Below are 72,089 nucleotides of genomic sequence, written 5' to 3'. Positions count from 1 at the left end.
TTGAGATATTACGAACACTGTCATATTCGTCAAGTTTATCATCTAATTTGGTTGAAGAAACGAACTTCGCCCAGTCGTCAAGAAGATGGTCTCTTACTTCATAGGGTACTCTTTTCTTAATTTGGTCAGTAATAATCAAGTCTTTTAACGCGGCAAAATTTGTGATTTCAAGACCATTGATTCATTCTTCAAAATAACTTGTAATTTCGTAGCAAAAATCTCTCCATGATTTTTCAGCGCTCTTTTGGTGCATCACAAATTTTTTTCTAAAGCTTTCAGGATTTAATTTAAATCTCTTCAATAAAATGGCCTTAATGTACTCATAATCTTCAAAATTTTCTTCAGATTCCTTACCAATTAATTGAATGATTTCAGATGGCATTAAAGTCAATAAACATGAAACCCAATCTTTAGGATCAATCTTTGTCCTTTTAGCTTGTCTTTCAAATAAGGATAAATAAATCACAATATCATTGTGTCTTAAATTGAATTTAAGAATAAGCTTAATTAAATCAAAATTATGATGTCCATTTTCATTTGTTGGTGGAGTTTGTGTTAGTCGAACACGAGATTCAATTTTCGAGTTTCCTCAATTCAAACTCCATTTGCTCTCTTTTCTGCTGTGCTTCTAATTCTTCTTTCCTTCGTTGTTCCTCAATCTCTTCTTTCCTTCGCGTTTCCTCAAGCTCTTCTTTCTCCTTTCTTCGCTGTTCCTCAATCTCTTCTTTTTCATTTCTTCGCTGTTCCTCAATCTCTTCTTTCTCCTTTCTTCGCTGTTCCTCAATCTCTTCTTTCTCCTTTCTTCGCTATTCCTCTTCTTTTCTTTTCCTCTCTTCAATAATCGTTAAAAACACTTCTTTAGCAAATGCTTCATCATATGTATCACTTTGAATTATTTCATTTTTTATCGCCACGATTTTCATACTTGGATCTACTTGAATTTCTAATTCAGCAGCTAAAGCCAGCAAATCCTCTTTTTTCCCACGTCCCATAAAAGCCATGTCTCGATTTTATTCAGCCAATAGACTCTTAGTTTCATACAAAAAAAAAAAAAAAAAAAAAAAAAAAAATCTTTCTCTTTTTTTTTTTTTTTTCTTTTTCTATTTAAATAAAATTCACAATGAATTTAATTTTATTCGGCACGAAAGTCAATCAGTGGAATCAATACTTAATGTGTTGTTCACCTACTCTGGCGAGTCAAACGAAATTACATTTGAACACTGGCGTATTCATTACTTTGACAAGTAAATAAACTAAGATTCCATGACGGAAACAATAATCAACTTTTCATAATCTTAATTAATTATTTTACGTTTACAAGGTAAATTGAGCTCTCACCTGAGTTATTTTGGTTCTTAATTATATGCGGGGAAACACCGATCCTGCCGGCTGCGCCAGTAAAAATACTTTCCTTATTTCAATATAATGGATATTGAACCTTGTAGGAAGAGAAAAAGCTAAATTTTCAGAATGAACAGAATACTTTTATTTGAATTTTAAAACAGAACAAAATAATAATAATAATAATAATAATAATAATAATAATAAATAAATAAATAAATAAATAAATAAATAAATACTGCAGCTCTTAACTATCAGAATTTTAAACTCTTAACTACTACAGTTAAAACTCTTATAACTATTAAAATATTAAAACCTTAAACTCTCTAAACAAAAATATATATATAAAAATCTTCCGAATCCTCTTCTTGTTGCCACACCGTAAAATGCAAGTTCTTGTCCTATTATTTATATTTCACGTTCTCTTTAAGTCACGATCTTTATAAGTCATGATCTTTACAAGTCACGATTTTTACAGTTATAATTTAAAATTTTTATCGAAAGATTATTTAAAAATACAAATTTTAAAAATAAATATTAAAAAATCTGATTTGTACACCACATGACTTCCTTCATGACTTCATGACAGAATATTAAATTGTACGCATTTTTTCTTGCAGTTCATTTAAACTTATTGGATTGAATTAAATCTACTTCGCCGACAGCGCATAAACCACAATAGAATAAATGCATTCTTTAAAATTCTCTCTAGTATTTGTTTACCATAGCGACATTCTGGCGCTAGATTCACTTAACAGTATTAATAATTTATAACAGTTAACTTATATAATAATTTTATAACGGAAACTAAGTTAACTGTTATATAATCCAATAACTATATAACAGTTAACTTATATATTTCGTTCATATTATAACTCATAATGCAAAAAATTTATATCATTTAAAGAATAGAATTATCTAATCGTTGCCACATGTTCTATTCAAATACTATAATAAAGCTAGAACTATGTATAAAAGAAATTAAGCAAACAAAACAAAAAAGAAACAGTTTTTCACAGACGATTGAGTATTTCTCATTTAATTAATTCAGTTCTCACTTCGTGAGAAAGCAAAAATACATAAAAACTCAAAATATCTATATTAAAAATTACGAAGTAAATCTGAAACACTTATTTCCTCGAAAAAATTCCAGAAAGAATTAAGCATGATTTAAATCGCAATAATAAATGAATGCGTTATCTTTGTTGTTGCGAAACTAAGTTTCTCTAGATTGGCAACAAATCCACTAGTCTCCTGTTTCAAATGTAAACATCAATGGCCGCCATTAAAAAAAGGCTTAGCGGCACTTAGACAACTTTAAAATTGTTGATAATTCTAAAAATATTGCGTACAGATTTACTAAAGGCATAAAAACCTTAACCGGAAGATAAAAACTACATAATACAATCATTTTTAAAGCAAAAAATGTACAATTTACAAACATATAAGAGTAAAGAAACTGACATCACTGAGCCGGGTAACAGAGTGGATATATATATAAATATATTTATATACGTTTGGTGCGGCCCATTGCAACCAAAATACGAGGTGCACATCTACATGCTATAGCAGTCCTATATACATAATTTCAACGTTGTGAGGTTACTCGTTTTTGAGTTATGCGAGATACGTACGTACGTACGCACGTACGTACAGACGTTCGTACAGACGCCACGAAAAATTCTCTTCAGAATTAATTTTAAAGCAGTTTTATAATTTTTTTGAAGGAAAAGAGTATTTTATTCTGTCCTTACAGATATCACGCAAAACCATCGTTGAATTGTATTCGATAGCGGTCAAAATGGATATTTTCGTTGAAATATGGTGCCTGAAACTTTTCGCGATTACAATACTTCCTTTTTACTTCGTACAAGGAAGTAAAAATGGGTGAATTTTATTTGGATTGAACCTAAATTTTCAACTGTGTAAGAAGGAATCAAATAAGTTTAATGAGAAAGAAAAAGAGATATTAATTACATACGAAATTAAATTAACATTGTGGAGCTAAAATTCTGAGAGCTAATTTTTTAAACTCGTGCGATTTTTACAAAACATGGTAATTTGAGTCGTATAATCAAAATATGGAAAAAAATTGAAAGAAAAAGTCCGATTTTGTGTCAAAATACCTTTGTTAGAACAATGTTATATATAAATCTAATATATATCCTAAATGGCGCTTTCGAGACATGAAAAACGTAAGTTGAATTTCGTCAATCGGCCCAGGAGAACGGGAGATATAGAACTGTCCCTCCCTTTTTTTTCCCCGCAGTGTTTTTTAATATACCCAATTGATATTGTTCAGTATAACGCATCTGAATAACTTCTTATATTTAAGTTACCACCGACTTCTAGAGTCAACATTATCTGTAAACTCAGAATCTCAATGCATAAAACGTTGCTAAAATTTTCATTCAGCGCAGTCAAAGTCTTGACAGGATCTCTTTAATAATCACAGTCACAAATACCCATCTTTGGAATTAATTTTATAAATCTCGATACAAACTTTAATATTCCGCAGACAGTTTTACCTGGGCGTAACGATAACAAAATGCTCCACCAATTGAGTACAAATGCTGCTAGTCATATAACAGACGGTGAGGTAACTCAGCTGGTGGTAAGTAAGTAAATAAGTGTATAATATAAAGTCTACAGACTATTAATTTCACATTAAGATCTTTGACATATTTTAGTTTAAAACGATCTCCTAACTAAAGGATTGATGACGAATAATTGCTCGTCGATATAACAACATTACATTTATCGATAAAATTAAAGCTACTTAATTATATTTCAGTTCTGCTTACAGCAAAGCTCAGAAGGTAAAGATTATTTTCAACGATTACGACCAGTTACTAAAATTATCAACGATTACGACCAGTTACTAAAATTATAAACGATTACGACCAGTTACTAAAATTATAAACGATTACGACCAAGTTACTAAAATTATCAACGATTACGATCAGTTACTAAAACTATCAACGATTACGACCAGTTCAAGAGAAAAGATTAAGTAGTTTAGATATTATGTACAGACATTAGGATTTTTTGGAAGCAAGAGAGATTGGAAAATGAGCAACGCTTTCGCCGGGAATCGAACCACGGACCTCTGGAATATGCTGCTAGCGTGCAGACCACCACACCACGGGAGAAATATCTTATGTACTTCCCCCTTTTAAATGGCAACTGGAGTTTAGGGGAATCAGTCGCCAAATCCTGAGTGTGGAGAATCGTCATCCACAACCCTTTTAGTTCGGGCGCTGCTATAGATACATTAGGTTGTCTGGACGCAAGAGAGATTGAAAAATGGGATTCTCTTCCCAGGAAATCGAACCAAGGAGCTCTGGAATACGCGCCCAGCGTGCAGACCACACACCACGAAGGTATGCTAGGAAGGTGGCAAAAATACCTTCTAATTATCGCAATAAATTATAATGGAATTATAGGGATTCAAATTGTAACTCTTTTCTTTCTTTTTAAATATTGTTGATTGCTTTAATGTTAAAAGAAAATCCGCTAATTCAAAGGACTGCTGCAAAATCATTATGATCCTCAGAGTCAACTGTAAACAAAGTGATTAATGCTTATTTGAGTCTTAAAAAGGAGAAAAAACATAAATTTCGTCCTCCTTTCTCCCCGACATATCGCCAAATGCAGTGCGCGTTTCAGAATTTTTAACGAGAAACATTGATCAGGGCAGAAATGGAAAATGTTGTCCAAATAAATAAATCTTGAATGTATATAAAGGACTGGAATAAAAATAGATCCATTTATTACAATCAAAATGCAGGAAAAATTCATGAAACATGATTCAAAGAAACTGCAGAAAGTTTTTCAAAGAGATTTATGACTTTTTGGTCCAAAGGGGCAATTTGCACAGAAGGATCGTTAATTTCGTTTTGACATTTTGCGGTGATTCGCTATAAATATCGGTTAACTTTTCCAACTGTTGCCACCAAATATTATAGTCCTGTAATATATTTAAAGAAATTAAGTCATAAAGAATCTGCATGAATGTTTATAGGCTTCTTGGATTGTGATGAAACAACGGTACCTAGAGCCATCCAATTTTGAATAACGTGATCCTCCAGCGAATATCGATCTGGATCTTTTTATTATCTAATTCATATTTTGTAAAACTTTAACGAACTTTTGATTAACAAATTGCACGATTTCGAAGCAAGCAATGGCAACACCTGTACGGGGAAAAATATATATATATACATATGTAATAATAAAATTCCATAGTCAAGAATACACTTAAAATTTTAACTGTAAGTTCTTTTCATTTTTAATGGCGACGTTCTCTTATTTGAAAGTACGTGGAATTAAATCCACAGCCCCGTAGTCAAGTTGTTTTTCCCGCCTTTTCTACACGTACAGTTATAGAATGTTCTGGAAATATTTAAAGCGAACTGGATTGGCTGACGTCATTTCTTGGAAGCTTCGTCTTTCCAGAGGCTATAAAAAGACTCGCAAAAGAATATCGGGGCTTTTTCTTAAATGTCACGATGCCGTAAACTTCATACAAAAAGCTATTAGTAATTTTTTTTATTTACTCCGGATATCTGATTTTGTAACTGCTATTTCTCCTAAATAATAATAAATGAATCCTTTTTTTTTTTTAAACTTATCGTCTGATAATTTAAGCTACGACTAAAGCTGGTACATCATCTGGTATATATATCTCTAGCGCGTGAGGCTAATTTACGGATGCGTGTTCTACGCCGGATATAAAAGAGATAAAATAAAAATAAGGAAAAAAATCAGCATAAAAAATTAGATTTTTTACATGTAGTATCTAAACACTGTTTATTTAAAAAGAAAGGACATACTTTATGAACTTAAAATTTTTCATTATCGGATAACATGAAAGTTCGTCATGTTCGTCTTCTGTTACATCACCAGGAACATAATCGAATTCTTTTTCACCTTCACTGTGAATGTTGGTCTGATTCATGAATAAATAGTTATCATCTGTTTCAACAAACATCCTTATTGCAGCATGATTTCCCTTTTGTTTCGCAAACTGATTAACTTTGCGATTGAAACTACCACTGTTGTTGTTTCATTTGGCAGGAACCATATTTACTACTGAAAGGAACAGAGATCAATTGTATTTCAACTAAATCAAATCCGATTTACCAAAGCCTTCGATGTCCACTTCAAAATCACGGCTTCAAACGACTGCAGAATGAGATCTGATTCATAATTCCGTAAATTCGTTCTTGTCGGAAGGGTATTCTTACCCAAAATTCTGTTCCTTTCTTTTTTTCGAAACCTTAGAATAATATTCTTATTGAATAGAACCCACCGTCTTTGCAGAATTATTTACTCTCTGCTACACGCGAACTGTTTACCTTTTTGGTTGTCAATCAGTATACGATCGTTCGAACGTCTGAGAAATATCTTCCAATGAATGACTTAAAAATATAAGTGCATCACACATGTATCTTTCAGGTTTATTCGTAAAGAAAAGGGTGGGTGAGCATGATACGGCGAATATACCTAAAAATAAATAAATATAGTTTGAAATTATAGTTATATTTTGTATTCAAATTACAGTTTACTTTCATGCGTATTTTCCAATGCCTGATAAGTTTTGAACAAAAAATTTACTATTTTCTTTATATTATTGACTCCTATATTATCAATAAATTATTTGGAAAGAAAAATCAGCAAATCGATTTTAGTTTATTGTTAATAATTTTTTAAAAAGTTGGTAAATTTACATTTCCTAATTCTCAGTATTGCATTACGAAAAATAATATCCTTTGCAACAAAGCAAGAGGACTGAATATTCGAATGTCACTACTAACGATGTCCTCATCACCCCCCCCCGGCAATCCTCCTTCTCTCTATTCCCTTGCCAAAGTAATCGGATTGTGGTGAAAGGGGGGGGCGGTCGGCAAGCTAGACAAACGCCATCACTTGCCAGGTTTCAGCCGAAAGGCGCTTACGGCCTTGTTTCGATTCGGTTGTTCCGTGTAATCTGTTCCTGTTACTTTTATGTTATGGCTTCCATTAGATAACAAGGCTTAGGCAGACCGCTGACTGCCAAGGATTTTGCTTTTGATGCTAAAAGTTTTGTTGACTTTGGGCAGTCGGCTTCCCGTTTTAGGGAACAAATTTTAAAGCACTTACAGTAATGGGAAGATCTATGACTTCCGATCACAGATGAGTTGCTTGTTCGGTTAATTAAAAGAAAGACATTGGGGATAAAATTTTTGCGCAAAGATTTCTATTATCCGAACGTCGATTGCCCGAATTTTTTTTTAATTTGTTTGTTCACACTGTAGAGTTCCTCACTTTGGAATTCTAAGTTAATGTTGGAAGTGAAGAATCTAAGAACTGATAAGCGAATAATCGCTTGAGTTCGGTGACAAGAAACAACAAGACAGAAGGGTTACTAACCCTTTATTATTCCAATAAGATTTAACAAAACTCCGCCTGGGAGTGTACAAGCAAAGCCCGCACTTGGCCTTGAACTTAAAAGACTAAGAATTAAACTAAAACTAAGATTAACTAAAGAAGTATAGCCGAAGCTATCAAGTTTCAAATCGAGTTGGCCCCTTAACTTATTTGGCTACGATGCTTAGCAAGGGCCTGAAGTAGTAAGTTGAAGTTAAGAATTTGACAGGAAAGGAACTTCAACTTAAAATTTAATTGTTAATAAAATTATTTAACTGTTAATAAAATTAACATAATTCTTACAACACATTGATGGTTCTGAGGCTAACAAATGTTGCGTATTAGGATGTAGACGTGACGAGGAAAATTCTTCCAAGATTCCAATCTATTTTTACTTCCTTATAGATATTTATCTATAAACCAGCCGCAATATGGCCATGTAAAATTTCAAGGGTTAATAATAAATATTAGATAAAGGCGGACGTGGGCGGAACCAATTAACCGTAATGGTAGAGGAGGTGGTGACCACGTCCTACATTACTACCTTGTAGGAAGTAAAGGAAGTATTGTAATCTCGAAAAATTTTAGATATCATATTTGAATGAACATATCCATTTTGATCGCTCTCGAATCTATTTTAACGATGTTCTTGCATGATATGTACGAACGGACGTAATTTTGTAATTTTGCGGTCGAGTTGTATATGGCGCAAGAGCGAAGAAAATAATGCTTAATAATAAAATTAAAAAGACCAAAAAAAAAAAAAAAAAAAATCTGAAATGTTTCAGATTTTAAATTGCGTCCAAAGGGGCGTTTTTTAACATTTTGTGTGTTACCTTTCTTTATTAAATATCATGTTCCTCGCACTTAAACCATAAGATCCAGTGCAACAGCAATATCGCAAAATAGTTTCAAAACGAGCATATCTTTAGAATTTCCGATACAGAGACTCACGCGCTGGAGATAAAAATGTTTTTTCTGCACAACGTTGCCATTGCTCGCTTTGAAATCCTTGAGTTTGTTAATCAAAAATTCGTCAAAGTTTTAAAAAATAGGAAATCGATCATAAAACAAATTTCAAATTTCAAATTTGGTCTTCCACATGCTCATATTCGTTGGAGGATTACGTTATTCAAAATTCGATGACTCTATGTACCGTTATTTTATGACAATGTGAGAAATATACATACATTTACGCAGATTTTCATTATTTAATTTCTTCAAATATAATGCAGGACTCTAACATTTTATGGCAACAGTTTGAAAAGTTAACCGACATTTATGAGTCCGACGCAAAATGCCAAAACGAAAGTAATAGTCCTTCGGGATTCAAGTCCCTTTGGACTAAAAAAAAAAAAAAAAAAAAAGGAATGTTTAGTAGGAGTGAATGTAACATCAGACTGATAGACTGCCAGTTCAGCGAGAGCGTAAAAAACCTTAACAAATCGATCGTTAAAACCTGAAACCTTTCAGTTTTTTTTTTTTTTTCTTCTTTTATTTAAGTGAAGGGAGGTACAGGTTAAGGTTAAAGCAAGGCCTACACCTCTCTGTTCCCCTACGCATATTATAAGGTATTTCTCTCACTTCCCTAGCGTGCCTTCGTGGTGTAACGGTAGCACGCTGGGCCGGTATTCCAGAGGTCCGTGGTTCGATTCCCGGCGAAGGCGGTTGCATATTTTTCATCTTTTCTGTTTACAATTAACCTAATGACTCTACAATATATCCCATGGGCTTTGCAAACTGTTAAGCTTAGATTTGAGGAAGAATACGTCGGGGAGAGCTCCGAGAGTCTCCGGCCACTTTTCCCTACCATTAACCTCTCGATGGACTTTCAGTTCACAGTGTAGTTTGAGTGCCCCTTTGCCAGCCGGACACTATTACGCTTATAAACATCCACGCCTTCAACGAAATTCAGTACGTCTATTAGTATAATTGTGTGGAAGCCTAAAAACAAACATCTGGCAAATCAGGCAACAACATTCAGGATACAAATCATCTGAAATTTTATTGAAGAATTTCAATGCTCAGGTTATGCAATTAAATAGCAATAAATAAAACAAAAAATGCAAACAGCCCACAGAGAGCAAAAGTAAATGCATTCTTTCGCACATTTATGTGCATTTAAATGAAGATTATCATCATGTGAATTTTCTGCGTGTATTTATTTAGAGCAGAATTTACAGGTATGTTTTATTATATTATTATTTTTATATATATCCGACAATTTCAGTTATCATTTCCCCCTTCATTTCATTTCACTTCTGGTAGTGATCAGTTTTAAATTTTGTGCAAGTGGAAATTTCATCCTAGATGTTTCGGTCATTTTCATTAAATAACTGGAACTTAAATAAGTTTTCCTGAGAAACTTCTCCACGAAAATATCCTTCCAAAACAAATACATCTTATGTGTCCTGCTGAAACAAACTTACCTAACAGCAAAGTATATGTAGCTAAGCTTTTAATTTCGGAGTGGCGTTTTCATGATGTAACGTTATGATTTTATTTGATTATGGCAAAACGCACTAATGCTGTTTGCTTCAGAAACTCAATGCCTTCGTGAAAATTTTTCAAGGAAAACTGGCTTGTATTCACGTTATACATAGGGATTACTATGAGAGCACCCAAGCAGCTCATTCGCCGAGATTTGAACCCGGATGGACTGATACGCAGTCGCATGGACCTCCGACCTAAGGTTCTACACCAATCAGAGTTATATGTCCATGCGATGGAAAAGAATCTACAATCTACCGCCAGCGGCATTCACTGAATCAATGATAGTAATATTACAATGCTAAATTGACAGTGTCATCTATACAATAATTGTTACATAATAATCCATATGAAAATACATATACGATCAATTAATAATTACATTGTCATGGATAGGATCTATGTTGCGGAGAGTGGAACTTATATATCAACCAGTTTTTAAACCTATGTCTTCTTCAATACATCATAACTTCATATTCTTATCAGTTACACACCTAATGATGTGTGTCCGTATTATTTTTGCAGTTATCCACAGAGTAAGCCAGTCACATCAGTTCAGGCAATTGATAGTTCCATAGCCCAAAGTATATGATGTTGTGTAGGCTATTCTATGTTCACTTTTGTTAAATTCATCGTTCAAGTAAATACTACTTGTCCACTTTGATACATCATAACTTCGTGTCCTTAACAGTTAGCACACCTCATTATGTGCGTCCATAGCAATTTGCACACTGTGTCGCAATTATCCACAAGACAAACATGAAATTGCAGTTGGGAATTTCATTGTAATATGTACACTATTTTACTATTATCCACAGAAGCAAATGTTTTGTAAATAATGACTTGGCTCCCAGATGATAAAAAAAAAAAAAAAAAAAAAAAGGGGGGGGGAAACTAATTCTTAATTTTTTCAATACAATTCTAAATTGTGCAAAACTACAGATTTGTTAAACAGTTCCAGTCAATACAAACTGACCGGTATTCCAACAATATAAAGCACATATTCTAAAAAAAAAGTCTAATGGAAATTTTTTATTAATTTTTTATTACAGTTAGAATATTTACCAATCAAACATACTACAAATGTACATGTTTAAAAAAAAAAAACCTGCAATTAATTTTTTTCATTGCAATTAAAATAATAAATTTCTATTATACAATTATAAATAGCACAAATAAACAATTTCAATCTATACAAATTGGCAGGTATTCCTACAACATAAGAACACATATTCAAATATAGCTAATCATTCTTGTAAAATGACTATAATAGGGCCCAATTTCTTCAAATAATTAAAAACATCTACAGAAAAACAGGAACCAATTCCCTATTGTAACAAACATGAAATATCCAAAATTATTCAGTACATATTATATACCAATCAATTATACCATATAAATGCACATGTTTCAAATGCTGCAACTAATTTTTCATTGCAGTTAGTATAGTTATCAATCCATCATACTATATAAATGCACATGTTTCAAATACTGCAACCAATTTTTCATTACAGTTAGTATATTCCAATTTGCCAGCTAATAAAATAAATTCGCTCTAAGTTGAATTGGCCGTAATAGTTCACAATGCTTAAAATAGTTAATGTACTGGAAAACAGAAACTTATACCCAATTGTGATGGACACGATATACATACAAAATAATTAGATACAGCTCTAAATTCCTGTTCTTACTGAAAATGCAGATATTCTAAGAACTGTAATGAACTTTTTTTTTTTTTTTTTTTCACAGTCAGAATATTCCAGTTTACCAGCTAACAAAAATTGTAATTAATTTACAAAAATGCAAAAATAATACAATAATAACAAAATGGCAATAATAATAATAATAATAATAAAAGGAACAAAATAATAACTATAAAATAACAAAAAAATTCAGAATTAAAGGCTATAATATTAACATACAAACAGACAATTCCCAAATGCAGAACTTATTCCCATGTGGAAGTGCAGAGCACATCCAGTACTTAATAGTGCTAAATATTCTATGCATTGGAGTTAAACACACAATTATCATTATAACATTTCAGATGGGAAAAAATATTAAAAGGCTACCCATAGTGCAAATATTATGCGAAGGTTGTTGGAAACGTATACATCTCACTGCAAATATTAAAAATTTGAGTTAATCTGTGCTGAAGAATTTGCCTTTTTAATAGTGTTTTAGAAATTTGCATTAAGGCAAACACACGAGTATTGCTTGCCTAATGGGAAGGATGCCTTCGTGGAGAACCTCTAAGGAAACTGAATCGTATTCGCTTCATATACAGGAAAAAATACAAAATCTCCTATGCAACACATCTGGGTGCAGGAATTTGAACCCAAACGGATTTACCAATGCACTATGATTTTACCAGTCAGGCGCTTGTTTAATGGTTTATTTCTATTACAGCAAACTCACGAGAGTTATTAGCCTACTTTTGTCACCAAATTTTGGGAGCAATCGTCAAAAGTCGCCTTACCTGGCGATCATTTGTCAGCATTTGGGCTTAGTCCCTGCATAACTGTAATTGAATAACTGTAATGGATCCCTATATGTAATTATAACCATATCAGGCACTTATATGCTGCAGTATTACATATGATACTGTGGACTCACGGACGGAAACTGCGCCGAATCATATATGATTTGCTGAAGTATTACATATGATACTGTGGACATAAGGAGAGAAACTGAGTCGTATCATATATGATATGCTCCCGTATTACATTTGATACTGTGAACCCATGGACGGAAACTGAGCCGTATCATATATGACACGCTGAAAGCGAAGAAGTTAACCAAAGAATCAACATCATTACTGGATGGTGTTGATGCTTTAAGCTAAGCCTGCTTAATATCCGAAACGAATGTACATATAGCAAAGCTACAAGAGCGAAATTCTCAAAATTCCAGCAAGTTTTATTAAGCGCAGTTTGGGGGGGGATGGTACTGCTGCATTATTCCACTCATTCGATGAATTAACAAATCCAGCAGCTCCTTTGGATGGATCTGATGGAGTTAGGTTGGGCGCCAAAGTGCAGCCACCGATAAAATGTAGAAGAAAGAAAAAAGTCGCGCTAATTGCGGGCATCCAGGTGACAGCATGAGTGAATGATCGTCTGCTGGTGACAGCTTCTGGGCGCGGTCGCCGTTTCCTTAAACCAACACGTCGCAGACAACTCTCGGATAGTTTCTGTGGATTTGCTAGGGATCGGCTGCAAAATAAAAAAGGGGTGGAAATGTACAAGCATATATTAATTTTTATCGAAAGAATATTTTTGCTTTATTATCTAAATACCCTGTCCTCGTTATCATTCACAAAGTGGGAGAGAAAAATTAAACTCTTGGAATAAGGCTACTAATGCCAGGTTGGAAAGGAAGATTTTTTTCAGAGAGAATAAAAAAAATCTTATATTTTTACACTGTATGAAAACTTATGCAAATAAGTGATAAGTGGCATTAATATAGTTATACGAAATGAAAAATGCGATGAACAATATAGACCCTGCAGTAGAACAATGTAAGTATGCAATGCAAGAAATTAACATCGGTCATTTCGTCATTGTGGATAATATAATGATATAATAGCAACAAATTAAGTGGGGCCCAAATTTTCGAAGATTTCTTGAGTAAAAGATTTTTTCGTATTTTTTCAGATTTTTATAATGCCTGTGTCAGTTTAAAAGAAAATTTGCAAAATGTTTTGCAGATATCGCAAAAATGTATTTGCATCTGAAAAGGGAAGCCCCTTTTCTGATTATTTTCAAAATCAAAAGATTTTTACTGAAGTTCTAAGCCATATTAAAATTGCTAGTTGGCTTAATTTTAAATTTTAGATTAGCGTATTTCTCTTACAGATTCATTTTAAAGCATTTAGAAAATTGTTTGTTATTAGGAAATCAATTTAAGAGCTTAGAAATAATAATTGAAAAAAAAATGAATTAATCATTTTTTTAGCCCAAAGATGCGGTAGCCTTATAAGGAATTTCTTCGACTATCCTAGCGTGCCTTCCTGGTGCACTGGTTCTGCACGCTGTGCTGGTATTCCGGAGATCCGTGGTTCGATTCCCGGCGAAGGCGGTTGCAAATTTTTCAATCTCTCTTGCTTTCCAAAAAGTCCTAATGTCTCGACAGCCTAGAAAGGCTGTTAGTTTCGAAACGGCACTTTGCGTTGTTTCACTATAAATGTCGGTTTCCCTTTTCAAATTGTTGCCATCAATATTATCACCCTGTATTATATTTAAAGGAATTAAACAATAAAGAATATCCATGAATGTATGCATGTTTCTTGCATTGTGAAAAAAACAATGGTACCTACAGCCATCAAATTTTGAATAACGTAGCCGTCCACCGAATTTGAGCATTTAGAAGCTCGAATTTTTAATTCTTAATTTGTTTTATTGCCTATTTCATATTTTCTAAAACTTTAACGAATTTATTTTGAGAAAAATCAACAATTTCAAAGAGAGCAATGGCAACACTGTGTACGAAGGAAAAAAAAAAGCATTTTTATCTCCAGTCCGTGAGACTGTCTATCGGAAGCTCTAAAGATATGCTGTTTTTAATATTTTCATCCCAAAGTGACTTTAACCCAAATGTCTTCGAAAAATGTAACGTGTATGCGTCTGTTAAAAAAAAGAAAGGAAAGGAAAAAAAAAAAAAAACGCCCACCTGAAAACATTTAGACTTTTTTTTTTTTTTTTTCTTTTGAAGTGCAGTTGCATTATTATTTTCCCAATATGAAGTTAAATAAGTAAATAAGAATAAAAGCGTAAAATTAAATTTTGAAGTTCATTTTATTCAAAAATAATATTGATATCGAAATTTCGAAATCACATGCACAAAATTGAACGATATCTCCTCTGTTAAGGAAACAAGCGAGGGTATTATCCGAAACAAATTCATAAGCTGTTCCATATTCTGTAAACCCACAATATTTTTATTTTCTACAATACGAAAAGAGAAAAATAATATCTGATTGCAACTTTCAAAGCGCAAAGAAACACGAAACTGTATTTTAGACATTTTCCCGCGGACGCCCCTTTGGATATTAATAGAAGACTATCATATCTTTAGACTCATCGGTTTATCAGCCTCTTGGAGTTGCCCGCCCTCTTGCCATTCATTAAGGAATTGAAGCTACTCGTGTTTAGAAGCGCGAAGAAATTAACAGAATTGCACACCCATCAGAATTTTCCCTTTATACATATAGTGAAGCTATTAAGTAATTGTCCGTGAAGTATATTCCTTTTCAATATTAATAATTAATTCGAATGATTTATGTAATTTAGGAAGATTGTGATAATTAACCCATAAATGTCAAAATGGATTTTAATTTTCAATTTTGTGCACCGAAAGTTTGGTTTTTCTGCCTCGTGGCCGAATTGCTTCTTTTTTCGTAGAAACTTTAGTTGTAAAAAAAAAAAAAAAAAAAAAATTAACTGTTTTTAATTGTATTCGGTGTTTTAGGTTTTTTTTGCATTTTACAATTTTTAATGAAAACTAGCGAGCTGCAGCCAAAGAAAAATTTAAGAGTTCTATGTACACTTGAAAACATGTGGCTAATCTTTGGAATATGGTAACAGGTAGTTTGGCGACATTTTGGCCAAATTTCTTATTCATTGTGGATTGGAGTTTCAACATCTCTAAGCCATCAAAATTCTTGCTGTTCATTACGGATTCAGCTGCTTGTATTCGACTACAGAATCTATTACATATATATATATAGATATAGATACATATCATTTCATTTGATGGTTGCGAATCATTACTTTGACTGTATGTATATTATTGATTTCATTATAAATATATACAAATAGTATCTCACTGCATATATTTGTATTTCAGTTCTTTAATTGGGAAATTAAACAATTGTATTTAATCACATCAGCTTGTTTAACAATTTAATACCTAATGAGAAATGTATTGCCAAAGGATGGTACTTTCTAGCATCTGCTTAAATTTTAAGTTACCTACAATGCACTAAACCAAATTAAAAAACAAAATTAGAAGAAACCCAAATTTTCAGGAAAAGAAACATTATTAACAAGCAAGCAAAAAGAATACGGGACTTGCAAATTAGAAACTTAACATAGAGTTCAAATTTAGCATACTTGCTATCCCCTTATCACTGATAGTAACACCCTACAGTTTATTATGACACGCATAGACATAGATGTTTTGCGTGGAAGAAAGGATGAATCCTAGAATATAATGTAGTAAAGAAAAATTAGTGGCTAATCTTTGGAATATGGTAACAGGTAGTTTGGCGACATTTTGGTAAGGTGATAAAGGTTACTAGCTAGGACTTTAGCAGTGTACATGGATAAAGTCAAGAGTGTGCACAATGGCATTTTTGTGCAATTCTGGGATGTTTTTTAAGTGAAAATAGGTCGACGTGTACATGGATGATACCGTGTATGTGCAATTCTTAAAAACGCGGCAAGCAGTGGGTGATTCTGCACTTTCGCCCAATTTCGCACCTAATCTTCGTCATGATTAAGCATTTTTGTTCCATAAAAGTTCTAGTATAAGCGTAATTCGGCTAGCAGATTGTTGGAAAAAAAATGTTGAGTTAAAAAAAAAAAAAAAAAAAAAAAAAAAAAAAACATGCCTTTACTTAGTGAAAACAAAATGGCGTCTAAAACAAAACTAGCAGGTTGCTGTAGCAGGGTTGGTCGCCAAATATTCGCCAAAAAACCACCAAGTTACCATAATCTAAAGATAAACCAAACATTTCAGTATGAAAAGAAATTAGCTCATTCTTTCCAAGGAACAACCAATTCGTAAATATTTTTTTTGTTGCCGAACCAGGAAACAAAAACTTTTGTCACTTCGGATTAATGCGTATGATGCCATGATTTAATGTAATATAGCAACTTTTTTTAAATATCAATAAAAGAATTAGCGTGGCAATAACATACCGTGTCAGTTATCCTAACCTGAAGCAAAAAAGTTGCCAACAGTAGCTAATTATTTAAAATGCTGACATTAACGAACAATTTATGACATACAGTGACGTACAATTTTAAATTTAAGTTTATATAATTATATTTATTTATTAAATTTATATAATTATATTTTATTTATAAATATTTTAATTTAAAAATTTATGACATACAATTGCCAATGTTATTTTTAGTCCAAAGGGCCATTGTCCCTGAAGGACTATTGTTTTCTTTTTTCAATTTTGCGTTTAATCACTATAAATGTCCGTTTCACTTTTCAAACTGTTGCCACCAAATGTTAGAGTCCTGCATTATATTTGAAGAAATTAAATAATTAAAAATCTGCATAAATGTATGTCTATTTCTCGCACTGTGATAAAACAACGGTACATAGAACAATCGAATTTTGAATGACGTAATCCTACTACGAATATGGGCATCTGGAATCCCAAATTTGAAATTTGGAATTTGTTTTATTATCGATTACATATTTTGTAAAACTTTAACGAATTTTTGAGTAACAAACTCAACGATTTGAAAGGAAATGCAATTTGGATGCAATGACAACAATCTACGAGGGGGATACCTTTTTATTTCTAGCGCGCGGAACTGTGTATCGGAAATTCTAAAGATAGGCTCATTTTGAAATTAATTTACGACATTGCTATTGAATTGAAATTTATGGTTAAAGGGCGAAGAACATGATATTAAACAAATAAAGGTAACACACAAAACGTTAAAAAAAACGTCCTTTTGGACGTAATTTAAAATCTGAAACCTTTCAGATTTTTTTTTTAATTTTTATTTTATATTTTGTAATACTTACGAATTTTTTATTAAGAAACTCTAGGATTTGAAAGCGGGAATCCGGGGGTATGCCTCTGGAAATTCAATTCCGCGCCGTTCCGGAGGAAGTGATGCCACAAAAAACCAAGCAGAAAAGTAGCAAATTATCTATACTGCTAAAAAATCTAGTAGAATAGATATTTTAACTTTTAAAATATCTGTACTACTAGACATTTTAGTAGTATAGATATTTTAAGAATTTCTGTATTTTTGCTTTGCGGCGGAATGAGAACTGAATTGGTCGAATAAGAAATATACCTGTAATGAAATTCGAAGAAATTTTTAAATAAACTGTAATAAAAAATATGTGTAATTTAATAGGCCATATAAGAAAGTCATATGGTGTATCCACATCAGATTTGTTTCTCGTGAAAAATTTGCTACCTCAAGCATGATTTAAAAATTTCAATAATTCTTACATCATCTGTACAGAGCCATTTGAACTTGAAACTATTTGTTCATTTGTAGTCTGACTTTTTAGAAAACCATAAGTTACATTCAAATACATTTATAATATTATAAATTGATTTATTTAGGAATTATTATTTATTTAGAAAAAGATAAATTACTTAATTAAGATAAATTATTATTATTAATTTCTTATTATTTATTTAGGAAAAGATAAATTACTTAATTAAGATAAAATATTATTGTTAATTTTTTATTATTTATTTAGAAAAAGATAAATAAAAACAAGTCATAAAAGACTTGTTTTTATTTAATTTATCTTTTTCTTCATTTTACTAATGTTCGCTTTTATCGAAGGACTCATTATTCGCGTAGATAGCAATCAGTGTACCAGAATCGTTCTTTGATTTATTGCTCTTTCTGCATCCATCATTTATATCGTTTCGGCTATCTCGCGTGCTTTCACTTAAAATTACAAACTAGCTCGATACTGTGTTATTTGTGGCAACCACTTTTCTACCGCTGTTGCGTGCTGGCTGCCGGAAATCGATTTCAGGTGTTTCCTGTAGCTGTTCCTGTTGAACCAAGTACCGTTTTGTACTAATTAAACCTCGCTGTTTTGTTTTGTAAATAGCATTTGTTGTCTTTTTCTGTTGGTTTACGTGTGAATTTACGGGTTTCGCTTTTACTTGCACGTGGGGTTAGGGAGAGAGATATTTCAAACCGAGTGACTTTAATATAGCAAAAGCCCCGTGATCTTTCACTTTTGGGACAATGCAGATTCCAGATTGTGCAATAATTGAGCTAAAATTGTACAATACGTAGAGATAAATAGATTATAAAAAAGATTTTATTTGCACTATTATATTGGCGAATAAAATGTTGCTCGTAGTAATTCTGCAAACATACTTAAGGACTCCTTAAGTATGTAAGTGCTTAAGAAGTCCTTAAGTATGGATACTTAATTAGTCCGTACCTTCATAGGAGGCAATGGTAAACCACCTGTTAGGTGCCTCCACAACAAAGAGACTACCGCTTCTGACCTTAATAGTGGCCAACGTCTATAAAGCTTCCCATTGAAAAAAATAATAATAATTAGATGTCATTGGACTGATACCTTTTTTCCCCCTCCGAAGCAATTATTTTTAAAACTGGTTCTTTTTTATTGTTCTGCTTGAAATCTGAAAAATATCAGTTAAAATATATTTTTAGATATATTCCCATTTAGGAATAATGGCATCCAGATGTAACTGGGGGGGGGGGAGACACGCCAGTGTAAAACTTAAAAAGTGAGTGGACCTTAAATTAGCGCAGATTTTGAATAAAATTCTGTAGTCAAACAATAAGATTAGTCTGAATAAAGTCTAAAGTTATGGTAGTTAAATGATAATAGTAGTTTGTTTGAAACTCTAAAGTTATGGTAGTCAAATGATAATATCAATTTGAATAAAAATCTCAGTTATAGTGCTTCCATAATAACAGTAGTCTGAATAAAACTCTAGAGTGATATGTTTATATATCACTCTAGATTTATTATGTTTATATATGTATATAAAATAGTGAAATGATAATAGCAGTTTGAATAAAACTCTTAAGTAGTAAAAAATTAAGAGAGTCTGAATAAAATTCTAAAGTTTTGAATAAAATTCTAAAGTTTAAAATTCTAAAGATTCTAAAGTTTAACTAATTCTAAAGTTAGTTAAATAATAATAGTAGTTTGAATAAAACTCTTAAGTTGCAGTTGTTAATTATGAACAGTAATTTGAATTTTGGATTGTCAAATAATTAAATAATAATAATAGTAGTTTAAGTAAAACTTTAGAGTAGTCAAATAATAAGAATAGTTTGAGTAGGAGTAGTTAGTGAGTAGTTGAGTTAGTTAGAATAGTTAAGTAAGAAAAGTATTTTGCTTAAATCTGGTTAATAATAATAGTAATTTGAATAAATCTCTAAAGTTAGAGTAGTCGAATGATAATAGTTGTATGAATAATAGTAGTTTGAATAATACTCTAAAGTTATAGTAGTCAAATTGTAGAGACATTAGGTATTTTTGGAAAGAGGAGAAATGAAAAATTAGCAACGCCTTCGCCGGGAATCGAACAACGGACCTCTAGATACGTGCCCAGCGTGCAGACCACCACACTACAAAGGCACGCCAAAAAGGCAGGAGAAATGCTTTATATACTCCCCCTTTTAAAGGGCGACTGGGGTTTTAGGGGACCCAGTCGCCCAAATCCTGGATGTGGAGAATCATCATCAAACACTCTTTTAGTTCGGGCGCCAATGTAGAGACATTAGGTATTTTTTGGAAGCAGAAGAAGTGAAAAATGAGCATCGCCTTCGCCGAGAATCGAACCACGGTCCTCTGGATACGCGCGCAGCGTGCAGACCACCACACCACGAAGGCACGCTAAGAAGGCGAGAGAAATATATTATAAACTGATAATAGAAATTTGATTAAAACTCTTAAGTTATAGTAGTGAAATAAGAATAGAAGTTTGAATGCAATTCTAAAGTTATAGTAGTTAAATAATAATAGTAGTTTCAGTAAAGCTTTAAAGATACACTAGTCAAATAATAAGAGTAGTTTGAATAAAATTGATTATTAATAATAAAATTCTAAAGTTAGAGTAGCCAAATCATTCTTATATTATGAAAATTTTGCAGCTTTTAAAAGAGGTTTAAAAATCGTCATCGGATAGATGTTTAAGATGTTTTCGAAAAAGATGAGCGTCTCGATGACATTCTCACGGCTAATGTTCCTAAAAGTCAAATAACATTTCAGAAACGTGAGTTTAAAATGACGCTTTTTTTGCTTCAGGTGTGGACTGCTCAGCACATAAAATGCACCATCTTATAAATAACCCCATTTGTTAATCTTTGCATTTCTCAAGCCACAAACGCTAACATTTACTTTTCCCTGACAGCTAAAAAGGGAACTCTTTGTTGATGGTTTTCCCCTTACTCTCCAGTACAAAGAGGAAGTGGTAACTAAGCATTCGTAAATCAGTTCTTGCATATCTTGCGCTCCTTTTTCACCCCCCTCTCGGGCACTCTTTGGCATTCCTCAGGATGTGGTGTGAGGCCAAACACATTCTAAAATATCTCTTTCGCACCATTTTTTTTATCCTTTTCATCTTTTTTCTTATTCACTGGTGTTACCAAGAAATAGCTGTGTTCTGTCTTGAATAATGTGCGAGTGTATTTGTAACAGTGATGAGCCTGTGTCTAAATATATGAAGTTTACGGACGGATTAGCAAGTAATGGTTTTTAGGCTGTAATTCGCAGAGGGAGGGGAAAAACAGAAAACTGGAAAGTCTTTCTGCTTATATTTTGTTGTCATTTTGGTGTTCTGTTTAGAGTTAGAATGGTGGGATTTTGACAACCTCCCACGTGTTGAGGGAGAAAAAAAAAAATTCTTCCGCCTCATTTACTGTTGCCAAAAAACTAAAGAGCGAAAGTGTTTAAAAACATTTTCGCACGTGTTTGTGTTAAAATTCCCGAGAACAGATGCCTTGAATGTGGGAATATTATTTTGTGGCAGCATTTTTTAGAATACTGGACAGGTGGTTTCTGCTCAAATTACATTTGCCCAAACTTCCGAAAATATGTAACGTAGAAACTTTTAGTTAGGAATTTGGTGCATCTTAGAAGAAAGGAAGAAAAAGTTTGGCAGATGAAATTAAAAACTCATATGTAACGATTGTAAGAATGGCTTAAATTCAGCCGGAGATGCGAGTCGCCATTTCTCAAATTTTGAGGAAAATTGTAATTTCAGTGACAGTCTCAAATAACATAAGCTTGGGTGTTTTAATTCATTTCTCTCAAAGAGAAATTGCATACTGGCCAAATATATGATTTAAAACCAGTTGACTGGTTCTTTTTTTCGATGTTCTCTACATTTTTTTTTTTTAGTTCAAAGGGGCAATTTGCCAGCATTTTGCGTGGGTTCACTATAAGCGGCGTTTCGCTTTTCAAATTGTTGCCACTAAATATCAGAGTCCTGCATTATATTTAAAGAAATCAAATAATGAAGAATCTGCATGAATGTGTGCACATTTCTCTCATTGTGGAAAAAAAAAAAAAAAAAAAGGGTACCTAGAGACGTCCAATTTTAAATAACGTAGTCCTCCACTCGAATATGGGCATCCGGAAGCACAAATTTGGAATTCGTTTTATTATCTGTTTCATATTCTGTAAAACTTTAACGCATTTTCATTAACAAATTCAACGATTTTAAAGGGGGCAATGGCAATACTGTGCCGAAAAAAATATCTCCAACGCGCGAGACTGTGTTTCGAAAATTCTAAAGATATGCTCTTTTAAAATTATTTTGTGATATTGCTGTTGAATTGAATTTTATGGTTTAAGAGCAATGAACATGATATTTTATAAATAAAGACAACACACAAAACGTTAAAAAGAACGTAAGACGTCCTTTAAGAATTTTTTTATAATAATAATATATTTAATGTTTGACAATGTTTTTCTTTTCTCAATTTGAGCTTGTGTAGCAAAGTAAACAAAATTTTTTTAACTAAATTTTATTTACTAAAAACTCGGAAAAACGATTATTTCCGCCCTCATTTTTCCGAGTGGCAACAGTCTGGCAAGCTGGAGATGAAAATCTGCTTTATTTCGAAAGTTGTTGCCACTGCTCGCTTTCAAATCCTAGAGTTTGTTAATAGAAAATTTCTATGTTTTACGATGAAATAAAAATAGCGTTGCCAAACGTTAAATACATTATTTCCCATTCCTAAAATTCGTGGGAAGCCATTTCGACTCTTCCCATCTTCGTACGACTTTGATCAGCCGAAATATTAATTAAAAACTCTGAAAGCGCTCATTTTTGCCATTATTTTTCCGAGTGGCAACAGTGTCGCACGTCGGAAAATAAAAATGCTTTATTTCGAAAAGTGTTGCGACTGCTCGCTTTCAAGTTTGTTAATCAAAAATTTGTAAATTTTACAAAATCTATACGTATGAAGAAGAATGTCTGTTTGTTTGTTCGCGTTATTGATTTCTGATCAATAATGATGAATTTTTTCCCATATTTAATCGACTAAAATTGAAACATAGGTGAGGTACTGGATGGAACTTTAGCCTTTACGACCATTTAATTAGAAAGACGAAAATCATTAAAAACTGCATGCCATTGTTGCGGACATAATGAGAGAGAATTAGCTTATTTTTATATGGAAATTTTTATGCTTGTTCCATATCTCATCAGACTGAAAAATGTTTGACTATGTATGAAAAATGACTGAATATTTTTTTGCATTGTTATTAGAGAAGGAGTACAGCGGCATCGTTCTCTCTCTTGTTAGATGCTTTACTAACTTAACTGGCATCGGGTATTTCGGCTAGTGATTAAGTAAACTAAACGAAACCAAACCTTTTGTGACGCCCTAAATCCGCCTATGGTACTGGAATCTTTAAAAGGGGGATATCCATTGTGAAGTCCAGCCTGAATGCAGAGATTGATCATCGTCACCTCATAACTGAATCCTTTATGTTAAATTACCTTTTCGCAATAAATGAACTCTGCACGAGTCTTCCTCAGAGCTTTAACCCGAAGAGCTAAGCGAGAATTTGCAAACAATGCGCATAAAGAGCCCAGACTTGCGAAGTGTGGCCAAAATATACAGACGTCTTCTAATTATAAAAACAGTGTCATCCACGGCAGGACATTTTACCCGGCGTCTACGAAGAGAAAGAGGTTCCTTATCAACCTTCTGGAGAACCCTGTCGTGTTGATGGAAGAGATGCTTCCTTAATGAGCCTTGGAGAGACAAGGTGAGACTTGTACAAGATAGAAGAAAACCGGTGTAAGTCATCAGTGTTGTTTTTAAGATAAAAACTGTGCCATCTCCGGTATAAATCGCATACATTTATGGAAAAGCTCACTTCTGTAAACACTTTGATGTGGACACCACACGACTTCCTCGTAGGGAACGGGACTAAAAAACACGACTTTTTAAAGTCGACACACACGAGTTCACGACAGTCGACACGACACACACGACAGTCGTTTAAACCACTGTCTTTACACGACATATTTTTCTTAACACGGTTGTATTATATCTTGCCGTATTATATTAAGTTGATTTAAATTAATAACTCTTTAGTTTAATGACTTTATTTAATTTAGTAAATATTTTATCTAAGATAATATATAAAATCTTTCTGTGTACAGTTTTATTCAAATACACCGTTACACATGACATCTTAATTTTAAGAGAATAAGGTGCTGACAAGATTCCAAAGTAATTCCGTTTTCCATTCAGATTTGATAAAAATGTGAATTTACTACTTGTATAAGGGATTTCTCTGAAATAACCGATTTAAATTTCAAGAAATTTTGGCGATTTATGTAAATACTGTGCCCGCATAGTTTTAAAATTGATAATGTACTTCTGTTATATCGGAAGTTTATCCTCAGATCTGTTCGATACTGGACATAATTTTCCAACGAACTATGTGTAATTTCTTTAAATGTCATACTTGTAAATAACTATATATATTACAAGTAACCTCTGTTAAGTATACGAAAGGTAAACATAATTATTGAACTTAATAAATTTAATAAGCGTATAATATGGCAAGTTATAATACAGTCATGTAAAGAAAAACAAGTCTTGACGGCGAAAAGTCCTAGATCTTCCTTGTATGGCCTATTAAACTATACACATTTTCGTTAATGTTTGGATTATGGTAACTTGGCGATTTTTTGGCGAAACTTTGGCGACCAACCCTGCTACAGCAACCTGCTAGTTTTTGTTTGGACGCCATTGCCATTTTGTTTTCACGAAATAAAGGCGCTTTTTTTTTTTTTTTTTTTTTTTTTTTTTTTAAACTCAACATTTTTTTACAACAATCTGCTAGCTGAATTACGCTTATGCTAGAACTTTTATGGAACAAAAGTGCTAAATCATGACGAAGATTAGGTGCGAAATTGGGAGAAAGTGCAGAATCGCCAACTGCTTGCCGTGTTTTTCAGAATTGCACATACACGGTATCCATGTACACAACGACTTATTTTCACTTAAAAAAAATCCCAGAAATGCACAAAAATAGCATTGCGCACACTCTTTACTTTATCCATGTACACTGCTAAAGTCCTAGCTAGTAACCTTTATCGCCTTACCAAAATGTCGCCAAACTACCTGTTACCATATTCCAAAGATTAGCCCACATTTTTTCTCTGCACTTCATAATTAACCGATCACTCGAAGTAAGTTGAAAATAACATCCGAAAATGCAAATTTTGAAATTAAGTAATCCGTCAAGCTCGCCCAGACGGTACAGTGGTTAGGGAAGCCTGACTGCGATAAAGAAGAGCCTGGGTTCGAACCCCGGAGAAGGCATGGTTTCAACTGTCCGTCCCTTCATAGGAGACAATGATGGCCCACCTATTAGGTGCCTCCATAATAAAGAGACCACCACATCTGGCCTTGTGTAGATTAATGGACTGGGTTACACTGTAACTGTTCACAATCTGCCATTGAAAAAAAAAAAGCATTCCGTCAGTTTTCGTAGTACGGGAGTTAAACTTTTATCAGCAAATATAGGAACTGGATGACAGCATTAAAATTTAGATTTCGCTATTTGTTGATAACGATTTTTTTTTTAATTTGCTAAACATGAATATTTTCGTCATTTGAATAAAAGAAATTTAGAACCAAATCCACAAAGAAAGGAATTTAATGACAATAAAATCCAAATTTCCTAATAAATATGTAAAATAATACATTACAAATACAAATACAAAAATAACAAAATTTCTTTTTCCTCTCTCTGTATTTCTGCTGGTTTGATGAGTATTGGTGAATTTTACATATTTATGGGGAAATTTGGATTTTGTTGTTATTAATGTCATTTCTTTCATGTCTTTGTATTTGGCTCCAAATTTCTTTCTTTATGTCTATAACTAATTAATTTTCAGCGACATTTGCGCGCAAATGGTTTTGGGATAATTTGTTTTAAAATAAAAAATTTACACACGTTTAGTACTGATGATTGAAATAAAAAAGGGAGATGCACAACTAGAGGTTATAGCAGTTCCAAATACAAAATTTCAATGTTCTAGGGCTACTCGTTTTTGAATTACACGAAATAAATACATACGTCACAAAAAATTCATTTTGAATCCAATTTGCAATCCGTTTTCAAAAAAGAGTCATTTATTCTGTTCCTACCTATTAACGTCTCGGAAAAAATCGTCCAAATGAATTTCGGAATGGTCAAAATGGATATTTCCTCTGAAATATGACGTCTAAAATGTTTCGCGATTACGATACTTCCATTACCTGATATACATGGAAGTAATGTAATGTAATATTCGAGTGTGCCGCAACCCTCCTGGCCGATAAGTCGTATCGGTCACTAATCGTAAGTCTTGACCACTTGCATGTTTTTTTTTTCTAAGTGAGTGATTATATTAAACAAAAGGAATTCATCGTATATTTATCATTCCAAATGAAGTATTAAAAAAAATTAATTTATGTTTACAAAATTCATGAAAAGATAGAAAGAAGACGGGTTTTTTTTTTTTTAGTCCAAAGGGATTTGAATCCCGAAGGACTATTAGTTTCGTTTTGGCATTTTGCGTCGGACTCATAAATAACGGTTCACTTTTCAAACTGTTGCCACAAAATGTTAGAGTCCTGCATTATATTTGAAGAAATTAAATAATGAAAAATCTGCATAAATGTATGTATATTTCTCGTATTGTGATAAAACAACGGTACATAGAGTCATCGAATTTTGAATAACGTAATCCTCCAACGAATATGAGCATGTGGAAGACCAAATTTGAAATTTGAAATTTGTTTTATGATCGATTTCCTATTTTTTAAAACTTTGACGAATTTTTGATTAACAAACTCAAGGATTTCAAAGCGAGCAATGGCAACGTTGTGCAGAAAAAACATTTTTATCTCCAGCGCGTGAGTCTCTGTATCGGAAATTCTAAAGATATGCTCGTTTTAAAACTATTTTGCGATATTGCTGTTGCACTGGATCTTATGGTTTAAGTGCCAGGAACATGATATTTAATAAAGAAAGGTAACACACAAAATGTTAAAAAACGCCCCTTTGGACGTAATTTAAAATCTGAAACATTTCAGATTTTTTTTTTTTTTTTTTTTTTTTGTAATTATAGGGAAGAAACGAAAATAATAATGATGCCCATACACAGTGTCGAAATATATTTCAAAATCAATTTATGCTTATAAATCTTTCGCATTGTTTGACTCATCTTTAAATCATATTCACACATATAATGTCGGTTATAAAACGTTCCTTTATTTTTATCACTTGGCGCTAGTATTGCATTATCGTAACGATCACATTCAATACCTGAACTACCAGAAAGTCCGATATTATTAAATCCAAAATACAGAATTATTTTAATAAATTTACAGCAATTTTGCAGTTTTAATTATATTGATGGTAAAAATTTAGAAGTTCTAATTCAAAAGTGTTTTCTAAAAATTTATAAAAATTATTAAAAATAAAAATTCAAAAAGCAAATCAGAAAATATCTGCGAATTGCATATATTCTAAATTTCGAACAGTAAAATAAGAAATCAAGTATGTGTAATAAAAAAGGAGATATTATTAAATATATACTAAATTTCAATTAACATTGAGGAACTAAAAATTTTAAAGCTAATTTTTTAAAAACTGCCCGAGAGATTTTTACAAAGCTTGGCACTCTGGCATAATTTGATTCATGGAATTGAAATATAGAAAAACATCAGTACTTCATTTCAGAAAAAAAGGCCCAATTTAGTGGTAAAATACCTGTACAACGCTATATAAAAATCTAATATATATCCGAAGTCACTCTTTCAGAACAATTCATTGACGAAATCTATTGACGAAATTCAATTGACGAAACTGAACTTGCGTTTTTCATATCTCGAAAGCGCGACGTAGCATGCATGTAAGATTTATATTAGCATTGCTCTAACATAGGTATTTTGACGCAAAACTGGACTTTTTCTGAAATAACATAGCAAATTTTTTCCATATTTCGATCCTACGAATCAAATTATGCGTGTGCCAAGTTTTGTAAAAATCGCACGAGTAGTTTTTAAAAAATTAGCTCTCAAAATTTCGAATTAGCTCTCAAAATTTAGATATTTATTAATATATCTTTTTTTTATTAAACTTAATTGATTCTTCCTTTTACATTTCGAAATTTAAGTTCATTAAAAAAAAAAAAAAATTCGCTCGTTTTTTATGCTTTCTAAATTTTAAATAATTTTTATAAATTTTTCGAAAAATATTTTGAATTATAACGTATGAAATTCTTACCATCATTTTAAAGAAGATGTATTACAAAGCGTACGTGAAAAAAATTACAGAGTTTTTTATTCAAACTTTCCTGAGATATACGTGAATCTCAGTGGCTGGCGCGCTTTGAAATATGGCTTATTTGTTATAAGAGATAATAACGCCAAATGTGGTTTACGCGTTTTTTTAAAACTATTTGAAAGCATGGATTGGATTGGATTATTTAATTATGGCAAAGCACCCGAGGGCTATCTGCCTAAAAGGAGGGATGCCTTCGTGGAGGACTTTCTAAGGGAAACTGGCTCGTATACACGTTACACATAGGGAAATCCACGAAAACGCCCATGCAGGCAGCGCGTTCGAGGGATTCGAACCTCAGGCCGAACTACCAGTGCTCAGCGACTTTACCGCTCTGCCGCTAGTGGGCCATTTGAAAGTATGAACGATGGCTTTGTTTCCTCTTGTGTTCATTTAAAAAAAAGGAAAGGAAAATAGGTTGCTATAAATGAAGAAGTTCGCGCAAACTGAAAATTCTTGCGCAAACTGAAAAAAAAATGCGCCAAGATAAATTTTTTAATTTCTCTATAAATTTCTGACCAAAAATTACAAAATTTTATTTGCAGGCATAATTTGAGTCCTAGCATGGGAATATGGGAAAAAAATTGGTATGCCATTTCGGAAAAAATCCAATTTTGTGCCAAAATGCAATAGATAAATATAATATACATTCTAAGTCAAGCTTTCAAGACATGAAAAAAGCAACTTGAATTTCGTCAATCGACTTACCACAGTCATGCATTTCATAAAAATGTTTTAAGAGAAGAAGATATGGGAAACCGTATGGGTAAACGTAAGAACTCTATGGGTAAAATTTGTGTATAAATACATAATTAAATTTTATATTCATTTATTTTCATAGAATTTATTAATTAATACAGATTCTGACGTCAAGATATAGCGCGCTAAAGAACTTATGTTTCTACAGTTGATGGGTGTGTGGTTAATCTGTTAATAGATACATCTAATTACATTTGAGTTTTTCGTCATCCCATTTTGTTCTTCAGTTTCACAGAATTTTGAGCTGTAAATATTTAGTGAAATGCGTTTTTAAGCAATTTAAAATTATTTATATTTCGCATAATTTTTTCTGTTATTAACTGAAAAGGGTTCTAACCTGAATGGGTTTTTATACACGAAACACGATTTTGTGTTGTCCACTATACAAACAGCGCATAACTTTTCAAATTGTTGCCACCAAATATTATTTTCCTGTATTATTTTTAAAGAAACTAAATAATGAAGAGTCCCTCGGTTAATATACTTGTATTTGGGTTTAAGTAAATCGAAATATTAGTAATTTTTATATAATTTATACTCGTTATGAAAAACAGTTATAAGAAGTTTGACTTACGTCCAACAAAAACTGATCGAGATTATATTATTTCAAAATTTTCAGTTAGTGATCCTTTAATTAAGTTTGAATAATTCGAGAATATAACTTTAAATGATGTTTGACCAAAATAAAATAACTTAATAAGCTCCACAAAGAACTCATGCGATGTTCACATAATACTTTTGTTTAAGTATATAGCTTCAAATTCAAATCTTTCAAACTTCTTATTTTCGGACGAACTGCAGTGTTAATAATTATTAACTTTCGACTTTGTTAATAAGGGTAAAAGAAATACAAATAGTGTGCCAAGAGAATTTAATAACTAAGTTAAAGAAATAAATTAATTATTAAGGAACAGAAATACATTGCTAAATAATGAGAATTAAGGGAATAGAAGCAGTTTTTTAATAGAATTTAAAAATAAAAATTTAAGAAATAGTAAACAGAAATAAAATTGTCAACAGAAATAAAAGAATCAACTATAATCGATTGTTACACTTTATATATTATCTAAAACTGAAGGAAAATATTAAAGCCAAGATCTCCTGCTAGATGTACATACATAAATCAAACAAGTAAGTTAATTTTAATTTCCTTTCCGGCATTGTATCTTAATTTGTATACAAATCTCTACTTTTGATTTAAAGTAAAATAATGTATTAATTTTGATTTTACTTTTAATTTAGCGTTTGAATCTGATACAATGTATTAATTTGCACATATTTATATCAATATTTTTCCCTCCATATATTAATTTATATAGATTTCAGTATTTTGTATTGTTTTTACAATATTATGAGGGTGTCGGGGAATGTTTTTTTCTACATTATATATACATTTTACATCCTACAAAATATACCTGAAAAGAGACAGGTGATCATAAAAGGTACACAAAACTGACCGGAAGTTTTGTTTTGAAGTGAATAGCAAAATAATACACTGTTAACTGTTATCATGGTTTACTGCAGGACACAGCTAACCACGCAGACAGCCGACTGAAAGACAGGTGATGTATTAAAAATAACTAAATTATGCCTAAAACAATGCTCAGAGGAAAGGAATGCATAAGAAGGAAAACAAATCGATCCTTCTTCCATTCCTTATTTCCTAAATTCGTTATATTACGACTACAGATATAGCAGAACTCTATAGACCTACTCGACTCTACCAGACTGCTCTGATTTACGTTTTCAACCACGCAGATTTCATGAACGGAAAAGTTATAAAATTATTGTTATCAGTTTTGTGCGTATATAAATAACTTTAGTGGAATCGTACGCGAATTTTTATTCCAAGGGGGCAATTTTCCCAGAAGGGCTATTCATTTCGTTTTGGCATTTTGCGTTGATTCGCTATAAATGTCGGTTTTACTTTTCAAATTTTTGCTACCAAACATTATCGCCCTATGCTATCTTTAAAGAAATTAAATAATCAAGAATATGCATAAATGTATGTATTTTTCTCGTATTGTGATAAAACAACGATACCTAGAGCCATCCAATTTTGAATAACGTTATCCAATTTTGAATAACGTTTGAATAAATTGGAATTAGTTTTGTTATCGATTTCATATTTTGTAAAACTTTAACGAATTTTTGATTAACAGACTCAACTATTTCAAAGCGAGCAATGGCAAAACTTTACGAGGAAAAAAATAAAATAAAATAAATAAAAATAAAATTATTTCCAGCGCGCAAGACTGTGTATTCGAAATTCTAAAAATATGCTCATTTTAAAATTATTTTGTGATATTGCTCTTGAATTAAATTTTATGGTTTATGTGCGAAGCATATAATATTTGATAAATAAAGGCAACACTTTAAACGTTAAAGAAACGCCCCTTTGGGCATAATGTAAAATCTGAAAGCTTTCAGATTTTTTTTTTTTTTTTTTTTTTTTTTTTTTTTTTTTTTTTTTTTTTTAATATAGTGTAACAAGAAAAGCTTAAGAAGAGAAGCTTGGCGGAAATAGGAAATTAAGGATACAGGAGCAAGTCTCAAGGGGCAAGAATACAAAAGCGCCAAAAGTAGAAAAACTTTGGGTCCGGTGTTTGTATAGCAGTAATGGGTACTGTGATTGAGTAACTTGATGCTATGTGTAGCTGTAACAGTATCCGGCCATCATATGCCTTCCAGTAATTTCGAGAAGTACTTGAGATTTCTCGGCGACCGGAGGAAAACTATATTAGACTGCAGAGAGCATCAGTTTCGGAGTAGTAGTTGTTAGCTGAGAGTCAGGCTACGGAGTACTGAGATACCTCTGTGTCAGCTTCGCTCTTTAGATGCCTTTTGCACTGTTTTGTGTTTAACATTCTTAGTAGTTTTAAGTGTAAGTATTGATTGTACTCTGTGATACTGTTAAGATCAGTTCTGTGTAAAATTCTAGAACTGTAAAGTTTTTTTTTTTTTTTTTTTTTTTTTTTTTAGCAAATAAAATTTTATCAAGCTATCTTCGCTTCTGCGGGTATTTGAACGCGGTATTCAGTTGCAGTACCGCGGGTACTGCGGGTATGCAGTTGCAGTACCAACGCATACGCACGCAATCTTATATATGTTCTGTATTAAATGATGGTAAACAATCTTTAAGATAAGGTTCTAAAAATCGCTTCTGAATTTCGTGTAAACAGTTTTATAAGGCAAAAACGAAACAAAAATCTCCATTCTCTGTGTATAATTAATTCTCTGTAGTCCAGATTTCCAAAAATTTGTCCTGAAAAACTCAAACCATAAAGACATTTTTTTAACTCTCAATTGAAAGTTAAGAAAATGAGATTTAAAATTCTGAATTCTTTACGGTACAAGAGAATTTTGATTTCATGGACCGCAGAAACTCAAAATTTCAAATATGCGGATTGTCCGCCTTCCCTTCAGTTGTTTAAGTAAAATAAATCTTGTTTGCTAATTTTCTTAGGCACGTTTTAATCTTAAATAACGTATATGAATTATATTCATAATGCATTTATTTTACATTAATAAAAATTAATCTCTTAGGTTTTTGATTTATCATAATGAAAATAAAAATAATTTTTTTTGTTTAATTATAATGTAGAAAAGTATAACAATAATACGTATATACTATTAGAGTTTTCATAAATAAAAAAAAATTGCTTTACGTAATTTGTAGGCTTATTAATAATGAGATATTTTTTACTTCCTTGTACCAAGTAAAGGAAGTAAAGGAAGTCTTCTGAAGAAAAAAATGTTATGAAAAGGCATCTATCTGAGAATAATTATTATAAAGATAGCAAAAAACCACATTTAGATATTCCCATAACAGACGGTGTTTCTGAATCTGCATCATTGAATAAAAGTGTATCAAATTTGATGCAGCAGAGTCAAACAAATCAAATTCCTGTCTTCATTAGTGAAGTTTGTGTACATGAAATTGAAGGGGATGCTTTGAATGATTACTTTCGTGGTGCTAATTCCAGTGTTTCTATTGTTACTCCCCTTCAAGAGGAAAGGAACAAAGAATTAGAAGTAGATAATGGGCAGCTGTCTTGTAACAATAAGGTCAAACAGTTATCTCAGCTTCGAATGCTTCTTGAACAAAATCTTCCACGTGCAATATCGAAAACTTCAACAGTTAATAGCTTGCAGAATCAGCTTGTTTCTAATACTTAATCTCTAGTTTTATGTGATAGTGTTTTATTGCCTCAGACTGTAAATACATCTGATATAACTGCAAAAGCACCATTTTCCATCTGGACCTATTGACGAAATTCAACTTGTGTTTCTAACGTCTCAAAAGTGCTACTTAGGATATGCATTATATTTATATATGTTACCGTGAAAGACCGAAATTGGAGAATGTCGACTTTCACCGGAGAATGTCAACATTCACCAAATACGTCGGTGAAAGATCGAATATTTCTTTACATTCTTGTACATTCGGACCCTCACCGGTGTATGTCGACAATCACAAATATGCTCTGGTGTAGATCGAAAAGAGAGGAGTATATGTACACGCTGCCATTCCAAAAGGAAGTGTTCCACAAATAAATGCAGCTGTAAAAGCAAGGGCCTCTTGTGCAATTCAAAGTGCCATAATAGTTTAAGTTGTTGCAATAAATAAGATTTGAATCACATAATTTGGTAAGTTTATAACTTCTATTATTTTCCTTTCTCCTTTTAAATGTACTGTGTGTTTTAAGTTCTTATGTTCTTAAGTTCTTATGTTCAAAAATATCTATTTGAACGGTATAACCTTTATTTATTAAATATTGTTCTACGTACTCAAACCATAAAATTCAGTTCAACAGCAATATCGCAAAATAATTTTAAAATGAGCCTATCTTTAGAATTTCCGATACACAGTCTCGCGCGCTAGAGATATTTTTTTTTTTTTTTTTTTTTTTTTTCCATACTGCGTTGTCATTGCTCGATTTGAAATCGTTGAGTTTGTTAACCAAAAATTCTTTGAAGTGTTACAAAATATGAAATCGATAATAAAACAAATTCCAAATTACAAAAATGGATTTCTTAAGTTCATATGTTCTTAAGTTCTTATTCTGAGTCTCAAGTGCGTTTTTTCGCGAATGAATTACGGAGAAGGAAATATAATATTCTTATATGTTCAACATTTACAGTACATGGTGAATGTCGACATTCACCGGTGTAAATCAGAAATAAGAGTATTTGGAAAATATTTCGGACATACGCCAAGAGACTATGTGAATGTTGACATTCACCGGTAAAAGTCGGTCGACATTCTCCAGATTTCGGTGTTTCACCGTAACATATATAACATTGTTTTAATATAGGTATTTTGACACTAAATCGGACTTCTTCTGAAATGGCAGGCCAATTTTTTCCCACATTTTGATTCTACGTGTTAAATTATACCAAACTGCCAAGATTTGTAAAAATTGCACGAGTAGTTTTTAAAAAATTAGCCCTCCAAATTTTAGCTCCTCAGTGTTAATTGAATTATATGTGTATTTATTAATATGTATTTTTTATTAAACTTATTTGATTCTCCCTTTCGTATTTCAAAATTCCAAATAAAATTCGCCTGTGTTTTATGATTTATTTTTAAATAATTTTTATAAATTTTTCAAAAACAATTTTGAATTATAACATATAAAAGTCTTGTCATCATCTTAGATGCATTTCTAAACGTACCTGTAAAAGTTAGAGTTTTTATTCAAAATTTCCTAGAAAATATGCGTGAATTTACATTTTGGCGCGTTTTTAATTTTGGCGTATTTATTATAAGCGATACAACGAAACTGTGGTTTACGCACAACGTAGGTACCGTTGATAAAACAACGGTACCTAGAGCCATCAAAATCTGAATAACGTAATCTTCTATAAAATATGTGCATCTGGAAATCCATTTTTGTAATTTGGAATTTGTTTTATTATCGATTTCATATTTTGTAACACTTCAAAGAATTTTTGGTTAACAAACTCAACGATTTCAAAGCGAGCAATGACAACGCAGTACGAAAAAAAAAAATTTATCTCTAGCGCGCGAGACTGTGTATCGGAAATTCTAAAGATAGGCTCATTTTAAAATTATTTTGCAATATTGCTGTTGAACTGAATTTTATGGTTTGAGTACGTAGAACAATATTTAATAAATAAAGGTTATAAGGTATTTCTCCCGCCTTCCTAGCGTGCCTTCGTGGTGTAGTGGTTCTGCACACTGGGCCTGTATGCCAGAGGTCCGCGGTTCGATTGCCGGCGAAGGCAGTTGCTCATTTTTCATCTTCCGTGCTTCCAAAAAAAAAAAAAAAAAAAAAATCCTAATGTCTCTACAGTGGCGCCCGAACTAAAAGGGTGTTGGATGAAGATTTTCAACACCCAGGGTTTGGCGACTGGGTCCCCTAAAAATCCCAGCCAGCCTTTAAAAGGGGGAGCATATAAGGTATTTCTCTCGCCTTCTTTGCGCGCCTTCGTGGTGTAGTGGTTCTGCACACTGGTTCGGTATTCCAGAGGTCCGTGGTTCGATTCCCGGGGAAGGAGTTGCTAATTTTTCATCTTGCCTGCTTCGAAAAAAATACCTAATGCCTCTACAAGGTAACAGACAAAATGTTAAAAAACGCCCCTTTGGACATAATTTGAAATCTGAAACCTTTCAGATTTTTTTAAACTTTTTTATGCGTTTTTTTTTTTTTTTTTTTTTTTCTTTTGTTGTTTTTCGTTTTATGGTGTGTGTGTGTGTGTATGTTTGTTTGTGTAGTGTATATTATGCGTGCTGTTCCCATATTTGCAGAGTTCCAGTGGAATATTTGCTTGTCACATTCACAGTAGTCACTTGTGTTATTCACTTAGTTACAGTTCGCTTACACTTTGCTTAAATATAGTTTGCCTGATAACTGAATGCGACCCTGAGAAATACACACCAGTGTGTAGAATTACAAATTTATCTGTTTATTGAAAACCATGTGCGAAAGTCGTTTAACACAGCCTTCTAATATCAGTATAAAATAATCGATATTTAACTGTGTTTGCGGGGAATGGTCATAAACTCCAACAGCATTATGCATTTTTTTTTCTCAATTTGGAGACGGAAAATGCCTTGTTAAGAGAGCAAGTGTCCTTTCCCATTTCACAATGGCCAATATCAGTGCTTTACAAAAGAGAATCCTGCACCCTCTGAACTGCCCAACTATTGCTTAAGTTTCACAAAAGCGGAGTTGCCATGACAATTGCGATTGTGAACGTTGAAGTGGCCTATCGAGTCGCGGGTGGCAAATCCTAACAAAAGGTCATCGTTTCTATGGTTGCGAGTCGTAACACGCAAGATCTCTAACCCACATTCGTTCAACGTCTCCTCCCCCCTCGCATATATATATATATATATATATATATATATTTCTTACTCTTTTTTTATGCGCTCGAATCGTTAAACGGACTGGATTTGTGTTCAAAATCGAATGTTGCGGGAGGGGGGGGGAATTGTCATTGTACCGCAAGAAGTGCATTGTATTGGGTGCCTGTGACTGTTTACCCCCCTACCTCTCGAACACTCGTTCGTGGTGTCACGTGACTTGCCCTTCCTCCACCTCTTTATGTTCTCTCTATTTCGAAGGAGATTAGCCTTTCGAAAATCGAAATGTCAGCCTGTTTCGCCTTTTTCCACCTTTTTAAGGGGACTCATACACTTTAAAACCCTTAAGATCTTCGAATTTGTGACTGTTGCAAGAATTGGGGTAACATATTTAGTTTAAAAGCAATTATTTCCAACTTTTTACAGCTGATTACTAATATAGCTCCTTTCTGAACTAGTAACCAGAAATTTGTGTTGCCACAAATACTTTTATAATTTAATTTGCTTCGTGACAAAAATTTTTATGAGTTCACGTCATGTTTCCACCTTCAGCGCACAGTTTAAAACATTCTGTTGCATAATTTAATTTCTTATTGCATAATTTTATTAAAAAATTCTGTAATGTTTTCATGCATAAAATTTTTTAATACTAAAATATTCATCAGGTTTTTGGTTCGGTTAAAAAATAGTTTCATATTACACAGAACAACAAAAATTATACAGATACTTATAAATAATTCCATCCAATTTCAAGCCCACCAGCGGCCGAGCGGTAAAGTCGCTGAACACTGGTAGTTCGGTCCGAGGTTCGAATCCCGCGAACGGGCTGGCTGCATGGGTGTTTTCGTGGTTTTCCCCATGTGTAACGTGTATACGAGCCAGTTTCCCTCAGAAAGTCCTCCACGAAGGCATCCCTCCCTTTAGGCAGATAGCCCTAGTGTGCTTTGCCATAATTAAAATACACCACACCATCCAATTTCAAGTATGTAACAGTAGCCATTTTTAAAATATCATGCACGCCAGGTGGAAACATGACGTGAACGCATAAAAAATTTTGTCACAAAACAGATTAAGGGGACGGTGGACTTTAAAAATGAGCTTTTTAAGTTTTTGTGTTTTCAACGAGACATTTTACACATAAACATATTATAACATCAGTTTATAAAATATATGTTCAAAACTTTAATTTATTTTAAATTAAAAAATTTTAAAACAAATAATTAATTATTTTAATTAAAGATTTAAAATGCTCTTTGCGCGCTAATTTTCAATATTTTTTCCTAATTTTTCCTTTAAGTTAGTTATGAGGACTTGGCAAAAGTTTTTGTGCATCCGTTATTGAATATGATGAATCAGAAATTTTTAAAAAGGGTTTTTGTGAACTTAAACCTAGTTTTCGGAAAAATATCACCTTTTGTTAAACATTATCACAAGTTTAAACTTCTTAATAACCTCATATCCGAAAATGCATACACAGATCTATTGTAACATATAACAAGATAGTTTCTTCCAAATATCATTCATTTTTAACTAAAAATGAGACGCATAGAGCATTTTCAAGACATACGAACTGCGAAAACTGAAAAAACCGAGTTTAAAGTTTTTCTTCAAACTTACCTTTATTTAATACATGGTCATGAGAAACAGCAAATTAACTTTAAATATGAAAATGTACCCGCTAGATAACATTTTCGTATCATTTAACAATTTTTAATCTCATAATATATGAGAAAAATAAACATATCGCAAATTGGTGCGTTATTCGAAGTTAGAGGTAGAAACAATTTATGCCAGTATATCCAATGAAACTTTTAAAATTCACTCGCATCCTATGTTTTACCTTCATTTGTTACATTTACATTACCTTTTAATACTTTACAATATTTACTATATTACTATTTCTGGTGTTTCCAAGCAGGTAAACTTCTCTTTTTGCTTTGATTCAAGCGACGTTTATCACGCTTTTTTGCAACGAGTAGGGAAAACGAGTTTGTTTCCTCCTGTTCTAGGCGTATAGCATTCACATAACCAAAGTTAAATTCATTAATAGTTGTCAATACTGACATTTCTAGTTTTTTTTTTTTTTTTTTTTTTTTTTAGGCCAAAGGGATTTGAATCCCGAAGGACTATTAGTTTCGTTTTGGCATTTTGCGTCGGACTCATAAATGTCGGTTCACTTTTCAAACTGTTGCCACAAAATGTTAGAGTCCTGCATTATATTTGAAGAAATTAAATAATGAAAAATCTGCATAAATGTATGTATATTTCTCGTATTTTGATAAAACAACGGTACATAGAGTCATCGAATTTTGAATAACGTAATCCTCCAACGAATATGAGCATGTGGAAGACCAAATTTGAAATTTGAAATTTGTTTTATGATCGATTTCCTATTTTTTAAAACTTTGACGAATTTTTGATTAACAAACTCAAGGATTTCAAAGCGAGCAATGGCAACGTTGTGCAGAAAAAACATTTTTATCTCCAGCGCGTGAGTCTCTGTATCGGAAATTCTAAAGATATGCTCGTTTTAAAACTATTTTGCGATATTGCTGTTGCACTGGATCTTATGGTTTAAGTGCGAGGAACATGATATTTAATAAAGAAAGGTAACACACAAAATGTTAAAAAACGCCCCTTGGACGTAATTTAAAATCTGAAACATTTCAGATTTTTTTTTTTTTTTTTTTTTTTTTTTTTTTTTTTTTTTGAAATAAACACTTCTTTTGGGTAAATATATAAATTATTACATCAGTAAATAACTGTTGAAATACGTTATTTTACATTTTTCACCAAAATTTTAAGGGCAAAGTTTACGTTTTTTACGTTACATCTTAAGTGCTTGTAACTTCTTTAAAAATTAGAATATTTGAAATCGGTTTTTTTGCATACGACGTAGTTACGTATATGGAATGTTATGAGAGTAAAAAAAAAATTCAATATTTTGGTTGATTTTTAGCTATTTTAAAGTCCGCCGTCCCCTTAAATTATAAAAATATTTGTGGCAACACAAACTTTCTGATTACTAGCAAAAGCAGCTATATTATGTAGGAGGAAACGGCTTTCGCCAAAGTCCTCATCTCCTTTCTTCTTGCTTAAAAGCAAGATTGCTAAAATGTTACAATTATGTAGTCGGCTATAAAAAGTTGGAAGCAATTGCTTTTAAAATAAATAAAATATCCCAATTCTTGCAACAGTCATATATTCGAAGATCTTAAGGGTTTTCAGATGTATGCGCCCCCTTCAATCTTTACTTCTTTATAGAAAGATTATTAATTTGAAAAGAAAAATTCTAATAAATTCAAATATTAATTTGAATAGAAAAATTCTTCACAGACAGTTGCTGTTTTTAATCATAGTTTATAAGTGTAAAGTTACATTTTTGCTCATATAGTTGAACAATTGTACGTATAAAGGGCATGTAGTTGAAAAACTGTATTTTAAGGGACAACCTTTTGGCTGTATTTTAAGGGAACACCAAAAAAATCCTAACATGTTTAATATATGTAAAAACTTTAAATGATTTTTTTTCAAGTATACATTTCAAAAACATAAAATTAAAAGCAGCAAAAACTTTAAATTTCATATTTTAAATTTTGATGACTTACATCAAAAACTAAATTTTGCGTTTTAGTTTGGTATGTCTTTCATCAAACGTCCAGTTTCCTAATTTAGTTTTGCATGTCTTTTATCAAAAATTAGATTTATTTTTAGCCCAAAGAGGTGTTAGCCCAGAAGGACTATTTGTCTCCAAAGGGGATTTTGCGTCGAATCACTATAAAAGATTGTATCACTTTTCAGATTATTGCCACCAAATATTATCGCTCGGTATTATATTTAAAAAAAATCTGATGTGTACACCACATGACTTCCTTGTACGGACTATTAAATTATACGCATTTTTTCTTGCATTTCATTTAAACTTATTGGATTGAATTAAATCTACTTCGCCGACAGCGCATAAACCACAATAGAATAAATGCATTCTTTAAAATTCATTCTATTTGTTTACCATAGCGACACTCTGGCGCTAGGTTTACTTAACAGCATTATATTTCGTTCATATTATAACTCAGAATGCACAAAATTTATATCATTTAAAGAATTATCTAATCGTTGTCACATGTTCTATTCAAATACTGTAATAAATCTAGAGCGATGTATAAAAGAAATTAAGCAAACAAAACAAAAAAGAAACAGTTTTTCACAGACGATTGAGTATTTCTCATTCAATTAATTCAGTTCTCACTTTGCGAAAAGGCAAAAATACATAAAAACTCAAAATATCTGTATTAAAAATTACGAAGTAAATCTTAAACACTTATTTCCTCGAAAAAATTCCAGAAAGGATTAAGCATGATTTAAATCGCAATAATAAATGAACGCTTTTATCTTTGTTGTTGCGAAGCTAAGTTTTTCTAGATTGGCAACAAATCCACTATCCTGCTGTTTCAAATGCAAACAAGCAATGGCCGCCATCAAAAAAATTATTAGGCTTAGCGACACTTAAACAACTTTAAAATTGTTGATAATTCTAAAACTACTACATACAGATTTATTAAAGGCATAAAAACCTTAACCGGAAGATAAGAACAACATAATTCAATCATTTTTAAAGCAAAAAATGTACAATTTACAAACATATAAGAGTAAAGAAACAGATTACTGAGCCGGGTAACAGAGTGGATATATATATAAATATATTTATATACGTTTGGTGGGGCCGATTGCGACCAAAATACGAGGTGCACATCTGCCTGTTATAGTAATCCTATATGCAAAAAATTTCATCGTTCTGAGGCAACTCGTTTTTGAGTTATGCGAGATACGTTCGTACAGACGCCACGAAAAATTCTCTTCAGCATTAATTTTAAAGCAGTTTTATAATTTTTTTGGAGGAAAAGAGTCTTTTATTCTGTCCTTACGTACAGATATCACGCAAAAACATCGTTAAATTGCATTCGATAGCGGTCAAAATGTTTTCGTTGAAATAGGCTGCCTGAAACTTTTCGCGATTACAATACTTCCTTTTTACTTCGTACAAGGAAGTAAAAAAGAAAAAAAAAAAGGTTTTATCTTTAGCCCGTGAGAGTGTGTATCGGAAATTCTGAAGATATGCTTCTTTTAAAATTATTTTGTGATATTGCTGTTGAATTGAATTCTATGGTTTAAAAGTGAAGAACATGATATTTAATCAATATGGATAGCATACGAAATGTTAAAAAAAGTCCCTTTGAGCGCAATATAAAATCTGAAAACTTTCAGATTTTTTACAATTTAGTATTATTTGTATGTCATTTAAATATATATCCCCGAATTATTCCTAGTTAACCGATTTCTCAAATTAAGTTGAAAATGGCATCAAAAATTATATCGCAGTCAATTTTTGTAGTACTTCAGTTAAACTTCTTGCATATTTTTTCATAAACTTTTTGAAAATGTAAGTGTAGGAATTGGGAGACTGCAATAAAAGTTAGATTTCGTTATTTGTCCAAATTATTATTTTTTTTCTTTCTTCAATTTAACATTGCCAAAACCAGAATATTTTCATCATTTAGAATATTTGTGTTATTTTAAGTACAGTGAAATACGTTTAACACGAAAACGCTTAAGACGAAATATCGGTTAACACGAAATAATACAACGCTTCCGACAAACTGCTATGTATTTTCAAGCATTGTTTTTCTCTTAACACGAAATAAAAATCGCTTAACACGAAAATATGCTTTCTGGAAATGAAAATAATACGGAAAACACCAGCCTCGCAGGCGAGATTGAAGAGAAGTGTGAAATGAAAGAGAGATGGTTTCGTATTTTCGTAGAAAGGAGGCTAATTTGGCTTTGAAATATCCTCCGGAATAGCTTGCGACACGACCCAGTTTTGTTTATCTAAGCTACTTTCACTTTCCACCTCTACAAACGCCACACAGACATCTCATCTCTCATCAGTTGGCTTTAGAATTCGGTGAAACATCGCAGTGTGAGTAAATGTCAGTTTGGTTCGTATGTTCAACTCTGCATGTCTCTGTCTCTTCATATGCTGCACTCTGCATGTCTCTGTCTCTTCATATGCTGCACTCTGCATGTCTCTGTCTCTTCATATGTTGCACTCTACATATCTCTGTCTCTTTACATGTTGCACTCTGCATGTCTCTGTCTCTTCATATGCTGCACTCTGCATGTCTCTGTCTCTTCATATGTTGCACTCTACATATCTCTGTCTCTTTACATGTTGCACTCTGCATGTCTCTGTCTCTTCATATGTTGCACTCTGCATGTATCTGTGTCTTCATATGGTGCACTCTGCATGTCTCTGTCTCTTCATATGGTGCACTCTGCATGTCTCTGTCTCTTCATATGTTGCCCTCTGCATGTCTCTGTCTCTTCATATGTTGCCCTCTGCATGTCTCTGTCTCTTCATATGTCGCACTCTGCATGTCTCCGTCTCTTCATATGGTGCACTCTGCATGTCTCTGTCTCTTCATATGGTGCACTCTGCATGTCTCTGTCTCTTCATATGTTGCACTCTGCCTGTCTCTATCTCTTCATACGTTGCACTCTGCATGTCTCCGTCTCTTCATATGTTGCACTCTGCATGTCTCTATCTCTTCATACGTTGCACTCTGCATGTCTCTGTCTCTTCATATGTTACACTCTGCATGTCTCTGTCTCTTCATATGTTGCACTCTGCATGTCTCTGTCTCTTCATATGTTGCACTCTGCATGTCTCTTTCTCTTCATATGTTACACTCTGCATGTCTCTGTCTCTTCATATGTTGCCCTCTGCATGTCTCTGTCTCTTCATATGTCGCACTCTGCATGTCTCCGTCTCTTCATATGTTGCACTCTACATGTCTCTGTCTCTTCATATGTTGCCTTCTGCATGTCTCTGTCTCTTCATATGTTGCACTCTGCATGTTTCTATCTCTTCAAACGTTGCATCTGCATGTCTCTGTCTCTTCATATGTTGCACTCTGCGTGTTTCTGTCTCTTCATATGTTGAATTCTGCATGGAATTCAGTGACTCCAAGGACGACTGAAAATTGTTTTCATCATGCACGATTCTCAAAAGTATCAGATTCTTTGACGTCAAAAGAAATGGAGAAGTAGGATACTGAAACTGAGCCGACACTTAATGAAATGTTTGAGAAAGTTTGTGTATTAATGGACTATCTTACCGTATTATCGGAAGAATTCGCTGCAGTAGTTGATGATAATGGGTGTACAGCCCCAATGATGGCAGATAAAGACATTTTGGAGTTTGTTCAAAGCTAAAAAAAAAATCATTGATGCAGATTCCGAGGAAGCAAATGAAATGAATAATGCAGCTTCTGTTTCCATGTCATCCGAAATGAAGAACGTCATAAAAAGTATGCGCAGTTATTTAGACGCGCATTCCAATGGTGAAATGAATAACAAATTGACGACATTAAACAATTTGATGCTAAAATGACAATGCAAAGAAAAATATCAGATTATTTTCCAAAAGCTCAATAAATGTTTTGTTTTTCAAAAAACTTGGTATTAATTTTCATTTAGTTCTAGTGGATGTTTTTGTGTCCATGATTTTTATTAAATACATGCTTATGCAGATACAAAATTAAGTTTATACTCTAATAAACTTAATTTTGTTGAATATATATATATTTCCAATATCCCTTAACACGAAAAATATTTCAGTCCCCTCAGTTTCATGTTAAACGATTTTCATTGTATATGACTACAACCGAAGGATTGTGAAACTAAAAAGCCGTGTAAGAAAAAGTGAGGTGCACAACTACATGTTATAATAATGCCATATAGAAAATTTCGTCTTTCTAAAGCTAATCGTTTTTGAGTTAAAAAAAAAAAAAAAAAAAAAAAAATCCCTCTTGAATCCATATTAAGTCGGGATTGTTACAATTCGTTTTGGGAAAAAAGAGTCCTTTATTTCGTCCGTTCGCACACACGTCGAGCAAAAAATTGTTAAAATGCATTCGGGAATTGTAAAAATGGATATTTTATTTCAAATATGGTATACGAAATTTTTCGCGATACTAACTTTACTTCGCACGAGGAAGTAAAAAGTACCTAGAATGTTTGTTTTGCAAAAATTTCAAAAAATGTACGATACCATTTGAAAAGTAATGGATTTTGGGAACACAATTAATCGTGTTCTAAAAATCAAGGAATTTATTTCCATTCTTCTTTCCCTTTAATTCAGATCCCATGGAACAAGGAAAAAAAAAAATACCGTGTCCACCGAAGCCAAAAGTCATATGTATGATAATTCCGCCAAACAGGCGTCAAGGTTATTACGCTAAAAATCGACGTCCTCCATCCAGAAAAAAAAAAAAAAAAAAAAAAAGGTACAGAACCACACAATGAGGTAATATAGATTGCTTTAATAATATGCATTTCGTGCATGGGGGAAGGGGCAAGCCACACGAAGCACGAGATGCTCTTTGTTTCGCGGACCCCGGCACCCACGTGACCTCTGACCCGCGAATCGAACGCTACTGCGTTTCCTGCGACAGCCATTCGAATTGCTGATTCAGGAGCAAGGGGTGGGGTCAGAGGGGGAGTTCATTCTCTCTCCACCACACTGGCCTAAGCGGTGGCGAAGCCGGGGGGAGGATAATTTCCCTATTAGTCATAGCATCTCCCCTCGCGATCTTTGGGGGCGCAACCTATGGCTGGGTCGCTGTGTGTAGGATTGGGGAGGTCGTCTGAAAATTAACGTTTTGGAACTGTCCCTAAAGTTCTCTTTAGATACACGAAGCAATATCGACAAAATATTTCTCTTATGTTATGCTTGAAACTCATAATGAAAATGTTATACTCTCTTCAAATGTTATGCTTGAAACTCTTAATGAAAAACATAAATATATAAAAAGATAAAGAGACAAGGCAAAAGGTAAATTTTATCTTACTAGCGGGCTGTGGCCAAAGCAAAATGTATAATTTCTATATGTGCCTTAAATGAAAATGTATAAAAGCATTTCAATATGAATGAAATCAGTTCATTCTTTCCCAGCAACAACCAATTCGTAAATACTTTTTTGTTGCCAAATCAAGAAACAAAAACTTTGGATACATCAGGTTAATACGTATGACATCATGATTTAAATTTAATGTAATATAACAACTTTTTTCAATATCAATAAAAGAATTAATGTGGCAATAACATATCATGGCAGTAAGGAAAAATTAAGGAAAAGGATTAATGAGGATTAAGGAAAAATTTTCTACATACAATGACGTCACGTACAATCGCATGCTTTCTTTAGCGTCAGAATATGACCTTATATAATAACATATTTAAAATTTGGCAATACTATTTTTATTTCACATTTTGTAAAATTTATAATTTTTTTATTAACAAACTCTAAAATTTAAAGCGAACAGGGGCAACACTTAACGAATTTTTATCTCTAGCGTGCGAGACTTTTGCCACTCGTAAAAATGAGGGCTAAAATAACTTTTTCAGAATTTTTAATTAATATCTCAGCTGATTAAAGGGTATGAAGGAAAATTTTAAAAGTCGAAAAGTATTAATAAAATTAGGCTGCATGTCTTCCTGTAACAATACTTTTCTGGCGCTGAAACTGCAGTTTAAAATTTGATTAGTTGCAGTCTGGTAAAATATAAATAGTCAAGCGTTTCAAAACGAATTTAATTGAGTTTTTATTTGATTTAGTAGCGCAGGTTTAGAAAAAAGAAGTAAATTGTATTTTAAAAAAATCCAATACGGGCACACATGACTTCCTTACGCGGCCTATTAAATTCTGCACATTTTTTGCTGCATTTTATTTAAACTTATTTCCCCGAATTTCATTACAGACATATTTTTCATTCATTCATTTTAGTTCTTACTTCGCAGCAAGGGAAAAAAATACATAAAAACTCAAAACATCTTCACTGAAAATTGTAAAATAGAAAGATCTAAAACACAAAATAGATTTAAAAAAAGGTAAGAAAACAATTTTTGCAATTAAAATTAGAGTTTAAAATTATTCAGAAAGATTTTCCGCTGCACAAAACTGTTGGCCCCTCTCTGCAAAAAGACACTGTATTTGGTGCAGAAACTGGCTTAATTCACTGTACTGCTAAGTTTCAAATGTAAACAAATGGAAACAATTTTAAATTATAATTTTGACAATTTTAAACAACTTTTAAATTATTGGGGAAGTCAAACAACAAGCATCAGCCTTAAATTTGTATATTTTGCAGAACTTCTGTAGAACTGAAAGTTCTTGCAGAACTTTTGTAGAACTCTGACAACTGTAAAATGATTTTACATTACATTTCTATGACTATGACTACTGTAGAATGATTCTATTTTACTCCTGTATAACTATGACTGTTGTAGATTGATTCTGCTTGACATCTATGTAACTATGACAACTGTAGAATGATTCTACTTTACATTTACATAACTATGACAACTATAGAACGATTCTACTTTACACCTGCAGAACTCTGACAACTGTAAAATGGTTTTACATTTCTATAACTATGATATCTGTAGAATGATTCGATTTTACATCTTCTAAACTATGATCATTGTAAAATGATTCTCTTTAACATCTGTATAGCTATGGCAAATGTAGAATCATTTTATTTTAAATTTGTATAACTGTGAGAATTGTAGACGGATTCTGTGTGACATCTGTTTAACCAAGAATTGTAGACGCTAAGTCTTTCCATCTGTATAACCGTAACTAGAGTGTCGACTCTAACACTGTATATATTGTATATATGCTTTTCATTTGTTTTCTCCATAACCTTTCTATATAACGTGTATCATATACATGTAATAAAGGGCCAATTGTCAAAAAATAGGCGATGATGGAAAATCTTCAAATTAGAAATGAGTCGTGACCGCCACGCCCTCAGACATAGCAGGCCGCTTGGTACTAGCGTAAGACCGTTAATTTGTTTCGGTATTTTATTCGGCAGGAGGTGTTTAAGGCAGGAGGTGTTAATTTTATTAACAGTTAAATTTTGAGCTAAAGTTCTTTTCCTATCGATTCTTAACTTCAACTTGCACTTCCGGGCAGAACTTAGTTTTTGACTTAAAGTTCCTTTCCTATCGATTCTTAACTTCAACTTACACTTCCGGCCAGAACTTAGTTTTAGAATCACGTCTGAATACATAATGAGGAAAAGCGGGATTTAACCGCTAAGTTCTTCGGTCTTAGGGAGAGGAAACTAGGTATTCTGTCTGCACGCGTCCGCGTTTTTTAGGCTACTCTCTCGTAAGTTATTATCACGCTCAACCGTACTTTAGGCCCTTGATAACTTCGCAGTCTATTATTAACGTCAAGGGGCCAACTCTGTTAGAATTTTGATAGCTTCGGCTATACCTCTTTAGTTTAGATTAGTTCAGTTAATTCTTAGTATCTTACGTTCAAGCCGAAGTGTCGGCTTTATTGTAAACTCCAAGACTAAGTTGTGTTAAACTTTAGTTGGAATAATAATTGATTAGTTCACCCTTCTATCTTGTTCTTTAATGTCACACGAACTCAAGCGATTATTCGCTTATCAGTTCTTAAGAGTCTTCACTTCCAACAGTAACTTTGTAATTACAAAGTGAGGAACTCTGCAGGTGTCTTAATTTAAATCCCCGCAATATTCCTAATTCTACTTTACATCTGTATAAATATGACAACAGTAGAATGCTTCTACTTTACTCCTGTATAACTATAACAGTTGTAGATTGATTCCGCTTGACATCTATGTAACTATAACAGTTGTAGATTGATTCCGCTTGACATCTATGTAACTATGACAACTGTAGAATGGTTCTACTTTACATCTGCATAACTATGACAACTGCAGAACGATTCTACTTTACATCTGGAGAACTCTGACAACTGTAAAATGATTTTACATTACATTTCTATAACTATGACAACAGTAGAATGCTTCTACTTTACTCCTGTATAACTATGACAGTTGTAGATTGATTCCGCTTGACATCTATGTAACTATGACAACTGTACAATGATTCTACTTTACATCTGCATAACTATGACAACTGTAGAACGATTCTACTTTACATCTGGAGAACTCTGACAACTGTAAAATGATTTTACATTACATTTCTATAGCTATGACTACTGTAGAATGATTCTATTTTACTCCTGTGTAACTATGACGATTGTAGATTGATTCTGTTTGACATCTATGTAACTATGACAACTGTACAATGATTCTACTTTACATCTGCATAACTATGACAACTATAAAACGATTATTACGATTCCTAATTGAGAATTACGATTCCTAACTGAGAATTAATTGAGAAACGAGAATTCCTAATTGAACGCAGTGGAGCATCAAAATTATTATTACGATGATGATGAAGATCATTATAAATAATAATGAATTAAAATATAACTTTTTTAACTTAACTTTCAACCCGAGTGAGCGACAGTTAGCTGTACACCACAATGACCAAGCTGCATAAAAATGCTCCGAAAAACCTCAACACCTCTCTCCCTTTGTGCCAAAATTACCCACAAGCCCTCGGTAATCATTCCGAATGTTTGCATAGCAACTAACCCTGCGTCACTCGCAACAACATTCCACGTACGACATATTTACATTAGCCCACACGAAGTCTTGTCTGGGGGGATGTACCCTAGGGAAGTCAAGGTCCCTTATTTACGCAATCCCGCATTGCTTTGATGCATGGTTTCCTCCGAAATGAGCTCCACCTCCATTCTTCCAGAATCTCTCCAACACCCTACGTTCTTGTCGGTATTCATCCAGACATAGGAGAGTGCTTTATGTCGGACGTTCTTCCTCCCCCTTCCCGCCGAGCTGTTCCATCCAGGGAGTTCTTGGTGGCAGAAGAGCACGCGACAGCTGGTTTTCGAACATACTCTGTCCGTTCTTCTTCCACAGAGAGGGGACATCATAATTCTGGGGAAACTGGAAAGGAATTAAACGCTTTGTGAACCTTCTGTGACTTTTCTGGGGATGGCACGATTTTTGTGTGTGGGGGGGAGATGCGGATAATTGCCTTTGGTCCTCAGCACTTGAGGGAGGTGTGTGGGATGTGATAACGAAGACTGCAGTGGAGAAATTCTGCGTGGGGATTTTATCCATCACTGTGATGCAAGAAATGAGGTATAGGAATCAGATAAACTTCCAGTTTATTTAAAAAATAAATAAATAAATAAATAAAAATCTGAAATGTTTCAGATTTTAAATTACGTCCAAAGGAGCGTTTTTTAACATTTTGTGTGTTAAAATGAGCATATCTTTAGAATTTCCGATACAGAGACTCACGCGCTGGAGATAAAAATATTTTTTCTGCACAACGTTGCCATTGCTCGCTTTGAAATCCTTGAGTTTGTTAATCAAAAATTCGTCAAAGTTTTAAAAAATAGGAAATCGATCATAAAACAAATTTCAAATTTCAAATTTGGTCTTCCACATGCTCATATTCGTTGGAGGATTACGTTATTCAAAATTCGATGACTCTATGTACCGTTATCTTATGACAATGTGAGAAATATACATACATTTACGCAGATTTTCATTATTTAATTTCTTCAAATATAATGCAGGACTCTAACATTTTGTGGAAACAGTTTGAAAAGTGAACCGACATTTATCCGTCCGACGCAAAATGCCAAAACGAAACTAATAGTCCTTCGGGATTCAAATCCCTTTGGACTAATAAAAATAAAATAAAATAAATAAATAAATAAATTTTAAAAAAAAGTTTCGGATTTTAAATTACGTCCAAAGGGGCGTTTTTTTAACGTTTTGTGTGTTAGCTTTATTTCTATGTTCTTCGCCCTTAAAGCATAAAATTCAGTTCAAGAGCAATATCGCAAAATAATTTTAAAATGAGCATATCTTTAGAATTTCCGATACACAGTTCCGCGCGCAGGGGATAAAAATGTGCCCCCAATAGAGTGTCGCCATAGCTCGCTCTTAAATCGTCGAGTTTGTTAATAAAAAATTCTTTAAAGTTTTACAAAATAGATAACAAAACAAATTCCAAATTTGAGCTTCCAGATGCCCATATTCGGGTGGAAATGTAAGTTATTCAAGAATGGACAGCTTTAGGTTACGTGGTTTTAACACAATGAGAGAAATTGACATACTTTCATGCAGATTCTTCATTATTTAATTTCTTCAAATATAATACAGGCCTCTAGTATTTGGTGGCGACAATGTGAAAAGTGATACAGCCTTTTAAAGTTTTCAACGCAAAATGCCAAAATGAAAATAATAGTCCTTCATGGCAAAAAATTCTCAAGGCTTTAAGATTTTATATTACATCCAAAGACGCGTTTTTCATTTACTTTCATTAACATTCATGCACATTTATTCGCTTTTTCCATTTCATTCGTTTAAGGAGTATCAGAAACCCCTATACCGACAATGTTAATGTTAAATTGGTCATTTTGGATGTACTTTTTCTCAAAATCTGCTGTAGATACAAGCTTGAAATTTTTTGTGTAACTAAAGTATACCTATCTGATTATACTGAAATGAGCTTTTGAAATATTTTGAATTTTAGAGTAATTTACAGAATATTTTGTTAGGCATAGTAAAATTTAAGACTTTTCTCACACAAAAAAACTTAAAAACATTTTTTATTCTAAGTTTATCACAAAAAGCTCATTTCAGTAAATATTAGGAAACCTAATAAATAAGCCATAAAAATTTTAGATACCTGTAAGCAGTAGTTCCTGAGAAAAGGTACATCGACTATAAAAAAATCACGTTTGGAGTAAAACGCGTTTTTATGTAAAAATCCTCATTGATCAAAGCAGTCGATGACATATTAAAACTAGATTTTTTTACAGTTCTAATTTTCATAGAGATTAAAGAATGGTATTTTTAGAAAGATAAAAGTGTAGAGAATTTGAAAATGCAAAAATCCGAAATCACAATTTTTTTTTGAAGATTTTGGGGTTCCAACACCCCTTAAAAACAGCACATCTTTGGAACTGTCGATAGACAGATTCGCTCGCTGGAGATAAAAATATTTTATTCCGCGCAGTGTTGCCACTGCTCCCTTTGAAATGGTTAAGCTTGTTAATAAAAAATTCGTTAAAGTTTTTAAAAATATGAAATAAATAATAAAACAAATTCGAAATTCAAGATTCGAGCTTCCAGGTGCCCATTTTCGGGTGGAGCACTACGGTATTTTAAATTTTAATGGGTACCTTTTTTTTTTTTTTTTTTTTTCACAATACCAGAAACATACATGCATACATATAGATTCTTCATTTAATATCTCTATATGTAATACACGGCGATAATATGTTGTTGAAACAATGTTAATAGTGATTCGAACATTTCAAATGATTCGATGCAAAATCCCGTTTCGAGACTAATAATCCTTTTGGGATAAAAATTAAAAAAAATAAATAAATAAATAAATAAATGAATGAATAAAAAACAGAGAGAGAGAGAAAAAAAATTGGTTTGTTCAGCGCGAGGCGATGGCAAATCATCTAAATAATGAAGTTGTATACGGAAAAATTAATTAAAACTTTTTATATGGAAAATACAAAATGAAAACGAATGGGTGTGGAATAGCATATATGTTACAAGATGATGCCACAGTATGTGTGATATTCATCATAATACTTTTATCCACAATGAGCGAAATCCGGAATATATAAGCAATTTTAAATCATCCATTAAATGTGAAATATTCAGTTTAAAATCAAGTTTAGAAGCATTAATCTTTTATTTCGCAGTAATTACTATCAAAATACCATAAAAAAGTAAACAAAAATGTGTATTTTTATATAAAAAGAAACACATAAGCAGAGACAGGAATAAACATATTGTTACGGTGTTTGGTATTGATTTAGTTATTTTTAATAGAATTGTTGTCAAATTGTTTCATTTCCCCGTGTAATGCTACGTGCGACAAATCTGAAGAGAAAGTTTCGCCGAAAAAATGAAAAATACAGGAGCTAGCGCATTTAATAAAAAAATGTCTCGTAATTGCTTTTTAATCCAGAAAAATCAAGAAAATACGAAAATATCCTCGTGCATTTAAAAAGCTTATAAAAAGCTGAAGGAAAACATCTCAATTCAGTTGTTTGGATAACTGTTATTGTTTATTGTAGCGAATTCGCGGTGAAATCGGATTATCTTTCTCTGTTTTGAATTAAGTTCTGTTGAACGTTTTAGTAGTTTAAATGATAACTACTGTGAGATATTGCGATATTGTACGAATAACTCTAAAGAAAGTCAAGTATTTTGTTTTCATTTGTTGTGATAAGAATAAATTTTATTCACTTTTCATCGGGCTTGTGCATTCAGTTTATTACGAACCCGTACGCACGCAACAATATCATCCATTAAAAAAAAATAAAGAACAAATCTTAAAAGTTTCAGGTTTTAACGTTGGGCCAAAAGGGTTTACGTTTTTCTTCTCTCGCTGGTTTGGTTTGGTTTATTTAATTACGGCAAAGCACACTAGGGCTATCTGCCTAAGGAAAGGGATGCCTTCGGGAAGGACTTTTTGAGGGAAACTGGCTCGTATACACGTTACACATAGCGAAAACCGTGTATTTCATATCAATGTTCAGTTTTCTTAAAAATCTGACTTTAAAAACGTTTTTTCGTCTTTTTATTTTTAACGTTTGATGTGTTTACTGTCTTTATTAAACGTCGCGTTCTTTGCGCTTACGTCACACAGAATTCGATTCAACATCAAAAGCACAAAATATTTTAAAATAGTGTATCCAATACTGTTTTCAAATATTTTGTTCTGTAATCCAGAAAACAGTGTAATTTAGAATTTCCGATAGACAATCTCATGCGTTGGAGATATAAAAATGTTTTATTCTGTACCATATTACCACTGCTCGCTCTTAAATCTTTGAGTTTGTAAATCAAAAATTCTTAAAGTTTTGAAAAATCTGAAATAGATAATAAAACAAATTCAAACAAATGGGCTTCGAGGTGCCCATGTTCGGGTGGAGTACTACGTTATTCAAAATTTGAATGTTATAGGTACCGTCGTTTTTACACAGTGTAAGAAACATGCACACATTCATGCAGTTTGTGCCTTATTTAATTTCTTTAAATATAATACAGGTGATGTTTGGTGGCAACAATTTCAAAAGTGATACGTTATTTATAGTGATAAGTTGTTTTAAGTTACCCTTTTGTGCTGCCGTTAAAATATGAAACCTCTAAGATTTCCCCCCCCCCCCCCATTTGTTTTATACTCGTAGGGAAAAAACACCACCTGAGGGAAATATCCCCATTTCGAAAAGCTTGCTTTTCAGGAAGAGAAATATTTATGCACATTACCGAACGAATCAGAAATTAAAATAATTCGAATCAGAATCCAAAATAATTGGAAAACAAAATGACGAAGCAGTTTTTGTTCTGACTATGAATAAAATTGCTTAAAATTTTTCTTTCATCTTACATATACTATTCCTTGTTAACGTTAATTTGGTCCCCTTTCATTTATTTTTTTTATTCCATTTCCTTTATCAGATACATTTCTTTAATTTAATTTATTATTCCACTGATTCACCTGAATTTATATTAACTTACAAATATTTTACTTTTTAAAAAAACATTTCATTTATTATTATTTCACATTTTATACAGTTGTATTTGTTCGCTATTATATACATTTTTAGACTTCCGATTTTAAAAGTTATTCTGATGTTAACGACAAAGAAATAACATTTAGCAATGCTTTGTTAGATACGGTTATTAGGAAGTTATCATCAATCAAATGCGCTTTATAACAGGGGAAGTATCCGAAGCCAGTGAAGTTAGATTCAGAGTAATGCAGCTAACAATGATGCACAAAATGCGATTCACAGTCATACACTTTTCAGTCTGATGCATGGAACCTACATAAAAAATTTCCATAGAAAAATAAACTAAATCTCTCTCATTATATCAACAACAATGGCATGCAGTTTTTAATGATTTTCGTCTTTCTAATCAAATGGTCGTAAAAGTTGAAGTTCCATCCAATATTTCACCTATATTCAATTTTAGTCGATTAAATGTGGCAAAACATTCATCATCATTGATCAGAAATCAATAAGGCGAACAAACAAACACACAAACACGTATAGATTTTGTAAAATTTACAAATTTCTGATTAACAAACTATACGATTTGAAAGCGAGCAGTCGCAACACTTCGAAATAAAGCATTTTTATTTCCGACGCGTGACACTGTTGCCACTCGGGAAAATGAGTGCGAAAAGGAGCGCTTTCAGAGTTTTTAATTAATATTTCCGCTGAGTAAAGTCGTACGAAGATGGCTTCCCACGAATTTTTGGAATCGGGAATAATGTATTTAATGTTTGAGAATGCTATTTTTATTTCATCGTAAAACTTACAAATTTTTTATTAACAAACTCTAGTATTTAAAAGCGAACAGTGGCAACAACTTTCGAAATAAAGCAGATTTTCATCTCTAGTTTGCGAGACTGTTGCCACTCTGAAAAAATGATAGCGAAAATGATCGTTTTTCCGAGTTTTTAATAAATATCTCTCATTTTAGACTGATACGCAGTCGCATGGACCTCCGACCTAAGGTTCTACACCAATCAGAGTTATATGTCCATGCGACGGAAAAGAATCTACCATCCACCGCCAGCGGCATTCACTGAATCAATGATAGTAATATTACAATGCTAAATTGACAGTGTCATCTCTACAATAATTGTTACATAATAATCTGTATGAAAATAAATATACGATCAATTAATAATTACATTGTCATGGATAGGATCTATGTTGTGGAGAGTGGAACTTATATATTAACCAGTCTTTAAACCTATGTCTTCTTCAATACATCATAACTTGTTCTTATCAGTTACACACCTAATGATGTGTGTCCGTATTATTTTTGCAGTTATGCACAGAGTAAGCCAGTCACATCAGTTCAGGCAATTGATAGTTCCATAGCCCTAAGTATATGATGTTGCGTAGTCTATTCTATGTTCACTTTTGTTAAGTTCATCGTTCAAGTAAATATTACTTGTCCACTTTGATACATCATAACTTCGCGTCCTTCTGAGTTTAGACTATTTTTTTTAATTCCTACTATTAGCTTACATTCTCCTTATATCTTGTTCAAATTTTCAATCGTTAATGAAATACTTTTTATTCATCCCTTCAAGTTCAAATGCATTGTAGTGGATGACATTTGATATTAATACAGTTTTTCACATATTAAAGTCAAACATAAGTCAATTCGTACTTATTTGTTCCTGTTTATCGGAACTAAAGACAGACTTACAAGTAATGACCGTTTATTTAGGAATTCTCAAGTGCTGTAAAAAGGAATTTTATAACAACTTATAAATAATAGTACATGACTGTGATCAATGGAATTGTAATATTTAACAAAAATAAGTGGCAACAGTAAGACAGACTTCTAAAGATTTATGAAGTGTACAGAATTAAAGAATTGTGGTTTTATAGAGTTGGATAAAGCGGATTGAATGTCCCATTACTTCGCAAAGTAAGTTGCGAAGTACTGTAGTTTATGCAGTAAGCCTGTAGATTATGCCACTGTAGATTGTGCAGTAATATATCTAGGACAAAAACTCTTTGAGAAATTATAGACCACTATCAGCTTCATAAATTAGAAACGAAAAAATGTTAATAATGTTAATAAAAAGTAACTAAAGTAAAATTTTTCTTTGTTGATCTAGGTACGAATTGACTTTGAAAAATTTTAGTCCAAAGGGACTTGGTTCCTGAGGGACTATTGTTTTCGTTCTGCAATTTTGCGTCAAAATACTATAAATGGCTGTATCACTTATTAAATAATGCCGAATCTGCATAAATGTATGCATGTTTCTCGCATTGTGATAAAACAACGGTACCTAGAGCCATCGAATTTTGAATGACGTAATCCTCCTGCGAGTATGGGCATCTGAAAGCCCAAATTTCAAATTTGGAATTTGTTTTATGATCGATTTCATATTTTATAACTTTAACGAATTTTTGATTAACATACTCAAGATTTTCAAAGCGAGAAATGGCAACCTTGTACAGAGAAAAAAAAAAAAAAAAAAACACTTTTTTTTCCTGTGTGGGAGATTTCGTACCGGAAATTCGAAAGATATGCTCAATTTAAAATTATTTTGCGATATTGTTGTTTGAACTGAATTTTATGGTTTAAGTGCGGAGAACATGATAGTTAATAAATAAAGGTAACACACAAAAGGTTAAAAAAAAAAAAAAAACCGCCCCTTTGGACGTAATTTAAAATCTGAAACCCTTCAGATTTTTCTTTTATGTTTTAATAATTTTATTTTTTTATATTACTTGTTTTTTGGAAAAAGTGGACATTGATCTTTTTTAGGACCCAGAATTATAGAAAGTTTGGTGACGATAGCTGTAGTAGTGACTGAGTTTAGACTCCTTTCTTTATATATATAGATTACCTACACTCGGAGGCCACAGGTGCACATGAAGTGTTCGTTACTTCTGAGGCCATACTCGTGAAGAATCCCAGTACTTATCACAATTACGCAGTCCCCTCCCCGTCCTCCCAAACGGAGGGATGGGGGTGGGCGGCGACATTGCTCGCGTGAGGTATATTAACCTCCGGTCGATCAATGAGAGCAACAACGCTGCTATCTGTGATGTCCTGTCAGCCAACTTCACAGCTGTTCGACAACTTATTGGAATAACTGATAAAGTGTTTTAATTGCATTTTCCGCAACTACAGCAGCAGACGAGGTAATTATCGAGACCTTCCCACCGCCCTGACCGCTGGACTGCAGCTGATCGGTGACGAAAGACTTCAGCTGTTTCAGAAAATCGAAGATGCCAGCCAGTAGATGCTCTGTTTCCAGTTTGTAAATTCCGAATTAAACTGAGAATTCAGTTGACCCTTGGATGGAGTTAGGGTTAAAGACGTAAATGGTCTTGCTTAGTTCAAAATCCCAATATTTCGTTTACAATGTTCATTACTACATGGAAGTCGAGATCAACAGACGTAACAACAGAAAGGACGTCGAAACTTAAAATTATGAATAACCAGTTGTCAATTAAAAGAACACAAGAAAGAAAAATAATCCGTATTATAAGTAACAAAAAAGTATTATCGGCAACTTACTACCTGTATTTACAAACACATACTAAAAAATTATGTAAGATTAATAAAAATACTCATAGCATGTTATGGATTGTTCAAAGTAAAATCAAAGGTATTTTCTTAGTAACAGCACAGAAATATTTATCTGTAGGGGTTACAGATATTTCACTTAATGTTACTAAGAATAGTTGTGAATGCGAAACAAATTAATCTCATATAACAGATTCCGTAGAGATCCATAACGGTTGCAGAGAGTTTGCTTGGAATACTTCTAGAAATATTTATGTAAGAAGAACAGAGAGCAGATCTTTGAATTTAACAGTTTTAATCTAAAGATTAATTCCCTTTAGTTAAGTAAATTCAATCAGTGCTGTAAATAACGTAATACAGTGTAAATAGCGCAATACAGATAGAATATTTCTCGAAATATTAATGGAAGAATAACAGACTGTAGATCTATGAATATTTAACGGGTTTAATCTGAAAATTATTCTCCTTTAGTTACCTAAATTAAATCACTGTTCTAAATAACATAATATAGTGTAAATAGCGCAATACAGATAGAATATTTCTCGAAATATTAATGGAAGAATAACAGACTGTAGATCTATGAATATTTAACGGGTTTAATCTGAAAATTATTCTCCTTTAGTTACCTAAATTAAATCACTGTTCTAAATAACATAATATAGTGTAAATAGCGCAATACAGATAGAATATTTCTCGAAATATTTATGGAAAAATGGGGGGGAAAATGGATTCCAAATGGGCGTTTTTTTAACATTTTGTGTGTTATACCTTCATTTATTAAATATCATGTTCTTCGCACGTAAACGATAAAATTCAGTTAAATAACAATATCGCAAAATAATTTTAAAATGAGCACATCTTTAGAATTTCCGATACACAGTATCACGCGCTGGAGATAGGTCCCCCCCCCCCCTCCATACAGTTTGGCCAAAACCCGCTTTGAAATCGTTTAGTTTGTTAACCAAAAATTCGTTGAAGTGTTACAAAATATGAAATCGATAATAAAAAAAAAATTCAAAATTAAATTAGGGCTTCCGCATGTCAATATTCTATGGAGGATTTCGTTATTCAAATTTTGATGGCTCTAGGTACCGTTGTTTTATCGCAATCCGAGAAACATACATATATTCATGCAGATTCTTCATTATTTAATTAAAAATAGTAATCTCTCTTTGCACTGCGTCATTTAGAGACTAATCCATGTCACATGACTCTTACATAATTCGGATGATGCAAACAGAACTGAAACTCAAGCAGCCAATAATCATTTTACAGAAGTATAAATTATCCTATCAAAATGCATTGAGAACCTAAACTACCTCAGTCTCAATTAAGCTTTCATCCTGAACATAAGGCACTCGCTTTCTACTCTTTGGCCTAGCTGGACTGCTGTCTGTTTCTCTCTTCTTAATGCAAATCGATCAAACACGTAAACATTTTTAAATGGGCACAATAATCTGAAACATGTTTATTGAAAATAAAATGAAGATTTAATGTGCCTCCGCTACCAGTTTCCTATTCATTATGGATTATCATTCTACGCAATCAAAATTCTTGCTCTTCATTATGGATTATCATTCTACGCAAATAAAATTCTTGCTCTTCATTATGGATTATCATTCTACGCAATCAGAATTCTTGCTCTTCATTGCGGATTATCATTCTACGCAATCAAAATTCTTGCTCTTCATTATGGATTATCATTCTACACAATAAAAATTCTTGCTCTTCATTATAGGGTTCAACTTTCTACGCTCTACACCATCAATATTGCAAAGCACCTTTTTTATTACACATATATATGTGTGTATATATACACACATATATATGTATATATACACACACATATATATATATAACAACAAGCAATATATGTCGCAGTCATATACTTCCAATAACAGAAGTGTTTTAACTGACGAATAAATTTGGACAAATAACAAAATATAACATTTTATGCAGTCTTTAGTTCTATATTTATATTTAGGAAAGTTTTATACTCGCTGTCTAAAAATAAAGGAGTTTCGTAGGACAAAAATGACAGGGATATTTAATTTCAAAATTTGCTATTACTTCCTTGTACGAATTAAAAAGGAAGTATTGTAATCGCGAAAAGTTTCAGGCAGCATATTTCAGCGAAAATATCCCATTTTGACCTCTTTCAAATGCAATTTAACGATGTATTTCCGTGATATCTGTATGTAAGGACAGAATAAAGACTCTTTTTCTTAAAAAAAAATTATAAAACTGCTTTAAAATTAATTCTGAAGAGAATTTTTCGTGGCGTCTGTACAAACATATGTACGTACGTATCTCGCATAACTCGAAAACGAGTTGCTTCAGAACGTTGAAATTTTGTATATAGGACTGCTATAACATGTAGATGTGCAAATCGTATTTTGGTTGCAATCGGCCGCACCAAGCGTATATAAATATATTTATATATATATCCACTCTGTTACCCGGCTCAGTGATTTCAGTTTCTTTACTCTTATATATTTGTAAATTGTACATTTTTTGCTTTAAAAATGATTGTATTATGTTGTTTTTATCTTTCGGTTAAGGTTTTTATGCCTTTAGTAAATCTGTACGCAATATTTTTAGAATTATCAGCAATTACGAGGTCTAAGTGCCGCTAAGCCTTTTTTTTTATGGCTCCGGTGCTTCTTAGGTTTTGTAATAAATCATAATTCTAGCCGGAACGCACCGGAGTCCTGAATAAGAAGGCTGCGGCACTTCTTTTATGTAATTGAATAACAATTTCAGTAGATATTGCATCTCAAAAGTTTTATTTTAAAAATAAAATTATATTAAAAATTGCTTATTAAATTTCAATTTATCTCTTTACATTTTATTTAATTTTAATTATTTAATTACTTCAATCCTGAATTATTTCAATAAATAATAATTTATCTAACCATTAGCAATTAAATTATAATTAATTAATTATCTAATAATTATTGTTTATATTATAATTAATTAACTATCTGATAATTATCAATTAAATTTTAATTAATTAATCATATAATAATTATTGATTAAATAACAATTTATAAACATTAATTACATAGCTATTAATTAATTTGTTCATAATTAACTATTTAATTTTATAATTATTAATGCGTTTAATAGTCATTTTATTTATTTATTTACTCTTGTTCCTCTTTGCTGACGGTCTTCCATAGGACTCCGGCACTTCTAATCTTAGAAATTAAGCCCTGATGTCTACTCCGGGATTCAAACTGCAGCCCTTCGGAACCGCAGCAGGCTCGCCTAAACCTAAACCTTCTGAGTGACAAGTTTTTTTTTTTTTATTATCACCCTGTATGGCTTAATATAGTAATAACAATCAATGTAATAACAATCAATCTATTATAGTAATCAACAGTTTCGCGCATTTTTCAGAGAATACTGAGCAACAATTAAATTGATTTTTCCAACGTTTGGAGTCAAAATCTTGAACGTCCTTTCAGGTTAGGATTCAAAAGATTTAACTGATTTAAAAAGAAAAGTACGAAGATTTGAGCTTCCACTCTTTGTCGAGATTGGAGTTTATAAACATCTCATCTCATTATATTACGACGTTCCGTTACAGCGGAGTCCGTTAATAACGAAGAAAAAATGCGAAGAAAATAATATTACAACTAGACGCCAAACAGCGTTTCAAATATCGAGGCTCGAGATTTCTAGTTTTCGTTTGAAATATTATCACTTTATTTATTTATTTATTTATAAGATATTTCTCCCGCTTTCCAAGCGTCCTTCGTGGTGTAGTGGTTCTGCACGCTAGGCCGGTATTACAGAGGTCCGTGGTTCGATTCCCGGGGAAGGCGTTGTTAATTTTTCATCTTGGCTGCTTCCAAAAAATATGCGCCAAGTGGCACCCGAACTAAAAGGGTTGTGGATGATGATTCTCCGCACCCAGGATTTGGTCACTAGGTTTCCTAAAACCCTAGTCGCCCTTTAAAAAGGGGAGTGTATAAGGTATTTCTCCCACTTCCCTAGCGTGCCTTCGCATGGTAACGGTAGCACGCTGGGCCGGTATTTCCGGAGGTCCGTGGTTCGATTCCCGGCGAAGGCGGTTGCATATTTTTCATCTTTTCTGCTTCCAATTAACCTAATGACTCTACATATTGTTTATTTTTTTGGCCGTATTTCATTTACATGTTTTTAGTATGATGGAATAGGCAATTTTGCAATTACCTATTGGCGAAGAGGCTGACACATTCCTTCAGGACAAAAGAATAATTCACAACAATTTTATACTTTATAATAACAACAATTGGTGGCAAAAAAAAAAAAAAAAAAAAAAAAAGAAAGAAAGAAAGAAAGAAAGAAAGACAGTGGCGCATTTTTAACTGACGCCTCTCTACCTTAACCTATTACGATTAGCACCTATTTGAATTATTCTGTCTGAAATTAGATAACTTTCGCTACAATTCTCTTTCTTCATCTCTTTCCAACTCATCTTAATTTTCCGATTGTTTCAGAAGTCATAATTGTGGCTTTATTTACTTAAATTTCGAAATTCTTTCATAACTCGGATTGCACCATTTTCTTGAAGCCGTAAAGTATTCCATCTGCGATCATTAAGCCTACCAAGACGCAGAAAAATCCCCAAATGTTACCTTAATCACTATTCCGAGCGCAGGTTCCCTCTTGGGGGGACACCAACCCTCGACTCTGCTCGCATCAAAAAGGCAAAATGGTTTCCCTTTACCCAACCATAATTAATGAGTGTTGCAGTTGGAAAACCCAACCTCAACCTCTGGGGGACACGAACTACTTCTTACCGCCAAAAACTCGGGTTCAAAGGGTTTCCAACTCGCAGAAGCTCACCAGGTAATTGATCTTCATTAGCGAAGGAGAAAAGGAAGTCGCAGAGGTAATCAAATTCATTTGTTTTGCGGCACTTCCTCGCCAACTCTGTGGAACGTGCTCAGAAAGAACAACAACAAAATGTACCAAACTCCGTAGGATTGTTTGGTTCGGGGGGGGGACGGCAACTCGATTTGGGGCACTGAGTTTTCTCACACATTGTTGGTTCGGATGTCTTATTTGAAAGGATTCCGGCTTTTGGAGCCTATTCCCTGATGGAAGCTCCCCCCTGACTGAGAAAGCTTGTCATATGCCAAACAATGAGGATTTAACAGTCTTTGTGTTGTTTCCGCTTTACCTTTCGCATCGGTTGAGGGTGAGAACTTGATATTTCATCACCTCTTAATTCGTCAAAAATATAAGCTCGTTTCTATTAATATGCCGGAAGTTTTCATTGCCTCGAGCCAAGAAATGTTTTTAGTTTCTCTTCGGCATAAATCAATTCCTTGAACGAATGGATAAATTAAATTATAAACAAAGAACATTGCAGTTAATAAAAATGCAGGCGAATTCTGTTACTCGGACTCGGAAGACTCAGTTATTCGGATATCTTCTCCCCCCCCCCGCGGTAAACTGGAATTAAGTTTTAGTTAATATATAAACATATATAAAATCTATCGTTGATTAAAATAACATTAAAAAATTATGAAAGGTTTCAGATTTTAAATTACGTCCAAAGGGGGCGTTTTTTTAACGTTTTGTGTACCACCTTTATTTATTAAATAACATGTTCTTCGCACTTAAGCCATAAATTTCAGTTCAATAGCAATGTCGCAAAATAATTTTAAAATCAGCATATCTTTAGATACTAATTCAGAAGTCAAACTACAAAAATCAGCGTTATATTTTCAAAATTTTCACAAGACTAGTTTCGATGGTTTTACTGAACCACCGTCCTCAGCTGTAAAACCGCAAAAAAACTCAATGTTCTTTATTTCATCATCATTCAGTTGATTCTGAAAAATTCTGAAAGCGATTCGGATAATCAGCGATTTGGATAATAGGAGTTCGGATAATTGGAGTTGTACTGTATCTTCAAGAGGCATTTGTTTTTTCCTCAAGAAACTTAGTCAAACATTTTATCTGTCATTAAAGTAAGTTATTAAAGTTTTTTTTTTTTTTTTTTTTTTTTTTTTTTCTAAACAGCTGAGGATGGTGGTTCAGTAAAACCATCGAAACTAGTCCTGTGAATATTTTGAAAATATAACGCTGATTTTTGTTGTTTGACTTCTAAATTAATATTTATTCGGCGTGTTATTGTGTCTTAATTACATCTTTAGATGTTCCGATACACAGTTCAGCGAGCTGCAGATAAAAAGTTTTTTTTTTTTTTTTTTTCCCGTAGAATGTTGCCATTGCTCGCTTTTAAATCTTTGAGTTTGTTACTCAAAAATTCGTTAAAATCTGCTCTTTTCTACTCGTAAAGCCTGTTTTTTTCTAATATAAAGGGGGCCCCCACCAGCGGCCGAGCGGTAAAGACGCTGAACACTGGTAGTTCGGTCTGAGGTTCGAATCCCGCGAACGGACTGGCTGCATGGGCGTTTTCGTGGTTTTCCCCATGTGTAAAGTGTATACGAGGGAATTCCCCTTAGAAAGTCCTCCACGAAGGCATCCCTCCCCTTAGGCAGATAGTCCTCGAGGCTTTACCATAATCACACACACACACTAAAATAAATGGGCTACGTACATTTTAATTAATTACTGTATGTTAAAAACGGGAGAAAAATCTATTTTTAAAGAAGAAGAGGTTTTAATTAATTAAAATAAAAAGGCAACCCTTTTACGTACATGTTATATAGAGTACTTACACTGAAAGTCATTGTTTGCTGAACAACTCGGTCAAAGTAAACTGCTTGAACGTCGTCATCCGTTTCCGGGCAGCTAAGTCGCGCGTCCGCTTGACAATGAGAAGTTGCATGTGGTCACACTGGGGCTGACGCTCCATCTACTTCAGCGCAGTTTCAAGACCGGCAAACGCTTCAACAGCTGATCATGCTGTGTCTACTTCAACTTCGACATTAAGGCTATCTTCTTCGACATTTTCTTCTCTCATACTTTCAATAAGTTCATCATCATTTCGAATTTGAAACCCAGAGTCTGACGAATCCCACACCAGCCATTCTGCTCTATTCTCAGCACTAACTTATCAACATCCAGGAATCTTCTCAACATCCTCTTCTCCTGTCACTTCCCTTTCCTTTTCCTTTTTCTCCTTTCCCTTCTCTTCTTAAGCTGATTCTGAAAAATTTTGAAATTCTGAAAGCGATTCGGATAATCAGCCATTTGGATAGTTGGAGTTCGAATAATTGGAGTTGTACTGTATCTTCGAGAGGCATTTGTTTTTTCTCAAGAAACTTAATTAAATATCTGACTTAACATATTTCATTATTTGTGTGTTATAATTTGACAAATAATGTTTGAAATAAACAATGATCGCTGTAATTTTTATTTATTGTTTATGACTATAAGCAAGGCCTGTAAAATCATTTTTGCTTTAAAATTGCGAAATCTGTATAAAAATTACAAAACATAAATTGACCAATAAAATTTAACTAATTAAATAACAAGCAACAAATAAAAATAAAATCATTTTTAAATTTGAAAGATTTTGGTATTTAATGATCCCCTAAAAGGATTTGTTAAGGTTTTTTCCCGCTCTCACTGGGATCGCAGTCAACCAGTCTCATGTTGCACTCACTCCTACTAACCCAATTCTTTTTGTCTTTTTAGCTTTATTATTAAGCCTAATTTTCTTGGCACTTACGCCATATACCTGGATTGGCCAAACTTCATGTCAGTAAGAGCCGCACGTTTGAATTCAGGAATGTTCGAGAGCCGCATCTAGATTTTCTAGATTCATTTTCTTGATTCTAGATTTTCTAGATTTCACAAGTTCATATTTACATCATTTTAGAAGTAGTGGAGGAGGTTTTAAATAGAAAGAAATCCCTGATAACTTTGTAAAAAGAGTCTAAACGGATTAATTACTTCTTTTTGGACACTGAATAGTTTTAGTTTACCATATTTATACCATATATCAAACTACCCAATAAGAGTGTTGCATACTTTTTCCAAGAACTACAAAATTTCGGCTTCTCCAGAGCAGTTTGAATTCTACTTTCTTTAGCAAGAAAACAAGTCTGGCCATCATCAGAATGCAGTTAGATGACGCATAGAAGGTCGAGTTAAGATTTTAGTAAGTTTGCGTTTTTCAATTTTTTTCAATTATTGTTTAAAATAGGTTTTCAGTTTTTAGCTGTACAAAGTTCAGATTTAACCTTTTTATTTATAGAAATCTCTAAGTACAGTTTTTCGTTTTCTTGATATTAAAAGTTTAGTTTAGCATAATCGGGGACCTCCCAATTTTTTAGTCTGTTTAAATAACTATTAGTTTTACTCTTTATTTATACTTGATTTTGAATTTCGGATTAGCATATATCGGTTTTAAACCATTTTTTTTTTAATTTCAATGTACATAATGTAAACTTCTATGGTTTTTTTTTTTTTTTTTTTTTTAAATTGTCATTTTGGCACTGTGTAATGTTTTATCCTTTTTCCCAAGTGTTTCGAAAATGTGTGTGGAAAATTCTGGTATATTTGAGATTCGAGTTTTCCTTTTTATATGAATTTTAAAGTCTTTAATAAAAATTTGATGAAATCGTTTTACGGTTTTTGATTTCAAATGGACCAGGAACGAAACATATTTTCGAAACATATTAATCGACTTTTATGAAGCATTAATTCATTTTCTCCGGTTTTCTGTATTGGAGTTTCAACAAAAGGAGAGTAATTTTTATTTGTATAATTTTGTATATTTGCCTTTCGCATTTTTATTTTTGCAGATTCTTCTACTATGAATTCTCTCTTTAATTGGATTAGTTTTGATATTGTGTTAAACCTTTTATATACGCCTGCAGTTATTATACAGTTTGTTTATAAAGTCCCGGACCCATTTTGATGTTTAATAACTCATCAAATAATAAAGATAGATTAAAATTAATTACATAAATGGTTAGATAGACTCAAAAAGTTTCATGACCCTTGTCAATGAACTTCCACGTGTGCCCCCTTCGTCGCACGGATAATATCAAGCCGATATTCAATTTCACTCCAGGTACCGACAAGCATGTCGGCATCCACACAGGCTATTGCGGTTGTAATTCTGGCTTTTAGGTCACCAATGTTCGACACTCTCCTCCTGTAAACATTTTCCTTTGCAAATACCCAAAGGAAAAAGTCCAGCGGCGTTATATAAATTGATCTGGGTGGCCAAGGAATTGGACCTCCTCGCCCAATCCATCTTCCTGTAAAATGGTCATTCAAAGAACTACGAACGATGGTACCCTAATGAGGTGGTGCACCATCTAGTTGCAAAAAGGTATATGGCTCTTCTAGTTGTGGAAATACGAAGTTTTCCAACATGTCTAAGTATACGACTGATGAGACCGTCTTTTCTGTAAAAAAGAAAGGCCCAATGACTCGGTCGTGCATTAGTCCACACCCCACATTAACCTCTGGGGAATCACTTTGTGCCTCACGGTATTCATGGGGGTTTTCAGATCCGCATATGCACACATTATGGCGATTAGCAATGCTAGAAAGATGAAAGGATGCTTCGTTGGAGAACATTATGCGCTTCATAAATTCAGCATCATCTTCTATCCTCCTTAGCACATCTGTTGCAAAGGCCAATCTCCTAGGCCTATCGTCCGGTTCCAAAACTTGAACAATTTGAACTTTGTATGCATGCAGTCTTAATTTTTTCTTAATGACCTTGTACACCGTCGAAATTGGCATGTCCAATTCTCTTGCTGTTGATCTCACAGATCGTCTAGGATTGTGTAAAAATGTCTCTCTGATACGCTCAACATCAAAATCACTTGTGCAGGGACGTCCGGAACGTTTCTTATCTGCGATACTTCCAGTTTCTAGAAAATTCTTTTACCACCACAAGATGCTGCTTTTGGATGGAGGATCTTTTTGGTAAATTCTTCTGCAATTTCTCTGTGTTTGCATTATGGATTTCGTTCCTATGAACTGCCATAAAATCTGTGCTTTCTCTTCTGGTGTATGCATTCTCCTTAATATCCGGTCGAATAAAACATCACATACAAAAGTACTGGAACAAACACATCAAAAGTAAATATAACATTGCAATAGTTGCCAAAAACAAAAGAGAGAAAAATGCAATTATTAAGCAGACGATATTTAGAAAAGTACAGATATTTAGACAGGAAAATGAAATTATCTGAAATTAACCACACGCGCAGACGATATTTACAAAAGTAGATATTCAAACCTGAAAAAGAAAATATATAAGTTATTCCATCAATATATGCAATAAGTTTGTTTATATCTTTATTATTTTATGAGTTATTAAACATCAAAATGGGTCCGCGACTTTATAAACACCCTGTATTATAGAGGAACTGCCTTGCTTTTATTCCTATTGACTAATTATTTTAGATGATTAATTTAGATAATAGCGCTAGTTTTGGAAGCACTGAAGTAATTAGTTTTGGAAGAACTGAAGACCACTGAGATGCAGAAATACTGATGGCGCAGATACTTGATGCTTAGAACGTCCATTCATTTTGAAGGAGAAGCAGTCGAACCGAATTAAATTCCATATTTATTTAAATTTCCTTTTTGTGGCCGCAATTCACTTGGCACTCCATTCGTGCATATTTTCAGAACAATTTTGATACTATTGCGATAGAAGGGAACATTGCAGCAGCATCTTAACAGGATGAAAGTGCAAGCAAAAAAGAGAGATTGTCGCAGTAGTAGTGCAGACTAGTAGTGCACTAGTAGTGCAAAGGTAAAAGGCAGGGACTCGAAAGTTTCAGTTCCGAGTTTTGGTTTACAATTATTTTGATTGGACAAGAGATATCTGCATTAAGCCTTACGTAAGATCGCATGATTAATTTGAATGACTCAGTTTAGACTTATGGCGCTATTTCTAACACAAACAGAAATGAGTCCGCAGATTAAATAACAAAACAAAATAGGGTATAGACAATTAAAATTAGAAGTTTGCTTTCGTGTTTTTTATCTTACTTTTACTACCCAGCTCGATCTGCTATCCGGTTTGGTGAAATCAGTTTTTTTTTTTTTTTTTTTTTTTTTTTTTAAATTCTTATATGTTGGTAAATTGTGCACTTTTTGCTTTAAAAGGGATTGCATTATGCTGTTTTTATGTTCCGGTTAAGGTTTCTATACCTTTAGTTAATCTGCATGTAAAAGTTGTCGAATTACTTGTATGAACAATTCAGAAGTGGTGCTACGCCTAATAAGGCCGGCATTTGTTTACATTTGAAGGTATTAAAGCTGTAGAGTCATTAGGTTAATTGTAAGCAGAAAAGATGAAAAATATGCAACCGCCTTCGCCGGGAATCGAACCACGGACCTCTGGAGTACCGGCCCAGCGTGCTACCGTTACACCACGAAGGCACGCTAGGGAAGTGGGAGAAATACCTTATATACTCCCCTTTTTAAAGGGCGGCTAGGGGTTTAGGGAACCTAGTCGCCAAATCCTGGGTGCGGAGAATCATCATCCACAACCCTTTTAGTTCGGGCGCCACTTGTAGAGTCATTAGGTTAATTGGAAGCAGAAAAGATGAAAAATATGCAACTGCCTTCATCGGGAATCGAACCACGGACTTCTGGAACACCGGCCCAGCGTGCTACCGTTACACCACGAAGGCATGCTGAGAAGGTGGTGGGAGAAATACCTTATAAAGCAGTGAATTGAGTTGGTGCACCAACTTCAGTGTCCTTTTCCCCAGTGGAACCGAAATCTAATTTTCAGTTCTGTGCTCTGAACATTTAGTCTTACTGCCCGTCGGTCAAATTGCTTGTTGAACCTAGAAACTTCAATTGTACAAATTTTTTAAAACCATTTTTAAAAGCATTGTTTTTCTCTATTTTACAATTTTAATAAAGTTGTTTTCTTTTTTATGTATTTTTGCCTTGCCGCAAAATGAGAACTGAATAAAAATATATTTCTAATGAATGTCGAGGAAATAAGTTTAAATGAAGCGCAACAAAATTGTGTATAATTTAACAGGACGTGCAAGGAAATCATGTGGTGTTCACAACAGACATTTTTAAAGGTTGTCATTTGGAAACGAACGCAAAAGCAAGCAGATTAACAGTTAAAATATTGGTGAACGCAGCCTTATACTAATCTGGAAGCTACTGTGAAATGCGTAATATGAGAGGCAACGCATGTCCTGTAGTAGTCCTATTTTGGACTAGTTCATATTTTGTAAAATTTTAACAAATTTTTTTAATATCTAGTTCATATTTTGTAAAATTTTAACAAATTATTTAATATCTAGTTCATAATTTGTAAAATTTTAACAAATTTTTTAATATCTAGTTCATATTTTGTAAAATTTTAACGAATTTTTTTAATATCTAGTTCTTATTTTATAAAATCTTAACAAATTTTTTTAATATCTAGTTCATAGTTTGTAAAATTTTAACAATTTTTTTTAATATCTAGTTCATATTTTGTAAAATTTTAACAAATTTTTTTAATGTCTAGTTCATATTTTGTAAAATTTTTAAAAAAATGTTTAATATCTAGTTCATATTTTGTAAAATTTTAACAAATTTTTTAATATCTAGTTCATAATTTGTAAAATTTTAACAAATTTTTTAATATCTAGTTCATATTTTGTAAAATTTTAACAAATTTTTTAATATCTAGTTCATATTTTGTAAAATTTTAACGAATTTTTTTAATATCTAGTTCTTATTTTATAAAATCTTAACAAATTTTTTTAATATCTAGTTCATAGTTTGTAAAATTTTAACAATTTTTTTTAATATCTAGTTCATATTTTGTAAAATTTTAACAAATTTTTTTAATGTCTAGTTCATATTTTGTAAAATTTTTAAAAAAATGTTTAATATCTAGTTCATATTTTGTAAAATTTTAACAAATTTTTTAATATCTAGTTCATAATTTGTAAAATTTTAACAAATTTTTTAATATCTAGTTCATATTTTGTAAAATTTTAACAAATTTTTTAATATCTAGTTCATATTTTGTAAAATTTTAACGAATTTTTTTTAATCTAGTTCATAATTTGTAAAATTTTAACAAATTTTTTAATATCTAGTTCATATTTTGTAAAATTTTAACAAATTTTTTTAATATCTAGTTCATATTTTGTAAAATTTTAACAAATTTTTTAATATCTAGTTCTTATTTTGTAAAATTTTAACAAATTTTTTTAATATCTAGTTCATATTTTGTAAAATTTTAACAAATTTTTTTAATATCTAGTTCATATTTTGTAAAATTTTAACAAATTTTTTTAATATCTAGTTCATATTTTGTAAAATTTTAACAAATTTTTTAATATCTAGTTCTTATTTTGTAAAACTTTAACAAATGTTTTTAATATCTAGTTCATATTTTGTAAAATTTTAACATATTTTTTTAATATCAATTCTTATTTTGTAAAATTTTAACAAATTTTTTTAATATCTAGTTCATATTTCGTAAAATTTTAACGAAATTTTGATTAACAAATTCAGCGATTTCAAAGGGAGCAATGGCAACACTGTACGGGAAAACAAATTTAAAATTTTTTTTTTTTTTACATCCAGGGTGCTTGACTGTGTATCGGAAATTCTAAAGATATGTTGTTTTTAATTGTTTATATATATTTTAAATATTAAAGAAATTAAATAATAAAGAGTCTGCATGAATGTACGTATGTTTACGCCACTTTGAAAAAAAAGGGTACCTACAGACATCACATTCTGAATAACGTAGTCCTCCACTCGAATATGGGCATCTGAAAGCTCAAATTTGGCAATTTGGAATTTATTTTATTACATATTTCATATTTTGTAAAACTTTCACGAATTTTTGATTAACGAACTCAACGACTCCAAAGCGAGCAGTGGTAACACTGTACAAAAATTATTTTTTTTTTTATCTTCAGTGCGAGAGACTGCGTACAGGAATTTCTAAAGATGTGCGCTCATTTTAAAATTATTCTGTGATACTGCTTTGAACTGAATTTTATGGTTTAAGTGCGAAGAACACGATATTAAATAAATAAAGGTAATACACAAAACGTTAAAAAAAGGCCCCTTTAGGCGTAATGTAAAGCCTAAAAACTTTCAGTTTTTTTTTTTTTTTTTTTTTCCCCATTCTTTCATTTTGAAAACTAAA

This window comes from Stegodyphus dumicola, chromosome 11 (assembly GCF_044657685.1).
Source record: "Stegodyphus dumicola isolate Sdum_Otavi_A_Nest chromosome 11, ASM4465768v1".
Taxonomy (NCBI): domain Eukaryota; kingdom Metazoa; phylum Arthropoda; class Arachnida; order Araneae; family Eresidae; genus Stegodyphus; species Stegodyphus dumicola.
This window is presented reverse-complemented; position numbering follows the sequence as displayed.